General features: G+C 43.3%; 1 pseudogene; it reads left to right on the plus strand.

Annotated features, from left to right (window-relative positions):
- The first annotated feature begins 30,360 nt into the window (after positions 1-30,360).
- Positions 30,361-39,315, plus strand: LOC138071733 (PI-PLC X domain-containing protein 1-like; annotated as a pseudogene).
- Positions 39,316-72,089: the final 32,774 nt, after the last annotated feature.

The following is a 72,089-nucleotide window of genomic DNA, read 5'->3' on the forward strand; positions in this document are numbered from 1 at the left end:
CCATGGGGTCACAAAGAGTCAGACATGACTGAGCGACTGAACTGAACTGATTGAACCCTCTGCAGTAAAGGATAGATTATATCCAAACTTCTTAAACTATTCCAAAAAACTGAGAAGATGGAGTGCCTCCAAATTCATTCTACAAAGCCACCATTATCCTGACACCAAAACCAGACAAAGACACCATCAAAAAAGAAAATTAAATTCTAATATTTCTGCTGAAGACAGATGATAAAATTCTTAACAAAATATTAGAGAACCAAATTCAACAACACATTGAAACCATCACACACCATGGTCAAGTTGGAGTTATTCCAGAGGTACAAAGATGGTTCAATATCTGCAAATCAATCGATGTGATACACCACATTAGGAACTAGAAGGAGAAAAATTACATGATTATCTAAATAGATGCTGTAAAACCATTTGGCAAAACTCAATATTCATTCATTACAAAAACTCTCATCATACTTGATATGGAGGGAATATATCTGAACATAATGAAAGTAATTTATAATAAACACAATTAATATCATATTCAGTGGCAAAAAGCTGAAAGCTTTTCCTCTAAAATCAGGAACAAGGCAAGGATGCCCACTCTTGCCACTTCTAAAATGATGGATGTTCTAGCCACAGTAATCATTCAAGGAAAAGAAATAAAAGTCCTCCAAATTGGTAGGAAGAAGTAAAACTGTCACTACTTGCAGTTGACATGATACTATATGCAGAAAACTATAAAGCACCACCAAAATGCTATTACAATTAATAAATGAACTCAAAATGAATTCAACCTCAAAATGAAAGACTGGAAACTATGAAATTCCAAGAAGAAAAATGTAAGGAGAACACTCTGACATAAATCATAGAAAAAAGTTTTTTTTTTTTTCATCTGCCTCCTAAGGCAAAGGAAACAAAAGAAAAAAATGAGATCTAATTAAACTTAAAAGCTTAAGCAAAAATTTGACAAAATGAAAAAAACAATCTACTGAATGGGAGTAGATATTTGCAAATGACAAGACAATAAGGGGTCAACATAAAAAATATATAAACAGATTATACAACTCAATATATGTGTGTCTCTCACTGTCTCTATGTGTGTGTGTGTCTATCTATCTCAGTGGGTGTGTGTTTTGCATTGTGTGAGTTTCTCTCTCAGTGTGCATGTCTATCTCAGCGTGTGTGTGTCTCTGTGTCTGTGTCTGTGTGGGAGTAGTCGTGTGTGTCTCTCTTTAGGTATTTGTGTGTGTGTGTGTCAATGTGTGTGTCACTCCTAGTGTGTGAGTCTGTGTGTCTGCCAGTGTGTGTGTGTGCATCACTCTGTGTGTGTGTGTCTCAGTGTGTGGGACTCTATTTCAGTGTTTGTGTCTTTCTTTCAGTGTTTCCATCCAATTCAGTGTGTGTGTGCATATCCCTCAATATGTATGTTTTTCTCTTATTGTGTATGTTTCTCTCTAGGTGTGTCTGTCTCTATGTTTGCGTCTCTCTAATGCATTTGTGCCTTTCTCTCGATCTGTGTGTCTCTCAGTGTGTGTCTCTTTCTGTTTGTGTGTCTCTGTGTGTGTGTCTCTGTCAGTAACTCTGTGTGTGTTTGTCCCCATTGTGTGAGTTTCTCTCTCAATGTGGGTCTCTGTGTGTGTGTCCTTGTCTCAGTGTGTGTCTCTTTCTCAGTGTATGTGTGTGTCTCTCCCTTTGTCTGAGTGTCTCTCTCACACAATGTGTGTCTCTCTCTCACTGAATGTATCTGTGCATCTCTCTATATGTGTATGTGTCTCTCAGTGTGAGTCTCTCTCAGTATGTGTGTCTCTCTCTCAGAGTGTGTCTGTGCATGTCGCTCAGTGTGTACGTGTATCTTTCAGTGTGTGTGTCTCTCTCTGTGTTTTTGTCTCCCTCTCTATATTGCATGCGTTTCTCTCATAATGTGTGTTTCTGTCTCTCATTGTGTGTCTCTCTCTCTGTTGTCTGTGCCTCCCATTGTGTGTGTCTCTCAATGTGTGTGTGTCTCTATTTGTATCTGTGTGTCTCTCACTCACTGTGTGTCTTTGCATCTCGCTCAGTGTGTATGTGTGTCTTTCAGTGTGTGTGTCTCTTTCTGTGTATTTGTCTCCCTCTAAGTTGCATGTGTTTCTCTCTCAATGTGTGTTTCTATCTCAGTTTGTGTTTCTATCTCTCGTGTGTGTCTCTCTCTCTGTTGTGTGTGCCTCTCGTTGTGTGTGTCTCTCAATGTGTGTGTGTCTCTATCTGTATCTATGTGTCTCAGTGTGTGTGTATATCTCTTCCTGTGTGTTTGTATCTTCCTCAATGTGTGTGTGTGCCTCGCTCATTTTGTGTGTGTTTCTCAGTGTGTGTGTTTCTCCCATTATTTTGTGTCTCGCCCTGACTATGTGTGTGCCTCTATCTCAGTGTGTGTGTGTCACCCTCACCATGTCTGTTTCATTCTTTCACATTATGTCTCTCTCAGTGTGTGTGTTTTCATTCAGTGTGTGAGGGTCTCTCAGAGTGAGTTTGTGTGTTTCTCTCAGTATCTGTGTGTCTCTCAGGGTGTGTCTCTCTCTTAGTGTGTGTGGCTCTCAGTGTGAGTGTGTTTCTCTCTCAGTATGTCTTTCTATTCCATTGAGGTGTCTCTCTCAGTGTCTTTGTGCATCTCGCTCAATGTGTGTGTCTCTGTGTGTTTCTGTGTGTGTTTAATGGATGTGTCGCACTGCGTGTGTGTCTCTCTCTGTATGAGTAAGTCTCCCACTCTTTGTGTGTCCCTCAGTGTGAATGTGTGTCTCAGTGTATCTCTCTCTCAATGTGGGTGTGTCTGTCTCAGTGTTGTGTGTCTCTTTCCTAGTGTCTGTGTGTGTCTCTCACTCAGTGTATGTCCCTTCCTCGCAGCTGGAGTGTGTACCTCTCTCTGCTTGTGTGTGTCTCTCAATGAGTGTGTGTATCTCTCAGTGTGTGAGTGTGTGTCTCACGGGTTTTATATTCCTCTTCCTGTCAGTGTGTGTGTGTTGCTCTCAGTTTGTGTGTCTCTGTGTGTTGTCTCACTGATTGACTCTATGTGTGTGGGTGTGTCTCCCTTTCAGTGTGTGTGTCTCTCAATATGTGAGGTTCTCTCTCAGTGTATGTGTGTCTCTCTCTCAGTGTGTGTGTGTCTCTGTGTCTGTATGTGTGGGAGTAGTAGTGTGTGTCTCTCTTTTAGTATTTGTGTGTGTCTGTCAATGTGTCACTCCTAGTATGTGTGTGTGATGCTGGCTGCCAGTGTGTGTGCGTGCATCACTCTGTGTGTGTGTGTCTCAGTGTGTGGGGTGCTCTTTCAGTGCTTGCAAATCTCTTTCAGGGTTTAGATTCAATTATGTGTACTCACATCTGCTTCTGTGTACACTGTTGCATGCTGACGCAGGAGCTGTGGTGGCCTCCAGCATAAAGAAATCACCTGTTTTTAAACCGAGATAGAATTGTCATTCCATACATGTCACTCTTTTGAAATGGAAAACTCAGGGGCATTTAGCACATTCACAGTGTTGTGTAGCCTTCATTCTGTCCAACTACAGGATATTTTCCTCCCCCCAAACAAGACCTCATCAGCATTAGGCAGTTCCCCTACAATTCCTGCCAGGCCCTGCTAACCACTAATCTTTCAAATTCTGGACATTTCACATTAATGGAATCAAACAATATGTTGCATTTTTCACCTGCCATCTTTTACAATATTTCCAAGGTTAATCCCTATTGTAGCGTATATTGGTACTTTTTATTTAATTAATTTTTAATATGTATCTCTATTCACATTTTATATTATTATTTTTAAATTTATTTAATTTAATTGGAGGCTAATTACTCTACAATATTGTAGTGGTTTTGCCATACATTGACATGAATCAGCCCTGGGTGTACATGTGTTCCCCACCTTGATCCCCCCTCCCACCTCCCTCTCCATCCCATCCCTCTGGGTCATTCCAGTGCACCAGCCCTGAGCACCCTGTCTCATGCATCAAACCTGGACTGGCGATCTGTTTCACATATGAAAATGTATATGTTTAATGCTATTCTCTCAAACCATCTCACCCTCGTCTATACCCACAGAGTCCAAAAGACTGTTCTATATATCTGTTGCTATTTTCTTCTGCTGTCTCACATATATTGTTATCATTATCATCTTTCTAAATTCCATATATATGCATTGGTATACTGTATTGGTGTTTTCCTTTCTGGCTATTTCACTCTGTATAATACGCTCCAGTTTCATCCACCTCATTAGAACTGATTCAAATGTATTCTTTTTAATGGCTGAGTAATATTCCATTGTGTATATGTTCCACAGCTTTCTTATCCATTTCTCTCCTGATGGACATCTAAGTTGCTTCCATGTCCTGGCTATTATAAACAGTGCTGTGATGAACATTGGGGTACACATGTCTCTTTCAATTCTAGTTTCCTTGGTGTGTATGCCCAGCAGTGGGATTGCTGGGTCTTATGGAAGTTCTATTTCCAGTTTTTAAGGAATCTCCACACTGTTCTCCATAGTGGCTGTACTAGTTTGCACTCCCACCAACAGTTTAAGAGGGTTCCCTTTTCTCCACACCCTCTCCAGCATTTATTGCTTGTAGATATTTGGAGAGCAGCCATTCTGACAGGCGTCAGATAGTACCTAATAGTGGTTTTGATTTGCAATTCTCTGATAATGTGCATCTTTTCATGTGTTTGTTAACCATCTGTATGTCTTCTTCAGATAAATGTCTGTTTATTTCTCTAGCCCATTTTTTGATTGGATCGTTTATTTTTCTAGAATTGAGATGCAGGAGTTGCTTGTATTTTTTTGAGATTAATTCTTTGTCAGTTGCTTCATTTGTTATTATTTTCTCCCATTCTGAATGCTGTCTTTTCACCTTGCTTATAGTTTCCTTCGTTGTACAAAATCTTTTAAATTTAATTAGGTCCCATTCATTTATTTTTGCTTTTATTTCCATTACTCTGGGAGGTGGGTCATAGAAGATCCTGCTGTGATTTATGTTGGAGAGTGTTTTGCCTATGATTTTCTCTAGGAGTTTTATATTTTCTGGTCTTAAGTTTAGATCTTTAATCCATTTTGAGTTTATTTTTGTGTGTGGTGTTAGCAAGTTTTCTAGTTTCATTCTTTTACAAGTAGTTTACCAGTTTTCCCAATACCACTTGCTAAAGAGATTGTCTTTTCTCCATTGTATATTCTTACCTCCTTTGTCAAAGATAAGGTGTCCATAGGTGCATGGATATATCTCTGGGCTTTCTATTTTGTTCCAGTGATCTATATTTCTGTCTTTGTGCCAGTACCATCCTGTCTTGATGATTACAGCTTTGTAGTATAGCCTGAAGTCAGGCAGGTTGATTCCTCCAGTTCCATTCTTCTTTCTCAAGATTGCTTTGGCTACTCAACGTTTTTTGTATTTCCATACAATTTGTGAAATTATTTGTTCTAGTTCTGTGAAAAATACCGTTGGTAGCTTGATAGAGATTGCATTGAATCTATAGATTGCTTTGGGTAGTATACTCATTTTCACTATATTGATCCTTCCAATCCATGAACATGTTATATTTCTCCATCTGTTTGTGTCCTCTTTGATTTCTTTCATCAGTGTTTTATAGTTTTCTATATGGGTCTTCTGTTTCTTTAGGTAGATATATTATTAAGTATCTTATTCTTTTCATTGCAATGGTGAATGGAATTGTTTTGTTAATTTCTCTTTCTGTTTTCTCATTTTTAGTGTATAGGAATGCAGGGGATTTCTGTGTGTTAATTTTATATCCTGCAACTTTACTATATTTATTGATTAGCTCTAGTAATTTTCTGGTTGGGTCCTTAGGGTTCTCTATGTAGACCATCATGTCATCTGTAAACAGTGAGAGTTTTGCTTCTTCTTTTCCAATCTGAATTCCTTTTATTTGTTTTCCTGCTCTGATTACTGTGGCCAAAACTTCCAAAACTCTGTTGAATAGTAGTGGTGAGAGTGGGTACCCTTGTCTTGTTCCTGACTTTAGGGGAAATGCTTTCAGTTTTTCACAATTGTGGATAATGTTTGCTTTGGGTTTGTCATATATATATTTTATTATGTTGAGGTATGTTCCTTATATCCCTGCTTTCTGGAGGGTTTTTATCATGAATGGATGTTGAATTTTGTCAAAGTCTTTCTCTGCATCTATTGAGGTAATCATATGATTTTTGTCTATCAATTTGTTAATGTGGTGTATTACCTTGATTGATTTGCAGGTATTGAAGAATCCTTGCATCCAGGGCGTAAAGCCCACTTCATCATGATGTATGATTTTTTAATATGTTGTTACAGTCTGTTTCCTAGAGTTTTGTTAAAGGTTTTTGCATCTATGTTCATCAGTGATATTGGCCTGTAGTTTTCTTTTCTGTGGCATCTTTGTCTGATTTTGGTATTAGGGTGATGGTGGCCTCATAGAATGAGTTTTGCAGTTTTCCTTCCTCTGCAAATTTCTGGAAGGGCTTGAGTAGGATAGGTGTTATCTCTTCTCTAAATTTTTGGTAGAATTTAGTTGTGAAGCTGTCTGGTCCTGGGCTTTTGTTTGCTGAAATATTTCTGATTACAGTTTCAATTTACATGCCTGTGATGGGTCTGTTAAGATTTTCTATTTCTTCCTGGTTCAGTTTTGGAAAGTTAAGCTTTTCTAAAAATTTGTCCATTTCTTCCTAGTTGTCCATTTTATTGGCATATAGTTGCTGATAGTAGTCTCATATGATCCTTTTATTTCTGTGTTGTCTGTTGTGATCTCTCCATTTTCATTTCTAATTTTGTTGATTTGATTCTTCTCCCTTTGTTTCTTGATGAGTCTGGCTAATGGTTTGTCAATTTTATTTATCTTCTCAAACAACCAGCTTTTACCTTTGTTGATTTTTCTATGGTCTCCTCTGTTTCTTTTGCATGTACTTCTGCCCTAATTTTTAAGATTTCTTTCCTTCTATTAACCCTGGAGTTCTTCACTTCTTCCTTTTCTAGTGGCTTTAGCTGTTGAGGTAGGTTATTTATTTGACTTTTTTCTTGTTTCTTGAGGTATGCCTGTATTGCTATGAACCTTCCCCTTAGCACTGCTTATACAGTGTCCACAGGTTGTGGGTTGTTGTGTTTTCATTTTCATTCATTTCTATGCATATTTTGATTTCTTTTTTGATTTCTTCTGGGATTTGTTGGTTATTTAGCAGTGTGTTGTTCAGCCTCCATATGTTGGAATTTTTAATAGTGTTTCTTTTGCAATTGACATCTAATCTTATTGCCATCAGGTCAGAAAATATGCTTGGAATGATTATAATTTTTTTGAAATTACCAAGGCTAGATATGGCTCAGGATGTGATCTATCCTGGAGAAGGTTCCATGTGCACCGGAGAAAAAGAGGAAATTAATTATTTTGGGGTTAAATGTCCTATAGATATCTATTAGTTCCAACTGGTCCATTGTGTCATTTAAAGTTTGTGCTTGTTAGTTAGTTTTCAGTTTAGTTGATATATCCATAGGTGTGAGTGGGGGATTAAAGTCTCTCACTATTATTGTGTTATTGTTAATTTACTCTTTCATTCTTATTAGCATTTGCCTCACATATTGTGTTGCTACTATGTTGGGTGCTTATATATTTATAATTGTTATATCTTCTTCTTGGATTGATCCTTTGATCATTATGTAGTGACCTTCTTTGTCTCTTTTCACAGCCTTTATTTTAAAGTTTATTTTATCTGACATGAGTATTGCTACTCCTGCTTTCTTTTGGTCTCTATTTGCATGGAATATCTTATTCTAGCCCTTCACTTTCAGTCATTATGTATCCCTTGTTTTGAGATAGGTCTTTTGTAGACAACATATATAGGGGTCTTATTTTTGTATCCATTCAGCCAGTCTTTGTCTTTTGGTTGGGGCATTCAAACCATTTACATTAAAGGTAATTATTGATAAGTATGATCCCATTGCTATTTACTTTGTTATTTGGTGTTCAAGTTTATACCCCCTTTTTGTGTTTCCTGTCTAGAGAAGATCCTTTAGCATTCATTGGAGAGCTGGTTTTGTGGTGTTGAATTCTCTCAGCTTTTGGTTGTCTGTAAAGCTTTTGATTTGTCCTTCATATTTGAATGAGATCCTTGCTGGGTACAGTAATCTGCATTGTAGGTTTTTCTCTTTTATCACTTTAAGTATGACCTGCCTTTCCCTTCTGTCCTGAAGTGTTTCTATTGAAAGATAAGCTGTTATCTTTATGGGAATCCCCTTGTGTGTTATTTGTTGTTTTTCCCTTGCTGCTTTTAATATTTGTTCTTTGTGTTTGATCTTTGTTAATTTGATTAATATGTGTCTTGGGGTTTTTCGCCTTGGGTTTATCCTGTTTGGGACTCTCTGGGTTTCTTGGACTTGGGTGACTATTTCCTTCCCCATTTTAGGGAAGTTTTCAACTATTATCTCCTGAAGTATTTTCTCATGGTCTTTCTTTTTGTCTTCTTTTTCCGGGACTCCTATGATTCGAATGTTGGGGCCTTTAACATGGTCCCAGCAGTCTTGAGGTTGTCCTCATTTCTTTCAATTCTTTTTTTTTTGTTTTTTCCTCTCTATTTCATTTATTTCTACCATTCTATCTTCTACCTCACTTATCCTATCTTCTGCCTCCGTTATTCTACTGTTGGTTCCCTCCAGAGTGTTTTTCATCTCATTAATTGCTTTATTCATTATATATTGCCCCTTTTTTATTTTTTCTAGGTCCTTGTTCAACATGTCCTGCACCTGCTCAATCCTTGTCTCCAGGTCATGTATCTGTAACTATGTTTTGTTTTCAAGATTTCGGATCATTCTTACTATCATTATTCTGAATTCTTTCTCAGGTTCATTCGCTATCTCATCCTATTTTGTTTGGTTTGTTGCGTCTTTATCTTGTTCCTTTACCTACTACCTTTTCATCTTGTTTAGATTGCTGTGTTTGGAGTACACTTTCCATATTCTGGCAGTTTGTGGTTTCTTTTTATTGTAGAGGTTCTTTGCTGTGGGTGGTGTGAATGGGTGGCTTGTCAAGGTTTCCTGGTTAGAGAAGCTTGTGTTGGTGTTCTTGTGGGTGGAGTTGGATTTATACTCTCTGGAGTGCAATGAAGTGTTCAGTTATGAGTTTTGAGATGTCTGTGGGTTTGGTGTGACTTTGGGCAGCCTGTATATTGAACCCAGGGCTATGTTCCTTCATTGCCGGAGAACTTGCATGGTATGTCTTGTTGTGGAACTTGTTGGCTCTTGGGTGGTGCTTGGTTTCAGTGTGGGTATGGAGGCTTTTGGGTGAGCTCTTATCAATTAATATTCCCTGGGTTCAGGAGTTCTCTGGTGTTCTCAGGTTTTGGACTTAAGCCTCCTGCCTCTGGTCTTTAGTCTTATACTTACAGTACCCTCAAGACTTCTCCGTCTATACAGCACCAATGATAAAACCTCTAGGTTAATGATGAAAAGTTTCTCCACAGTGAGGGACACCTGGAGAGGTTCATAGAGTTACATGGAGAAGAGAAGAGGGAGGAGGGAGATAGAGGTGACCAGGAGGAGACGAGGGGGAATCAAACAGGGAGAGAGCAAGCTAGCCAGTAATTGATTCCCTATGTGCTCTTCACCGTCTGGATCCCTCAGAGTTGTTCATGGAGTTACACAGAGAAGAGAAGGGGGATGAAGGAGACAGAGGTGACCAGGAAGAGAAAAGTGGGAATCAAAAGTAGAGAGACAGATCCAGCCAGTAATCAGTTCTTTAAATGTTCTCCACAGCCTGGAACACACAAAGAGATTAACAGAGATGGGTAGAGAAGACAAGGGGGAGGGAGGAGTTAGAGGCGACCTGGTGAAGAAACAGCTACTGCTGCTGCTAAGTCGCTTCAGTCATGTCCGACTCTGTGCAACCCCATAGACGGCAACCCACCAGGCTCCCCCGTCCCTGGGATTCTCCAGGCAAGAACACTGGAGTGGGTTGCCATTTCCTTCTCCAATGCAGGAAAGTGAAAAGTGAAAAGTGAAAGTGAACCCGCTCAGTCGTGTCCGACTCTTAGCGATCCCATGGACTGCAGCCTACCAGGTTCCTCCATCCATGGGATTTTCCAGGCAAGAGTACTGGAGTGGGGTGCCATTGCCTTCTCTATGGTGAAGAAAAAGGAGAGTCAAAAGAGGGAGAGAGCATTCAAGCCAGTAATCACACTCCCAAGTAAAAGCGGGTACTGAAGATTGGGTTCTTAAGGGTACAAAGTTGATAACAAATACCAAAAAGCAAAAAATTTAAATCTAGAGTAGAGGTTACACTCTCAAAATTACAGTATTAAAAAAAAAGTAACAAAAAAATTAAAATATATATATGAAGTTTGTTTTAAAAATAGGGTCTTTTTTGTTGCAAGGTAATAGTAGGTTATAAAAATGAAAATTAAAGGCATAATGGAGGATTTAAAATAAAAAATAAATAAATGATAATAGTAAAAATATATCTAGGAATTTCTCTGGAGCTGTTGTGGTCAGTTCAGTTTCAGATAGTTCCTTGATCCGTCTTATACTTTTCAAGATCTAAAGGCCCCTTCCAATGTAGTCAGTGCTAACTACAGGGTTTTAATCTGTTCCAACTGTCACTTCCAAAGCGGTTCTCTCTGTTTATTTTAGCTTCTTCAGTTTGGTGGTCTCTTCAGTGCCTAATTTCTGCCCTGACACAAGGGGGCGAAGGTGCTCACTTATTAGGCTCACTTGTTCATTCGTGCTGTGGGGAGGGAGGAACATTGCAAACAAATATCACTGGTATGTGTGTGTCTCGGCCTCACTGGGATTGCCCCTGTTCACGGTACGTGGGCTTTTCCAGTCTACGCTTCTCAGGTTCTAGGTTGTTCTGCCAGGGAACTGTCTGAGGTGGGCCCTGGGTTGCATGCACTTCCCAGGTGCCACTCAGGTTCAGGTTCTTGGGTACTCCACAAAGGCACAGACTTGGTTGGGCTTGTGTTTTCTGCTCTTCCCAGGTCCAAGAAGCTCAGGCGACTATGTGCTTGGCAAATACAATCTTCCACAGGTGGGGTGTGTGTCTTATCCCCTCCCCGTCCCAGCTGCTCAGTTTTCTGGGTGTGCAGCAGACATGCCTCCTGAGGTGTGCCATGTGTCTCTTCTGGGGAGCTGATCTCTGGCTGCAACCCTTCTGGAAGATGTTAACCATCCAGAATCCCAAGAAGTCTTGGTTAACAACGGAGCCTGCTTGCAGTCTGGTAAAGGATGCCTCTCTGGGGCTGAGATAGCCACTTTCTGGCTCTGGCTGCCCCCTGCCTGCATGTCTCTGGTTTGGGATCTGCTGGTACGCAGCCTGCTATCTCTCCTCTGGCATTCACTCAGTCCTTTGTTCTGGTAGGAGGCCTGGCAGTGCCTTACCTTAGGGCTTTTCATGGGGTAGTTCTCTCTCTCTCTCTCTCTTTTTCTCTCTTTCTCTGGCTATCCCACAGTTTGGGTTTCTATCTCACCTTAGTTCCCTCAGACTGCCCTCAGGGTATTAGGGCCTGGTCCTTACCCTAAGCAATGCTGCCCACGTCTCCCTGTTCAGCCCCCACTTGCTGATGTCAGCTGTGAGCACTGGGAGTTGCCATTAGGCACTTAATCTGTGGGTTTTATTTATTTATTTATTTATTTATTTATTTTTCCTCCCAGTTATGATGCTGTCTGAGATTCCAAAACTCCCCACAGACATGCCAGTGGGAGTGTTTCCTGGTGTTTGGAAACTTCTCCTCTTTTAAGACTCCCTTCCTGGGACTTATCTCCAGCCCTACCTCTTTTGTCTCTCTTTTTATCTTTTATACTTTCCCCTACCTCCTTTCAAAGACAATGGGCTGCCTTTCTGGGTGCCTGAGGTCCTCTGCCAGCATTCAGAAGTTGTTTTGTGAAATTTGCTCAGCGTTCAAATGTTCTTCCAATGAATTTGTGGGGGAGAAAGTGGTCTCTCTGCCCTATTCCTACACCATTTTAGGACTACCCCACTGTATTGGTACTTTTTAAATTCTTTCTGTTTGAATAAAAATTTATTGTGTGGGTAAACTATATTTTATTCATCCCTTCATCAGTTACTGAACATTTGGATTGTTTTCAGGTTTTATCTCGTATGCATAATGTTGCTATGAACGCCTTACTTAAGTCTTCTGTAGACATATATTTTCATATATATGTCATATTGTAGACATATATTTTCATATATATGTCATATATATATATATATTTATTTATTTCATGTATATGTCGACATATATATTTGTGTCAAAGTATGTTTTCATATGTACCCTTGCATAAGTACCTAGAAGTGGAATTGCTGGGTCCTATTAAACTTTATGTTTACCTTTTTGAAGAACTACCAGAATATTTTCCAAAATGGCTGCACCATTTTATGCTCCCACCATTTTATGTATGAGAGGTCCAACTTCATCGCATCCTCACCAGTACAATTATTGTCCATCTTTTTGATTCCAGACATCCTGGAAGGTATCTGACTGTGGTTTTAATTTTTATCTCCCTAAAAACAAATGATGTTGAGCATCTTTAATCAATTGAGTTGGACACAACATAGCAACTGAACGGCAACATTTAATGTAATTCCTGACAACACAGGGTTATATCTACCTTTCTTTTCTATATGTCATTGTGAGAGTTGCTCAGTCGTGTCTGACTCTTTGTGACTCCATGGACTATACAGTCCATGGAATTCTCTAGGATGGAATACCAGAGTGGCTAGCCTTTCCCTTCTCCAGGGGATCTTCTCAACCCAGGGATCGAACCCAGGTCTCCTGCATTGCATGTGGATTTTTAACCAGCTGAGCTACAAGGGGAGCCCTGCTATATGTCTTATGTCATTTTTATTCCATTGTTCCTCCATTATGCCTTTTTTGTTTTAAATAGGTCATTTTTAATGTACTCTGTTAAACTTTCTCATTTCTTTTACTATATTTTTGAGTTATTTTCTTAGTGGTTGTGCTGGTGAATAGAATTCAAGTCCTCTGCCTTCCTTCTGGAGCGTCTTCCTTCTCTTGTCCCACCCCAGCCCCAGGTCATGAGTCATGGGTGGGAGTCACTGGGTCTGAGGCTACAGCAAAGGCAGAGAGTGTAGGTGAAGGGACAGGACTGGGTCCTGCTTGCAGAGCAAGGATCCTAGAGGAAGGGGTGAGTTCCACAGGGTGGAGAGAAAGAAGTGGAGAAAGAGGAATGTGGTCTATATGGGGAAGGACAGAGGACCCTTCCAAGGAGTGACAGGGGCTGCCTGGAGGATGCCCCTGGGCGTAGTGTGACCTTAGGAAGAGACCCTGCCCTCCTGCACCCCTGAGCCCTGTGCACAGCTTAGAGCTGCACCCCCTGGAGACCCAGGAGATGGAAGAATAGTCCTGAGCCATCAGAAATACACATGAGAAGTTTGGGTGGGGGGCAGGGAAGTGCCCTGGAGGCTGTGCCCAACAATGCTGAGGGCATCCAGGGACAGGGTATGTGCTTGGCTCTGGGTCAAGGAGGCACAGTTCTAGGAACATCAAGTACAGCTCAGGGGGATGGCAGCAACTTGTTTCAAACCACATGGGTGCTGCAGCTGAGGGCAGCCACCCATAGCCTGGCAGAAGCACAGGGTCTGGAGAGCACGTGTGGGCAGTGGTTTGTCACTGTTAGACCCGAGGCCCTGCTGCCAGTCGGAGCCTTCCCTAGGCCTACCCCTGGGACCAGTCCTGAACCAGGAAGGGCCCCACAGGCCCCAGGATGCTGTGATCAGAGGCATCCCTTCAGTCAAGATCAGCCCAGCATGGGGACCTCCCCCATCAACTGCTGCCTTCTTGCAGAGCCTCACCTTACCCCATCCTCACTGGTCCCAGGCCCCTCTGACTACAAGGGTATGACAGGCCCCTTCTTGTCCCCTTCCTTGGCCTCTACTGTGGAGCCTCACTCCCAAGATGGGTGGGGTGTGGGTGGGGTGCAGTTGGGGGCCTGAGTCTTCCGTGCCTGCTGTGCAGGGCACACCTGCACCACCTCACCCTGGGCCCCCACAGAGCCCAGGCACTGGTCACTACATCCTGTGGCCTGAGGGAAGATACAGCCTGAGATAGCAGGCCAGGGAGGTCGCGGGACACTCAAGGTCAAGATCAGGGGTCACAACCCATATCTAGAGGCCCCCAGCTGACAGCCACTGTGCTGTCCGGAGCAGGGGCTCAGGTAGGTGAACTGAATGCCTGTCTCGGTTCCAGCTGAGCCCTCTGCTGCTCTCTTCCTTCCCATTTTCCATTTTCTGCAGGACCTGGCCTTCCTCGCTTGTCCTCACACTTGCATGGGGCAGTCTTGTGTGAAACAAGCTCAGCCTGCCTGAGAGCCGTCTGGGTCATGTGCATAGAGTACAGAGCACAAGGAGACACAGAAAAGGGTCCTGAGTATGGGAGGGGTGAGAGCCCAGGGGATGCTGGAGAGACACCCCAACAACTGCCACAGAAGAGGCAGCAGCAGGACTGGCTGGAGGCATTTGGCTGGCCACAACAGGGCCTTGCTTGGGAGCAGGCAGGTGCAGAAGGCCAGGGGACACAACCCCTTTATCACCACTAACAATGTGCCCCACAGCCCTCAACTGCATTTCTGGATTGTCACTACTAGCCACGTGCCTCTAACCAGTCCTGTGGCTGTGTTTCCAGGGCCTGAACCATGCAATGTGTGGGCCTGGCCTGGAATCCTTGTGCCTCTGAGGAGGAGCTGGGGCATTTTGGACAAGTCACTAAACCCTCCTGTCCCCACTGTCTTCAATAGGAGCAAGGGTCCTAACAGTGCCCACCTCCCCCCAGGGATCCTCTGAGGACTCAAACAGTGACTGCAGGCTGAAGGGGTCAGCCCATGGCCTGGTGCAGTGTCAGTGCTCAGATATGCAAGCTCTTGGGGGTGGAGCTGATTCTTCTCCAGTGGAGCTGATTCTTCTCCCAGGCTCTAAATCTTTCAGCACCTAAGTAGTAGTGCAGGGCCATTAGTGCCAGGTTTCTGCTGTCCCTTATTTGACCAGATGGCATTGTGGGTCTCAGGCTGCCTTGTGGGAGTGCCAAGGATGGCACTGTGATGAGCAGCACACAGAAGCAGTGTGGTGGGCATACAGAGAGGGGATCACCCTATTACAAGGCCCAGGTAGGCTTGTAGTAGGACACCTGGATCTGGCCTCAGGGACAGGGTCAGTGTCCAGTCGTCAGCAACACAATGAGTCCTGGGACAGAGCCCCAGCTCACAGGGTTCTCAGTGGTAATCTGGGCTGGCTGGCAGCTCTGATGAGAGAAATTGGCCCTAGTCATGCATACTCTGGCATAGGGAAACAATCTGCTTAGGAGCTAACCTTCAATTTTTGTGATGGGGACCAGGTGCTAGGGGATAGGGAGATATGGCTTTCTACTGTGAGAATGGGAGCCATTAGTTTGATCCCAGGTGGGTAGCTGGGGAAGAAGCAGGGCACCCAAGGAGCTATCAGGCCAAGTGCTCATGGGAAGGACTCCCAACCAAGCCCAGGGACAGCAGGCTCAGAATCTGGAGGCAGGGCCTGCTCCAGCTCAAGGAGGAGGATGGGATCTGCAGCAGGATGGTGGCCTTGAGAAGGGCTACATCCCCAAATGGGGACAGCAGAGCCAGCTCTTGGCCTGGCCAGGGGAGAATGTCAGGTGCACAACTCTGGGGGCCCCCAGGAACTAGGAGATGTAGGTCCCTCTGCCAGGTCTGAGGAAGTGTCTCCAGATTGTCTGCTTTGAACCTTGCCTATTGGCCCTAGGTGAAGGAACCAGTGGGTATGGGGTGGGGGTGGGCCATTGGGCAAGGAGGGCGTGCTCCCACTGAACAGGCAAAGGAAGAAGAGCCAAAGGGGGTAAAGTGCACATTTATCTTTTCAAATTCTCCCCCAACCAGGGAAAGGCTGGGAGGGAGTGGCCCCCACAGAGCTTCCAGGGATCCTAGAGCATGGCATCCTACCTGATGACCCTGCCCTTCCCCCACATCTAACCCACTTATTCCTGGGGGCTCCCTGAGGTTCCTGGGGACCCAATCAGCCACAGTCCCTGCCCACAAGTCCCTGTCGCCCAGCTCCATCCAGTCCAGGGGGCCACACAGACCATCTTGGACCCTGCTGGGACTGTACCAGAGTGCTGACTCGGAGTACCAGGCCACTGCACCTCACCCCCGGCAACCCCTCCCCTCAAGTGTCCAGAGCAGAGACAAGACTCGCTTAAACTTTCAGGAAATTTTATTGAAGAGCAGAACTGACTGAAACCATTGAAGACAGGGAATGACAACACAGAGAAGAACTTCTAAGGGCCACTGGAGATCATGGTCCCAGCCCCCCTTGTCCCAGGGTCACTAACAAGGTGCCCTCACTACCCCAAAACTTTCCCTTCCTGAGGGCCTCACAGGAGGTGTCTTGCCCAGATGGTAGGAGCTGGCAATGCCTGATCACCCCAGGGCAGCCCCTCCCACTCAGACCCACATGGCCTGTGGTGGGCACAGGACAGTCATATGGCAGGGCATGCTGGACCAAAGCTAGGGCGTGGAGTCCTGAGGAAGAAGGGTTGGCCCAGCGGAGCACAGGTCCTGGGGGGCCTCCCAAAGCCCCCCTGAGAAGCCCCAATGCAGATCTTCCTTCTTGAAGTCCCAGGGTGGGCGCTGGCCAAGCCCTTGTCTGTGCCCTAATTCCCACCGGTTCTTGGGAGTGGGCTGGGGTGTCTCTGTGCCATGGTGGGGGGAACTGCTGAGAGAAGAACACATGCACATCTCCAGGAGAACAAGCAGAACTGGGCCTGTATCTGCAATGAGGAAGCATATGCTGAGCAGAGGACATGGAACCACAGTGGGCAGGGCCTTGGCTATTGCTGAAGCTCAGGGCACATAGCAGGGCCCAAGGCCTTGGGGTATCTGTGCAGGGCTAACAGCTGGATCAGGAGAGCATTTGAGGTGTCAGTCAGTGTTGCCACCAGGGGACCTGCCTAGGAAGGGCTTGAGGTGGTAGGGCTTGGAGCCTCTAAAAGTAACAGGCACACCCATTGACCCTCCAGCAACAAAGTGGCTTCCATCAGCAACTGTCCCAAATGTGAGGGATGGCATGCTGGAAAGAGGAACCTAATAACAGGCCCCACCCTGCACTCATATCCTGCCCTCAAGAAGCCTGGAGTCTTTTTAAACACTTCTTAAACACACGAGTGCTCTGGACACTTGAGGGGAGGGGCTGTCGGGGTGGCAGTGCAGTGGCCTGGTACCCTGAGTCAGCACTCTGGTATAGTATCAACAGGGTCTGAGGCGGTCTGTGTGGCCCCCTGGACTGGAGAGAGCTGGGTGACAGGGACTTGTGGGCAGGGACTGTGGCTGATTGGGTCCCCAGGTACCTTTGGGAACCCCCAGGAATAAGTAGGTTAGATGTGGGGGGAGGGTAGTTTAAGTTTAATTCTCTTAAACATACAGAACTTGGGTGTTTCCAAGCCAGGAGCCCCACTACACCTCTCTGCATTTGAAAGCCTTACCTCAGTCAACCAGGCAGCTGTTGCATTAGATATGTGTGGGCTTTGGTTTACATGAACATAAAGTCTCCTGAAACCCGGCTGGCCTAAACAAGTCACTGAATATCTGGGCCTCACATGTGTATGACATCATATGCAGTATATATGACATCACATCCACTCTATAACATCACACCACTGTATTTATGACATCACATACACTGTATTCCTGACATCACGCCCACTATATGACATCACATCCACTTTATATGACATCACATCCACTATACATGTGAAATCATATCCACTGTATCTATGACATCACACCCACTGTTGTAATGACATCATATCCACTCTATATGACATCACACATACTCTGTTTATGACAACACAATCACTATATCTGACATCATTTCCACTGTATCTGTGTTATCAAACCCACTGTATCGATGATATCAGATTCACTATATGTATGACATTGCAGGCACTGCATGTGTGGGATTATATGCACTATAGATAACATCACATCCATTTTTTATGACATCACATCCACTGTATTCATGACATCACAGCCAATATATATGACATCATATACACTGCATATGACATTACATCCACTATACATGTGACATCTCATACTCTGTATCTATGACATCATGCCCACAATGTTTATGACATCATATTCCCTATAAATGACATTACAATGTGTTTATGACAACACAAACATTGTATCTGACATCACGTCCACAGTATCTTTGTCATCACAGTCTCGGTATAGCATCACACCTACTATATATATGATGTCATATGAAGTATGTGTGACAACACATCCACTCTTTATGATATACCATGGATTTTATGACATCACCTCCACTGTATTTATGACATCACACCCTGTATATATGACATCAAATCCACTGTATATGACATAACATCCACTACACATGGGACATCACAGTCACTTTATCTGTCATCACACCTAATGTATTGATAACGTCACAACCACTCTATGTATGACATTACACTTGCGTATGCACTATACATGACATCACACCCAGTTTTTATGACTTCAAACTACAGTATTTACGACATCACATCCACTGTATTTATGACATCTCAACCACTATCTATCACATCAAATCTATTGTATACAACATCACATCCGCTATACATGCAACATCACAGCCACTGTATTGAAGACATCAAACCGACTGTATGTATGGAGTCAATCTAACATGTGTGTGACATCATATTCACTATATGACATCACATCCACTCTTTATGACATCAGGTAATGTCACACACACTGTGTCTCTCACTGAGAGAGGGAGACAAACACTGACAGAGAGAGACACACACATAATGAGTGACACACACATACAGAGAGAGAAACACATACACACTGAGAGACATATACACACTGAGAGACATAAACACACAGTGAATGCGATGGACTCACTGAGGGAGTGACACACTCTGAGAGAGAGACCCACACACTAAGAAAGACACAAACACACACACTGAGAGACACACACATACAGAGAGAGACAAAACATACACTGAGAGAGACACACACACTGAGATACACAAACACACACTGTGAGAGACACACACACTGAGAGACACACACACAGACACTGAGAGAGAGACACACACAGTAATAGACACACACAGAGAGACCAATACCCTGAGAAACAGACACACAGTGAGAGAGACAGACACACACACAGTGAGAGAGATACACACACAGTGAGAGAGATGCACACACATGCACACTGATATAGAGACACACAGTGAGAGAGACACAAACACACTGAGAGACACACATACACACATTGAGAGAGACACACACACATGGAGTGAGACACACACTGAGAGACACATATACACATATACACATATACACACTGAATGAGACACACAATGGAGAGAGAGACACACACACACTGAGAGAGACACACATTGAGAGCCACACACATACAGAAAGAGATACACACATTGAGAGACAGAAACACACACACTGAGAGAGATACACACACTGAGACACACACACAAACACTGAGAGAGAGACACAAAAACATCAAGACAGACACAAACACACTGAGAGATACAAAAATACACACTGAGAGAGACTCAGGCACACACATGAAGAGAGACACACACACTGAGAGACACATGCACAGGCTGAGAGAGATGCATACACTGAGAGAGCCTCACACATACTGAGAGAGATACACACAAACAGTGAAAGAGACACAAACACACTGAGGCATAGAGACACACACTGAGATACACACATATTGAGAGAGAAAAATATACACTGAGAGAGAGAAGCACAGACACACTGAGAGAAACACACATACAGAGTCACACACACACACTGAGAGATGCACACACACACTGTGAGAGAGACAGACACACTGAGGAACACAAACACTGAGAGAGACTCACACACTGAGATACACCCACACACCCTGAGAGAGAGACACAGACACATACACTGAAAGAGATACACACACACTGAGATAGAAACATAAGCACACTGAGAGAGAGACACAAACACACTGAGAGACACACACTCACACACTGAGAGGGATGCACACACTTAGAGAGAGACACACACTGAGAGAGACAGATACACAGAGACACACACACCCTAAGAGAGACACACACAGACACTAAGAGAGATACATAGACTTTCAGGGAGAGACATGCATACTGAGAGAGACACACACATTGAAAGAGACACATGCACACTGAGAGAAACACACACACACTGAGACATACACATACAGAGAGAGACACACACATTGTGAGAGAGACACACACACTGAGAGAGACACACACTCACATGCTGAGAGACACACAAACACTGAGAGACACACATATACATACAGAGACACACAAACACACACAATGAGAGACAGACAAACACACATACACTGTGAATGAGTTACAAACTGAGATAGAGACACACACACAGAGACACACACAGTGGGAGAGAAACAAAAACACCGAGAGAGAAGCATACAATGAGAGTCAAACACATCCACTGAGAGAGACATGCACATACACATTGAGAGAGACACAGACATACTCAGAGACACACACACACACTGAGAGACACATACACATATAGAGACACACACAGACATACACAGTGAGACAGAGACACACACACTAAGAGACACACACTGAGGTAGAGACACACACACACTAAGAGAGACACACACACCGAGACAGACACACACACACGGACACACATGCTGAGAGAGTGACACACACACAAACACTGAGAGACATACACACTGAGAGACACACTCAAAGACACTGAGAAAGAGATACACAGATTGAAAAACACACACACACACTGAGAGACACACACACAGATACAGAGAGAGAGACAAACAGAGAGAGAGACACACACACTGCAAGAGAAACATACACAATGAGAGAAAAACACACACACTGAGAGACACACACAGCCACTGAATTGGATGGAAACACTGGGAGAGAGATAAAAACACTGAGACACACACACATACAGACCTACCCATGCACATACACTGAGAGACACACACACTGAGAGACACACACATACTGTGAGAGATACACACAATAAGAGGCAAAAAGACAAACAGTGAGAGAGATATACACACACATTCTCTCAGTTTGTGTATGTGTCTCTCTCTCAGTGTGTGTCTCTTTGAATGTGTGTGTGTCTCTGTGTGTTTTTCCCTTTCAGTGTGTGTCTCTCAGTGTGTGTGTATATTTGTCAAGTGTGTGTGTCTCTCTCAGGGTGTGTTTGTCTCTGTGCATGTGTTTCTCCCTCTGTGTGTGTGTGTCTCTCTCTCATTGTGTGTTTGCTTCTCAGCGTTTTTTGTCTATCTCTCAGGGTGTGTGTGCCTCCCTCAGTGAGTGTGTGTCTCTCTCAGTGCTTTTGTGTCTCTCTCTCAGTGTGTGTGTGTGTCTCAGTGTGTTTGTCTCTCTCATTGTGTGTGTCTCTCAGAGTGTGTGTCTCTCTCACTCTGTGTGTGTTTATCTCACTCACTATGTGTGTATCTCTAAGAGTGCATGTCTCTCTCTTTCAGTGTATATATGTGTGTCTCTGTTTCAGTGTGTTTTTCTGTCTCTCAGTGTGTATGTTTCTCTATCGGTGTGTGTGTCTCTCTCAGTGTGTGTCTCTCTATCTCTCTCAGTTGTATGTGTGTCTCTCACTAAGTTTGTGTGCCTATCTCTAAATGTGTGTGTCTCTGTGTGTCTATATGTGTGTGCGTTTCTCTCATTATGTGTGTGTTTCTCTATCATTGTGTGCGTCTCTGTCTCTCAGTGTGTGTGTGTCAATTTAAGTGTATGTCTCTCTCACTATGTTTGTATCTCTCTCAGTGTGTGTGTCATTGTGTGTCTCTCTATGTGTCTGTGTGTGTCTCAGTTCATGTGTCTCTCTCTCAGAATGTGTGTGTGTCTCTCTCAGTGTCTATATGTGTGTTTCAGTGTGTTTGTGTGTCTATCTCAGTGTTTCCATCCCATTCAGTGTGTGTGTGTCTCTAAGTGTGTCTGTGTCTCTCTCAGTGTGTGTGCATCTCTATCACTGTGTGTGTGTCTAAGTGTGTGTGTCTCTATCAGTATATTTGTTTCTCTCTCTCAATGTGTGTTTCAGTATTTTAGTGTGTGTCTCTCTCAGTTTGTGTGGGTTTCTCTCTCAGTGTGTGTGTGTATGCAACTCTCAGTGTGTGTGTGCATCTCTCAGTGTGTGTGTCTCTCTCTCAGTGTGTGCATTCGTGTCACTCTGTGTGTGTGTGCCTCTCAATGTGTGTGTTTCTCTTACTCAGTGTGCATGTTTCTCTCTCTCTCAATGTGTGTCTATCAGTGTGTGTTTGTCTCAAAATGTGTCTCTCTCCATGTGTGTGTGTGTCTCTTTCTCATTGTGTGTGTCTATATGTTTCTCTCTCAGTGTCTCTGGGTTTGTGTCTCTCAATGTGTGTGTATCTCTCTCAGTGGGTTTTGTGTCTCTCTCTCAGTGTGTGTGTGTCCCTCTCTCAGTGTGCGTGTCTCTGTCTCTCATTGTATGTGTGTCATTCTCACTCAGTGTGTATGTCTCAATCTATGGGTGTGTGTGTGTCTCTCAATGGTTTTTTTATCTCTCACAGTGTGTGTGTCTTTTTATATCTCTGTGTTTGTGTTGCTCTCTCAGTTTGTGTCTCTCTCACTCTATGTATGTGTTGATCTCTCTCAGTGTGTGTGTGTCTCTCTCTTTCAGTGTATATATTTGTGTCTATGTCTCAGTGAATTTTTCTGTCTGTCAGTTTGTATGTTTCTCTCTCTATCAGTGCGTGTGTCTCTGTCTCAGTATGTGTTTCTGTCTCTGACTTTGTGTGTGTCTGTCTCTCACTCTGTGTGTGTGTCTCTATCTCAATGTGTGTGGGCATCTCTCATTGCAGGTGTCTCACTCTCAGTGTGTGTGTCTCTCTTAAAGTGTGTGTGTGTGTCATTATATTTGTTCACTCTCCAACAGTATGTATGTCTCTCTCAGTGTGTGTTGCCAGGAGCCAGCACAGGAGATCCCACCCATGACAAGGTCATACAGAGAGACCAGACGGGAAAGGCGAGTCAGGTCTCAAGGGGTCCTCTGCCTGAGCATCTACCCCAAAACCAAAATCTGTCTGTTTACTGTCTGCTATACTGTACTCTTCTGACATAACAGGGGGCTATCCCCGAAAGAGTTAATTCAGAGCTCCAGTTAACAGTCTCCTGCATATAAAAAGAATGTCTTGGTTTAAAGCCCTCTGATAGCTTTCTAACTTACCTGACTGGTCTGTCCAAACTTTTCCAACTTGTGAATTGTTTACAGCCCCCCAACCATGAGAGACACAAAGCTTAAAGCATCTTAAAGATACAGAGCCTTTCCTAAAGAGCTAAAAATTATATTGGTGATGGGTTTCACTGTTGAGTCAATGACTGCTGCCAGGCTTCCATATTCTTTATCTTTTAGGCACCTGAAGGATATTAATCAATGTAATTGGGATATAGAAAAAGGAATATAGTACTTTTGATGTTAGCAACACTAGACTTTTGAGGTAATTACTTTTCTCTTTGTTATAAATCACTGTACTCCTTTTCCTTGTTATAAATTGTTGTGTCCTTGCTATGTAAGAATGTAACTTTATTTAGTGCTTTCTGAGAGTGGCACCAGACTTTGGGAAGAACAACACAAATAAGTTCTCTGGTTGACAGACCCTTATCAGAAAAGGGCCATAAAATGTTAATTGGCCTTCTGGCCAGAAGATGATGTAAATCACCTAAGACTTGTGTATACAACTTGGTATACAGAGAAAAAGCCTAGTCTCGATAAAAGTCAGGGCTGCTGATGATGCATAATTTTATATTATCCATTGATCTCTATGTACAATCAAAAGTATAAAAGGCCTTTCCGGACAACAGAGGATGGGCCAGTCACTGGAAAGACTGGTTCCCCTGTGTCTTTTCTTACTCTGTTTTCTGGCTGAATTCCCGTCTGAGGCATGGAGGCTCGCCATGTCTACTTACTTGCCCTGGCTTCATCTTAGAAGCCATGAGAGAGGGAGCCCAAGGTGGGGCACCCTTCACTATTCAAACGGGCGCTGGTGGCCTAACGTAGATGGTGAAAACCTCTTGTCTTGAGGTTTTATTATTTCTCCATGTAAACCAAGTTATTCAGCCTCTTTTATCTACTAAATTTTCCTACTACACTATTTCTTCCTAATTTCTCTTTATATTTCTAAATAAATAAGTTTTTCCTTGCCATGCTGTCCCCACTTTGAATTACCCTGGAACACCATGGCTGGACCCCGGCAATGTGTGTTGCTCAGTATGTGTTTCTCTCTCTCAGTGTGGATGTCTGTGTGTGTGTCTCTTTTATGTGTATGTCTCTCAGTGTGCGTGTGTGTCTCTGTATGTGTGACTTTATGTGTCACTGGGTGTGTTTCTCAGTGTTTGTGTCTCTCAGTGTGTGTGTGTGTGTGTCTCATTGTGTCTGTCTCAGTTGTGTGTCTCTATGTGTCTCTTGTGTGTCTCTCAGTGTTTAAATCTCTCTCCGTGTGTGTGTCTCTCTTGATGTCTATTTCTCTCAGTGTGGATGTCTCTCTCAGTGTGAGTGTGTCTCTGTATGTTGTGAGTTCACTCTTTCAAAGTGTGCGTGTCTCTCTCATGTATATTTCACTCTTAGTTTGTGTGTGTATCTCTCAGTGTGTGATTCTGTCTCTCAGTGTTGATGTCTCTCTCTGAGTGAGTGTGTGTGTGTGTGTGCCTTTCTCAGTGTGTGTGTTTCTGTGTGTCTCTGTGTGTGTCTCTCTCAGTGTGAGTGTGTCTGGTTCTCAGTGTGTGTTTATGTCACTGTGTGTATGTCTCTCTCTCTGTATGTGTATATCTCTCAGTGTGTGTGTTACTCAGTATGTGTGCCTCTATGTGTCTCTGTGTATGTCTCTCAGTGTTTGTGACTTTCTCTCAGTGTTTAACTCTCTCTCCGTGTGTGTGTCTCAGTGTGCATTTCTCTCTCGCAGTATGGATGTCTCTCACTTTCTCTCAGTATGTGTGTGTGTGTCTTTCTCTCTGTATGTGTATGTCTCTAAGTGTGATGTGTGTGTGTCTCTCAGTATGTGTGTCTCTGTGTCATTGTGTGTGTCTCTCTGTGTTTGTGTCTCTCTCTCAGTGTGTATGTCTCTCTAAGTGTGGGTGTGTCTCTCAGTGTGTTTCTCTCTCTCAATGTGCATCTCTCTCTCTCTCAGTGTATGTGCGTGTTTGTCTCTCAGTGTGTGTATGTCTCTTTATGTTGTGAGGAATCCCTCAGAAGAAATGGAGTACCCATCATGGTCAACAAAAGAGTCCAAAATGCAGTACTTGGATGCAATCTCAAAAACTAAAGAATGATCTCTGTTCGTCTCCAAGGCAAACCATTCAATATCATGGTAATCCAAGTCTATGCCCAACCAGTAACGCTGAAGAAGCTGCAGTTGACCAGTTCTATGAAGACCTATAAGACCTTTTAGAACTAACACCCAAAAAAGATGTCCTTCTCACTATAGGGGACTGGAATGCAAAAGCAGGAAGTCAAGAAACACCTGGAGTAATAGGCAAATTTGCCCTTGGAATGCAGAATGAAGCAGGGCAAAGACTAATAGAGTTTTGCCAAGAAAATGCACTGGTCATAGCAAACACCTTTTTCCAACAACACAAGAAAAGACTCTACACATGGACATCACCAGATGGTCAACACTGAAATCAGATTGATTATATTATTTGCAGCCAAAGATGGAGAAGCTCTATACAGTCAACAAAAACAAGACCAGGAGCTGACTGTGGCTCAGATCATGAACTCCTTATTACCAAATTCAGACTTAAATTGAAGAAAGTAGGGAAAACTGCTAGACCATTCAGGTATGACCTAAATCAAATCCCTTATGATTATACAGTGGAAGTGAGAAATAGGTTTAAGGGCCTAGATCTGATAGATAGAGTGCCTGATGAACTATGGAATGAGGTTCGTGACATTGTACAGGAGACAGGGATCAACACCATCCCCACGGAAATGAAATGCAAAAAAGCACAATGGCTGTCAGGGGAGGCCTTACAAATAGCTGTGAAAAGAAGAGAAGTGAAAAGCAAAGGAAAAAAGGAACGTTATAAGCATCTGAATACAGAGTTCCAAAAAATAGCAAGAAGAGATGAGAAAGCCTTCTTCAGCGACCAATGCAAAGAAATAGAGGAAAACAACAGAATGGGGAAGACTAGAGATCTCTTCAAGAAAATTAGAGATACCAAGGGAACATTTCATGCAAAGATGGGCTCGATAAAGGACAGAAATGGTATGGACCTAACAGAAGCAGAAGATATTAAGAAAAGGTGGCAAGAATACACAGAAGAACTGTACAAAAAAGATTTTCACAACCTGGATAATCACGATGGTGTGATCACTCATCTAGAGCCAGACATCCTGGCATGTGAAGTCAAGTGGGCCTTAGAAAGGATCACTACGAACAAAGCTAGTGGAGGTGATGGAATTCCAGTGGAGCTATTTCAAATCCTGAAAGATGATGCTGTGAAAGTGCTGCACTCAATATGCCAGCAAATTTGGAAAACTCAGCAGTGGCCACAGGACTGGAAAAGGTCCGTTTTCATTCCAATTCCAAAGAAAGGCAATGCCAAAGAATGCTCAAACTACCACACAGTTGCACTCATCTCACACGCTAGGAAAGTAATGCTCAAAATTCCCCAAGCCAGGCTTCAGCAACATGTGAACCATGAACTTCCTGATGTTCAAGCTGGTTTTAGAAAAGGCAGAGGAACCAGAGATCAAAATGCCAACATCTGCTGGATCATGGAAAAAGCAAGAGAGTTCCAGAAAAACATCTATTTCTGCTTTCTTGAATATGCCAAAGCCTTTGACTGTGTGGATCACAACAGACTGTGGAAAATTCTGAAAGAGATGGGACTACCAGACCACCTGACCTGCCTCTTGAGAAATCTGTATGCAGGTCGGGAAGCAGCAGTTAGAACTGGACATGGAACACCAGATAGGTTCCAAATAGGAAAAAGAGTATGTCAAGGCTGTATATTGTCACCCTGCTTATTTAACTTATACGCAGAGTACATCATGAGAAATGCTGGACTGGAAGAAACACAAGCTGGAATCAAGATTGCCGGGAGAAATATCAATAACCTCAGATATGCAGATGACACCACCTTATGGCAGAAAGTGAAGAGGAACTAAAAAGCCTCTTGATGAAAGTGAAAGTGGAGAGTGAAAAATTTGGCTTAAAGCTCAACATTCAGAAAACGATGGTCATGGCATCCAGTCCCATCACTTCATGGGAAATAGATGGGGAAACACTGGAAACAGTGTCAGACTTTATTTTTTGGGGCTCCAAAATCACTGCAGATGGTGATTGCAGCCATGAAATTAAAAAACGCTTACCCCTTGGAAGAAAAGTTATGACCAACCTAGATAGCATATTCAAAAGCAGAGACATTACTTTGCTGACTAAGGTCCATCTAGTCAAGGCTATGATTTTTCCAGTAGTCATATATGAATGTGAGAGTTGGACTGTGCAGAAGGCTGAACACCGAAGAATTGATGCCTTTGAACTGTGGTGTTGGAGAAGACTCTTGAGAGTCTCTTGGACTGCAAGGAGATCCAACCAGTCCATTCTGAAGGAGATCAGCCCTGGGATTTCTTTGGAAGTAATGATGCTAAAGCTGAAACTCCAATACTTTGGCCACCTCATGCGAAGAGTTGACTCATTGGAAAAGACTCTGATGCTGGGAGGGATTGGGGGCAGGAGGAGAAGGGGACGACAGAGGATGAGATGGCTGGATGGCATCACTGACTCGATCGACTTGAGTCTGAGTGAACTCCTGGATTTGGTGATGGACAGGGAGGCCTGCCATGCTGCAATTCATAGGGTTGCAAAGAGTCAGACACGACTGAGTGACTGAACTGAACTGATTACCTTATGTGAGACTATTGTAATGAATGGGGGTCTATTACTGCTGACAGGGACTATTACAATAGGAAAGGACTACTGAAATTGAGGAAGACTATTACTATAGAGTGAGGACTACTATGATAGAGAAGGGACTATTAATATAGAGTAGGGACAGCAGAAGGGGACTATTAGTGTGCAGGGGAAACTATGACAATAGAGGCAAGACCGCTATAGTAGAAGGGGGACTTTGACTGTGGAAGGGGAATAGACAATAGACGGAGATTATTAGATGAGAGACTATTACCACAGAGACAGACTTATTACAATAGGGAGTGGACTATGGTAGTAGAAGGGGACATTTACTGTAGACAGAGATTATAGCAATGGAGAAGTTTTACTCAAGAAGGGGTAATTAGAGGCAGACTATTATAATTTAAGGGGACTAGTACAATCAAGGAGGACTATTATAGCACAGAGGGGACTATGACAGTACTACTGCAGAAGAGAAACTTTGACAATAGAGGGGGGACTATCACTATATCGTAGGACTATGGCATTAGAGAAGGGGTTATTTCAGTAGAGGAGAGACTTTTACTACAGAGGGGATTATACAATAGAAAGTGAACTATGACAATAGAGAAAGGAATATTAGTGTATGGGGTGGAGGACTAATAAAGGAGAACTATCACTCTATTAGTTCTCTAATAGAGAACTGTTACCCTATAGGGGAAACTGTTGCTATGACAATTGAGAAGAACTAATGCTGTAGAAGAGGAACTATTACTGTATGGGAGGCTATGACAATAGAAGGGGAGTAATACAATTAAGGAGGACTATTATTACTGAGGGGGGACTATGGCAATAGATGATCACAGTTACTGTAGAAGTGTTGGTCATTCAGTCGTGTTCAACTCTTTGTGATTCCATGGACTGACCAGATGGAGCCCGCCAAGCTCCTCTCTCCATGGGATTCTCCAGGCAAGAATACTGGAGTGGGTTGCCATGCCTTTCTCCAACTGTTATATTAGAGGGGGCTATTACTATAGAAGGGGAACTATTACTGTAGAGGGGAGAGTACAACAATAGAAGGGGAGTATTACTGTAGAAGGGGAACCATGACAACAGAAGGGATCTATTACTATAGAGAGGGGACCTTAAGAATAGAGACAACCCCAGTCCATGGAGAGCAGTAAACAAAAAAAAAAGGCCCAAGCATGTGTTTGCCATGAAAGGAGTCCTGATGGCATGTGGATCACAGGCCCTGGCTCAGGAGGAGCTCTGAGGGGAGGCTTCTGCCCATGCAGGGACAATGGCTGTAGTTGGGCCTTGGCAGGTGGAACCAGTGGGTCACAGGCCCATGTTCTGACTGGTCCTGGGAATGACTGGTTCAGCCCCGACTGATGATCCTGGTGAGGAACTGGTCTGTGTGGCTGGGTCAGGGAAGTGAGGATCTGGATCTGAGTCTCTGTAGGGATGGGTCTTTGCAGAAACTGTTTCCAAGACATGTGGGTGAGGGAGGGTGTTTCTGGACCCTCAGATCACCTTCAATACCATTGAACAGGGCTCTGTCCCCTCTCCCACATGGAAAGACAAGGCACAGAAGCTTGGGAGTGAGATCAGGGTCTGGGTGGGTGGACAAAAGTCTGCAGCCACCACTCAGAAGTCATGGTTCATGTCTCCAGGTGATTGTGTTTTAAATCATTTCCTTGCATGATGGGATGGCCACGCTTGGCCACACGTCAGTAAAGACTCTATAGTGATTTTACTCCTCTGTCCCTGCTCCACCAGGACACCCACCCATAACAGGAGAGAAGGGACACTCAAACTCTGACCGGAGGCATTCCCAGCTTCTTAGCTGCTCAGGTGGGTGCTTCATCCTGCGAGGCTATCCAGTCACTTTTACTGCAGCAAAACCCACCAGATGGAGAGAGCGCCTCTGGGGAATGAAGGGGGTGTGACCTTGTGCCTGGGCTCCATCTGCCCCTAGGATGGAGCCTGGAGACCCCACAGGCTCAACTGGGCCCCTTTCAGCCCCAAGAGGAAGGGGCTGGTGCATAGCACAAGGAAGGGGGACCCTCTGGAGGGGGACGCCAGCTCTAGCCTCAGGGAGAACAGACTTGAGCTGCTGGGGTCTGTCTGTTGGTCCCTGTCTCCCCCTTCCCTTGCTCCCCCTCAAACCTTCACTTCACTTCCTGTGTCTCTCTCTCCCCTCGCTCTGTTTCTGTCTGTCTCTCTTCATGTCTCTGTCCATTTCCCTTTTTGTCTCAGTCTCTCTGTCTCTAGAGCTCTTCTCCCCTCTCCACCACCCCATCCTCATTTCTCTTGGACAGAAGTCCGCAGTTTCCCATTTCTCAGAGCCACGCCTCCACACCACCAGCACCGAGTCTTCTGTATGTCCTGTTTTAATTATGCAATGCCTATTTCCTCCCCCAGATCTCCCAGGCTCAGCCTCCGATGGGCTGGCAGGTGAGCTTGCCTGGCTCCTTCCTGTGCCACCAAGACGAATGCAGACTGGATATCAGTGCTGAGTTCTCGGCTCTGGGACATGCCCCTGGACCACCTCTCCATCCCAGGTGAGGCCCTGCAGGCTCGGCTTGGTGGGGATGTGGCTGTGAGACAGGCCCGAGTGTGGGAAGCCTCAGTGCCAAACATGCACACATGCAGGCACACACAGGGACACTGAATACACACACACACACACACACACACATGCATTCACACTGAACACACACACACACATACACCAAACACACATGCACACATACTGCACACACATACATACACACACCAGTACCTTCCCTTGTCTGTCTACTTTATCCCATTCAACCTGGAAGGTACACGAACCCCTGAGAGCCTGCCTTCAGGACACACGCCAGCTACCCTAGGGGGAGGGGTTGTGTTTTCTCAGCCACTCTGTCCTACTCCTGGGGACCCCTCATCTTTCCACCCACGTTTTCCATCACAGCTTGTGCAGCACCTTCTGCACTTGAGCCTGGAGTGCCCAAAGTATAAGGGGGCCACCTGCCCCCAAACAACTCAGTAAGTCATACCAGAACTATCTAATTAAAATGAGGAACCTCTGACTCCAGCCAGTTTGGTTGCAAAAAGTGCTGCAAAGCTCAGCCATGGGCGGGCATCTTGACTTGGGGATGCCCAGTGGTGACCAGGCAGGCAGGCACTTCCAAGGTGACACTGTGCTCAGGCCATCAGAATGGTGGCCACCAGACCCCATGGCCTGGGAGGGAAGTGTCCCTGCCAGACAGCACTCTGCTCACCTCATCAAGGTGCAAATGTGCCCCATTCTCCACCAGCATTCCTCTGGCCCTGCAGACACTGGGCCCTGCCCTGGCTCTGTGACCCTGGGCACTGCCTGCTGGGAGTGTACATGGACAGTTGGACAAACAGGAAGTGCTGTTTTCTATGGAAGGCAGCTTTAGACTCTTTCTCACCCTCTCAACAGCTGTGGGGTTCTATGACGGCCACCCCCCACCCTGGGAGGAGGGGCCCCTACATGGCCCTTCCCTTGAGGGTGTGGAACAGACAGGGAACCATGGACCCAGTCTCGCAGCCCTTCCTGGTGCTTCCCCATGGGGAAGGCTCTGGGGGCCCAACAAGGAGGAGGCTTCCAAGTCTTCAGGCCTCCTCCATCCACAGAGGGGCCCTTGATCTCTCTCCTTCCTGTACCCCTTACATAATAACTCATGATACCACTCCCCCAAGCCTAGGCACCACTCATCTGTTTCTGTCTGTAAATTTGCCTGTTCTGGACATTTCTTATAAATAAACACATAAAATGTATTTTTCTGTGTCTGCTTCTCTCACTGACCATCGTGTTCAAGGTCTATCCACGATGTAGGCTGTGTCAGAACTTCACTCCTTTTCATGGTGAGTCATACACCACTGTGTGGATGGACCACATGCTGCTGACCCACCCATCCATCCATCCACCCACACACCCACCCATCCACTCATCCATCCATCTAACCACCCACTCATCCACCCACCCATCCATTGATAAATCCATCCACCCATCATCCACCCATCCATCCACTATTCCGTAAAATCATCAAATCAAATTATATTATGAACTTGTAAATCCACCTTCCCATCCCTTGACCCTGAGAATAAATAAGAAAAAAAAGAGAGAGAGAGAGAGAAATAAAGCTAGTCCAAACCTATGTTCAGAGATGGAAGGGTAGGATTTCTGGATTGTCCCCAGGTGACTGTTAAAGTGTGAACCTCTCCACACTGTCTCTAAAACAGGTGACACAGATTTAAAAGGAAAAAGAATAAGTGAAACCACACATAAATGACCATAAATAAATGACCACAAAACTGGCATCATAAAGCACCTGAAAATACTATGAGTAACTTCAAAGTACTTGTAACTAGAGAGGGTCTGTCTGTGCTCAGTCATGTCTGACTCTTTGCAACTCCATGGACTGTACCTGCCAGGCTCCTCTGTCCATGGGACCCTCCAGGCAAGAATAATGAAGTCGGTTGTCACTCCCTTCCCAGGGGATCTTCCCAACCCAGGGATCACCCCTGCATCTTTTGTGCCTCCTGCTTTGGCAAGCGGGCTGCTTGCCACAAGCACCACCTGGGAAACAAACAAACCATAAAATCAAAAGTGTTTCCTGTCCAAAAACGAGATTCCTTAAATAAATTGACTTTCACTTTCTCACATCTGCAGAGACCCCATTTTGAGACAAGAATCAGTTCCCAGGACTCAGTGGATATGACTTTTAGGACTCCCCCATGCCCCGAGGCACTATAGCTGTGCATCCTTAGGGCAGCTTGTGGGCACAGAGGACAGGCTCAGGGGGTGATGTGTCCCCCGCCTGGTTTGCCTGCAGGGAGCCACGGCACGATGACATACTGCCTGAACAAGAAGTCACAAGAAGTCTCTCACAAGGAGTCGAGGCTGCTGCAGCTTCTGGGCAAAGTACTGCCATGTGTCACACTGCCCATGGTGCTCAAGTGGTCCACCACCCAGGGAGGGTCTGCAGGCATGCCCAGGCCCTGGACCCAGTTCCAGCCGCTAGTGTCACCCACATGGGGCGGTGGCCTTATCCCTGTTGGGGAAATGGGATTGAGAACAAACCTGCTGTAAACCAGAATTGTTGTTCAGTCACTCAATCATGTCTGATTCATTGCAACCCCATGGACTGTAGTCCACCAGGCTTCTCTGTCCATGGGATTCTGCAGGCAAGAATACTGGAGTGGGTTGAAACGCCCTCCTCCAGGAGATCTTTCCCACCCAGAGAGCCTCCCAGAAAGGTAGGAAAGGACACAGCTTTACTGTGGAACCAGCCTGAAGCCAGATCAGGGACCCATGGACTAACAGCATCATCGTCTAAAGTCACAGAGGCTAGGGGAGCTGGGAGGGGAAGGGGGAAGCTAGGTTCTGCCCTTTGTGCAGCTGAGCTGATACCAGAGCTCCTTCCTGGTCCCAGATAAGCAATAGCTGTGTTGAGGTGTCCTCTGAGGTGGGTTTGCGTTTGCACCGAGGCACCCCCTCCAGGGAGACTTTCTTGGTGGTTCAGACGGTAAAAAATCAGCCTGCAATGCAGGGGGCCCGGGTTTGATCCCTGGGCTGGGAAGATCCCATGGAGGAAAAAATGGCACCCCACTGTAGTATTCTCACCTGGGAAATCCCATGGACATAGGAGCCTGGAAGGCTAAGCCCATGGGGTCACAGAGAGTGGAGATGACTGAAGAGACTGAAAACACAGGCATGCATTCACATCCCTCCCCTGTAGTGCTTCTCCAGGGTGGGTCGAGGGTTTTATGGGGTGGAGAGAAGCCAGGGTGGGAGGCAGTCATTGTGGAGGATGGAGAGGAGTCAATGGCGGGGTCCCTGTCTGTGGGGAGGGGGCACCCAATTGACAGCAGTCCTGTCACTGGCACACACATTAGCCAGGGGATGGATGCCAGATGGGGCAGAAAACTCTCCTGGGCCTAAGTGTCCACAGGAGCAGGGGCCCACCTAGAGGGGACAGATGGCCCCTGCCTTCCTGTACCCACACTTGAAGGGCACTCATATTCCTGGTTTTTCTGCTCCCAGGTTGGTCCTCCCAAGAGGATAAGAGGCTGTCAAGCACAGCTCTTGCCTTGTGTAATTGCTTCCTCCTGGGAAGTTCCAGGTTGCTGGAATCCTCCTCAGGGGATCTGATTGGCAGAGAGCCAGGGCTGGAATGTGGACAAACTGCATTCCTGCTTGCATCATGTGCCTGCAGCCTGGCCTTATGAGCTCACACCCAGAGGAGGGAGCAAGCAGGAGGGGGTCCACCAAAGCCCTGGATTCCTGCAGGACTGGGGTCCCTCTGCCCTGGGGGTCCCTCTGCCCTGAAGTTCCCCTGGTGCTTGTTCCCTCTGTTCTTCATCCCTGCAGGGCAAGGTCCCTCCATCCTGGGGGGCCTTTGTGCCTTGGTCTCAAGTGTATGGCTGCCAAAGAGATCTGGGAGTGTGTAGGGTGAGGGGGATGGGTGGTGGTCTTTCAAGGGGTGTTGAAGATCAGTGGCTGCAGCAGAACTTCATTTAAGCCTTGTAGAGGTCGATGGCAAGTACCTGTGTGTATCTGAGAATATTCATATGAATTTTTGCCTTTTCTTTTAATTTGGATGGAGGTGTGTGTGACTTTCTTTTCCACTTTTTATCCCTATACATATATTTTTCTTTTTCCATTATGACTCTGTGTAGAGAACACAGTACCATTTTCTGCTACTAGTTTATGTTAATATTAGTTTTTGCTTTTTCTTTTATTTTGGATAGAGAGAATCTATTATTTTCTTTCCCATTTTTTATCCTTATGCTATTTTTTTCTTTTTCCATTACGACTCCTTGTAGAGGACACAATACATTTTCTGCTATGAGTTTATATTAGGACTTCACTGGTGGCTCAGTTGATAAAGAATCTGCTTGCAGTGAGGGTGATGTGGGTTCCATTCCTGGGTTGGGAAGATCTGGAGAAGGGAATGGCAACCGACACCAGTAATCTTGCCTGGATAATTCCATGGACAGAGGGGTCTGGTGGGCTATAGTCCATCAGATCGAAAATAGTTGGAAACAACTGAGCAACTTTCACTTTTCAATTTATGTTAGTTGTTTTTGTTTTTTCCTATCTTGTTTGTGTGTTGGACAGATGTTTCTTCCCTTCATTCTCTCCCCTTGATTCCTTCTTGCCTTTACTAGTGCTGTTTGTGGGAGTGGGCACAGACCTCTGTGGGTCTTGTGTGTCATGTCCGAGGGTCCAGCTTGGGTGTCGTGGAGCCTGGGCTGTTGAACCCACAGGGAGCTTCCACCCAGAGACTGCCTGAGAGGAGGGTGAGGCTGGACTCTGCAGGAACACCACCCCCCCCCAAGACCACAATCTGGACCTGGGCTCTGTGCTCCATGTGACCAGTGACCCTGGAGACCCTGTTCCCAGAAGCAGGGCCTCAACCCCGGCAGCACCAACACTGTTGATTTCACATTGGACAATGTGGCCCTCAGTTGGGTGTCCTCAGTGCATGCCCAGCCCCTGAGAGCGGGCGCCCTCTGTGCCCAGTACAGGTGACCAACCTCTGTGTGCAGGTGCTGAGCATCATGAAGCAGCTGGATGTTGGTGGGAGGATCTGTGGATGGCACACATGGAGGAGGGCACTGAGAGGAACCTGCACTCTGGTCATATGGTGTACACGATGGCCCTCATGGAGGTGGGGGTGGGGGCAGGGGGTATGGATGGGGGGAGTCTGCCAGCTAGGGACACCCACGTCTGGTCCAGGAAGGAGGGGGAGGGCCTCTGAGGGTATGGGCACATATCATCTGATGGACATATGGCCACTCCAGGCAGGAGAGGCTGACGTCTAAGAGGAGAACACAGGTCCACTTCCTTTAGAAGATGCTGACCTCTAAGGGGATGGACACACATCCACTCAGACAGACACACGTCCACTCAGATGGACACACGGTCACTCCAGGCAGGAGAGGCTGACCTTTAAGGGGACAACACAGGTCCACTTCCGTTAGAAGACACTGATCTCTAAGGAGACAGACACACATCCACTCCAGGCAGGAGAGGGCTGACCTATGGCATCAGTCACTCAGAATTCCCTACCAACGTGCATTTCTGAACTCACACCTGCACCCCTGGCCTCTGGCGTGTCTCCCAGAATTTGGCTATACCAGGTCCCTGACACGTCTTTTCCTGTGTCCAGTTTTGGGGTGTCCAGTCCATTCTCTCAGCCAATGGCCAAGTCACTTAATGTTCCACTCTGGCCTCGGCCCCCTGTGCCCCCACCACAGAACCTAATGACCCTTGGGGTCTGGAGGTTCCGTCCTGGGCCTCAGTGTGCATGTACCCTGCTGGCCTCACATGCTCCCTGGAGTACAGACTTCACACAATATTAAAAGTACTGCTCTCTGCTGCTGTGCACACACACACACACACATGCATATCCATGCACACACAGACCCTGAACACATGCACACCTGTGTGTGCACCTTTACCTACAGGAGCGTGTACATACACACACAAATGCACACACACACACACACAAAAGAGCAATGCCACGGCTCCCCACTGCCACTCAGAAGAGGCTGGGTCCCTTGGGAGCAGGCGCCATGCTTTATGTCTTTGTGTGTCAGGACCCCCCAACCCGTCTGTAGAGTGGCTGTGCTGGGGGAAGTCCCCACCCATGAACCTCTGTCTCTCACTACAAGGCCCTTCTCCTCCACCCCCACCCAGAAAGCCCTTACAGAGATCTTGGAGTGGCTGGAGAACCACCCCCAGGAGGTGGGTATCCTGGTGTGCAGGAACTTCAAGGGCATGATGGAGGACCTGCACGAGTACCTGATGGGCTGTATTGAGAATATTTTGGGGGACATGCTGTGTCCCTGTGGGGTGAGCAGGGGCCACAGGCTCCCCATGCTCTTGGCAGCAGGGGCAGTGGGAGCACTAGGCTTCACTGTAATCAGACTATCCACTCGCTGTGTGAGGGTGATTCAGACACCAGGTGATGCTGCTCACGGAACCCCAGTAATCCACCCACCACTGTCTCCACTCAAATACCCCAATAAACAACCCATCACTGGTCACGGGCACCCCCAATAATCCATCCTGCCAAGTCTCTATTCAGATACCCCCCAAATCCATCAATCACACCTCAAGATGCCCCAGTACTCCTCCCGACATTTCTTATCAGAAACCCCAATAATCCACTCACCTCTGTTTCCACTCAGGCACCCCAGTAATTGACCCATCACTGCTCAAGACACCCAAGTAATCTACCCACTAGTGCCTCTACTCAGACACGCCTATAACCCACCTTTGACTGTCTCTTCTCACAGAGAACCCAAGAACCAGCCCATCACTGCTTCAGTTCAGTTCAGTCGCTCAGTCATGTCCGATTCTGCGACCCCATAAATCGCAGCACACCAGGCCTCTCTGTCCATCACCAAATCCAGGAGTTAACTCAGATTCACGTCCATCAAGTCAGTGATGCCATCCAGCCATCTCATCCTCTGCCGTCCCCTTCTTCTCCTGCCCCCAATCTCTCCCAGCATCAAAGTCTTTTCCAATGAGTCAACTCTTCATATGAGTTGGCCAAAGTACTGGAGTTTCAGCTTTAGCATCATTCCTTCCAAAGAAATCCCAGGGCTGATCTCCTTCAGAATGGACTGGTTGGATCTCCTTGCAGTCCAAGGGACTCTCAAGAGTCTTCTCCAGCACCACAGTTCAAAAGCATCAATTGTTCAGTGCTCAGCCTTCTTCACAGTCCAACTCTCACATCCATACATCACTGCTTATAGACACCCTAATAATCCATACATCACTGTAGCTCCTCGTACACCCCCAATAACTGACACATTGTGTCACAAGGCACCCCAATAACCCCTGTGCACACATCTCATGGGGACCTGGGTGATTCTGCACCAGCTGTGGTCCCAGGGCCAGCAGGTCATCCTGTCATACAAGGACAAGACATCCATGAGTTAGCATGCAGAACTGTGGCCCAGTATCCCCTACTGGTGGGGGAACCAGGTGGAGCCCCAAGACTTTGTCCACTGCCTGGAGTGCATGAAGAGCTGCAGCCACCCAGGTGAGTGCTGCCTTCACACCAGGACACCTGGTCACATGCATGTGCTAACACATGGGGCTGGCTTTGGGTTCAAGTGGAGAAATGGAACAGGATGTATTAGGGGACGTTATTCTGTTCACCACATGGGAAACAGGGTGTGGACATCCTTGGGGACGTTACTGTGTCTACCACAGGGGGTCAGGATGTAGACAGGATGTGAACATCTGTGCGGACATTATTGTATCCACCACATGGGGCCAGGACATGGACATCTTCGGGGTCACTGTCTAGCCCACCTGCCCTCTGTAACAGGAGAAATTCATGAGTCAATACCCCTGTGAGCCCCTGTTGTTTGAACTTTGGTCTCTGTTGGACATCTGAATCTCTGATTGCTGCAGAGGCCAGAAACATCTGAATCTCTGATCGCTGCAGAGGCCAGAGTCTGGGTGGGTGTTGGCATAGCTTGGCGACTGCATGGTCAGGTGACCCAATGGGTTAGGGGTCATGGGGTGGATGACTGAGTGGGTGGGTGACCCCATGGGTTACTGGTCACAAGGGTGGGAGACCATATGGGTAGGTGACCAGTTTGAGTTGCTGACTGCAGGGTGGGTTACCATGTGAGTTGCTGACCAGTTAAGTGGGTGACCACATGGGTGGGTGATGGTGTGAGTGGGTAATCATGTGGACAGGTGACCATATGACCTCGCAGATTAGTGACCCCCATGAGTGGGTGACCACGTGGGTTGGTGGCCACGTGGAGGGATCACCGCATGGGGTAGTGACTCTGTGGGTGGGTGACCATGTGAGTCGGTGACCACATGGTTCAGTTGGCCACATGACTCCGTGAGTTAGTGACTGCATACGTGGGTGGCTGACCCCACAGCCAGCACCATGAACAGCAGCCCCTCTCTTGTCCCAGGTAGGCTGTTCATGGCCGGCATCAACCTCACAGAGAACCTGGAGTTTGTTTGCATCCACCTGGTCAGTGGAGAAGCTGGCCCAGTGGGGGCTCCCCTATCTATGTGCATGGGTGGGGGGCCAGCACCCATGTTCAGCTGCTGGCTGTACCAACACCATTGCAGGCCACTTCATCTGGGCTGATGGGTTTGTTGGCGACCATCATCAAGTTGAACTGGAAGCTGCTTCAGGCTGACAGATGGTGTGTGTGTGTGAAGCTGGGCATCAAGGAGGCTGTGTCTCAGTCACATGCTGTGATGTTACCCACCTGAACCAGAAGCCATTTAGGGGCTGATAGACAGAGAACTGAGGAGCTTGGCATTGCGAAGGCTGCTCCTCATTTGCATCCTGTGACATCGCTGGGCTGAACCAGAAGCTGCTTTGGGGCTGAGGGATGGTGCAAGGGTGGAGCTGGGTATCGCAGAGACTGTGTCTCAGTCATGTCCTCTGATGTCACTGGCCTGAACCAGAAGCTGCCTTGGGGCTGCCAGAAGGCATGATGAGAAGCTGGGCATTGTGAAGGCTATTCTCAGCCCTGTCCTACAGGGCTGGTCATCTGTCTGCCCATCCACTGAATGTGGGTAACTGCAGAGGTGGGGCCAAGTGGCAGGGTCCATGGTCTCCTCGGTCCTCCGTGTGTCTCTCGGTGAATGCAGGGTGTGAGGTAATGATTAAAGGTGAGTGCATGATTTGTACAATCACATCCTCAGGGAGACACACGTGGTTCTCGGGTCTGTGGCTTCTCATTGGAGAGGCTGGGGTGCCCCCTCCCCCTGGGCGCTGAGAGTAGCAGACCGTGACCGCTAGCTGGGGAGAGGAGGAGGCACTATGACAGTGTCCATAGGAGGGGAATGAGAGCATAGTCATCCCACTGAGAAATCCCTTTTATTAGATAAGTTGCTTCCCTGGTGGCTCACTTAAGAAGGCCTTCTTATCTCTCCTTGCTCTTCTTTGGAACTCTGCATTCAGGTGGCTATATCTTTCTGTGTCTCCTTTGCCTTTCTCTCCTCTTCTCATCTATTTGTAAGGCCTCCTCAGACAACCACTTTGCCTTTTTACATTTCTTTTTATTGTGGATAGTTTTGATCACACCTCCTGTACAATATTAGGAACCTCCATCCATAGGTCTTCTGGTATTCTGTGTGCCAGATTTAACCCTTGCATCTATTTGTCACTTCCAATGTATAATCACAGGAGATTTGAATAAAGCAAAGAAACAGGGGAAAACAATAGAATGGGAAATACTTAGAGATCTCTTCAAGAAAATGAGACATGCCAAGGGAACATTTCATGCAAAGACAGGCACAATAAAGGACAGAGACGTTATGGGCCTAACTATAGCAGACGAGATTAAGAAGAGGTAGCAAGAATACACAGCAGAACTGTGTAAAAAAGTCTTAATTACCTGGATAACCACGATGGTGTAATCACTCACCTAGAGCCAGCCATCCTTGAGTGCAGAGTCAAGTGGGCCTTAGGAAGCAGCAGTACAAACAAAGCTAACGGAGGTGATTAAATTCCACCTGAGCTCTTTCAAATCCTAATTGTTAAAGTGCTGCACTCAATACGCCCGCCAGTTTGGAAAACTTGGCAGTGGCCACACGACTGGAAAAGGTCAGTTTTCATTTCAATCCCAAAGAAGGACAATGCCAGAAAATGTTCAGACTACCTCACAACTGCACTCATTTCACATGCTAGCAGGGTAATGCTCAAAATCCTTCAAGCTATGCTTCAACAGTATGTGACCTGAGACCTTCACAGTCCACACATTCAAACAGTTGATTCTAAATGCACAGTGATGCCACAAAGATGGTCAAGACAAAGACACATGATGTGATTTTATCTATGTCTAAATCAGTGAAACAAAATATTCACTGCAAAGTACAAAATTTTTAGCATGAGAAATCTTATATTTGAATATGAAATATCCTGCTGAAATTAAAAAATTTGTTTTAAAGTGAAATTAATTCTTAATTGTCAATTATTTTGAGACTATGGAAAAAAGAAAATAAAAGTACGTTCATTGGGGCTGCTTCTGTTCAGTTCAGTCGCTTAGTCGTGTCCAACTCTTTTCATTGGGGGCTGCTTAAACTTTCACAGATTTTTTTTTTCTTTAAAATTCCCTTACAGTTTTACCATCTTAATTAGATATAAAATGATCTGTAGATTTTATACTATATTTGCTTTCTGGGCATTTTAATTTCCTTTAATTTATGAATGTAACTAAAATGTTTTTCTATTGAGTGAGTATTAAAAATTACTACTCTCTCGTGTGGAACACACTGTTTACACTACTGTTAGGAGACATTTTATTGACTAAAACCTTTTATAATTCAGCTCTACAATCTAGGTTTTTTTGTTTGTTTGTTTTTCTTTTTTTCACTGAGAATTTTCTCATCTATTTTTAGTATCTTCAGAGTTTCTGTTAGGAATATGTGTCTGCTGTTTTTTATTTGCACAGTCGTGTCCAACTCTTTGCCACCTCATGGATTGTAAGCCCACCAGTCTCTTCTGTTCTCGGGGATTCTCCAGGCAAGAATATTGGAGTGGGTTTCCATGCTCTCTTTCAGGGGATTTTCCTGACCCAGATATGGAATTCACATCTGCTACAGCTCCTGCATTGCAGGAGGATTCTTCACCACTAAGTGAAAATAGATCTTGTATACATGAAACTCACTTTAATTATGAAGATTCACAATTGGTGAAGAGCAAAGATGGAGAAGCCCAAACAAGCATTTATCTTTTGCCAATTAATAATAAGAAAAAAAAACCCCTTCATTTCAATTTGCCTTCATTTATTTTTTCAATTAACTTTTCATTGAAGGATAATTGCTTTCCAGAATTTTGTTGTTTTCTGTCAAACTTCAACTTGTCTTTCTTAACTCATAGTTTCTCTTCAATATCATCTTATTCCGTGTAAATAACTTCTTTTAACATTTCTTACAGACAAGGTATCTGCTGAGAATGAATTCCCCGAATTTTTGTTCATATGAGAATCTCTCCTCCTTCGTTTTTGAAGGATAATATTTCTGGAAGTAGAAGTTAATTTCAGTAGGTTTTTTTTTTAACATTTTATTTATTGACAAATTGTACCTGTAGCTTTGTAGAATGAGTTTGGAAATGTTCCTTCCTCTGCAGTTTTTTGAAAGAGTTTTAGAAGGATAAGTGCTAGAGTCCAGCTCCAGCAGCCAGGGTATCAGCCTGAAGCGATGAGTGGTATCGGTGGAGAATGATGCAGCCTCTGACTCAAGGTGTGGGACTGCATGTTTATTTCAAGCATCAGGTCTTCTTTTATACTTTGACAAAAGCATTAGGTCAGAGGTTTGACATTTACAGTTCCCCCTCACCCAGATGTACTGTCTCATTTTTGCCCTTCAAACAGAGTTCCTGCTTCACTGATTCTCTCAGAATCGTGTTTACTTGTGATTACATTGTAGCTCATGCTTATGTCTGGGCTGCATACCACATTCCTCAGTTTACTTCTTATCTTTCTAAATCCTACTTGCCCCCTAGTATCCTAGGCTCACTATCTCCTAAAAAGGTTTCAAGCTATTAATATCTCTAAAATTCCTAATCCCTACAAGCTATAATAAAATATGCTAACACTACAACATTCCTTAAACTTTTAGCTTCTAACTATTCTTAATTATTTCTAAACCCTAAACTCAGTAAAATTCCTTTGCCATAAACATTTCCTTTACAAACAAGTCTCAGATAACAATCCTTTCCATGGCCTCAAGCTGCAGCCTACATGCTCATCCTGGGACGTTCTTTGTAAAGATCCTTGAACAACTGTCATTGGTTACTTTATAGATTATTTTCTGGGCACAACTGCAGAAGGCTTTGTGATTTCTCATGCTTCTCTCAAAACAATAAGCATCTTAACATTCTTTTCAGCTAACTCAACTGACCTGACTCTTTCATCCCGGGACCATGCCTGCAGGACGAGGAGAGGGGGTTGGGGCCATGCCTCCATTTTGTCAGCAATGCCTAACGTGACTCCTAATATCTCCCCCTTTCTTATTTTTTAGAGCATAAGTATGAAACTCAGTAGATAAAGCAGAAACACTTCTGTTGAGTATTCTGAAAAGGCACGGGGCTATTACACAAACACAACCAACAGGCATAAGCACATAGCCACATTAATCTTTATTGTAAAAAAGGATCCATGGGAAAGATACCCCTCCAGATTTTTAAAATGGGAATTAGAAAGCTATTGAGAGGAATAGTCAGACCCCCATCTACTTCATACTCTGAATATCCTGATGTAACTTAGAAATATCAATACTAAAATCTGAATTATTCCAGATGCCTAAAATATGATTCCTAATGTGTTCCCAAGAATGTATGGAATCATTCACTTGTAGAGGGGTAACGCACATCCATTTAATTTCAGCATGGCACTTTAAAGACAACTTAATTTTTAAATTTGTAATTTCTTGCCCTATAAGCAGGACTGCTTCTTCTAAAGCATTGACTTTATTTTCTATTTTCCTATCTATAACTTCCTGTGTAGTAAGAGCTACAGAGACATTTTTGGACAGCTGATCAACAAACGAGGCAATATGCACTTCTTTTGACAGGGCAACAGCAGAAACTGTAACTGAAACAATTATGGCAATCAAGGCAGTTATTCCCACAATTAGAGCTGCAATGAATCTCTTAGGTTGAGAAATTAAGCCATTAAATTCATAGAAAACTTTCAATGCATAATCATCAAACCATTGTCCCTCTAATTTTACAGGAACCATCAAATATGGTGGTTGCTTTACAATCTTCACAGTCTTATAATTACTATAATCATTCCCATCAACACAATTTGATATAAAACAATTCACACATTCAACATTATAAACAGTTTCTCCTTCAAAAACTCCCAAATCACTCCGATTTTTGGCCAACAAAAAGGCATGACCGTACAATATATTTTTGTTCATTTAAAGGTCTATGTTAAGTCACATGTGCCATAGCAGCCAATACTCTCTATAATTCAGGCTGCATGGGACCTGTTCCATCGAAACTCACTAAAGGAGGAACCCATCCATTAACATGCCACCTAGTAACTGCTAAAGGATAAGGGATAAATAAATCATTCCATATGGATCTATAAGATGGTTCAAAAGTCAAGCTCAATCGTTGATCTGAAAGATAGGGGCACCCTCATTCGATCAGAGAATGTCTGGTGGCAACAATGGGAATAGATAACTTTAGGGCATACATGCATTCTTTCCAATGAGGAAAGCCAGAAATTTTACTTATGCTTTCCCAGGCCTGTAGCTTTTGTTCATCAGAATCTGGAGGGGGTAGTGCACAGCTCGGAAAGTCCTTTAAATGAGGGGCTGCCTGTTTTATGACATCATATTGTTTTTCTTGCACCCCCAGCATCAGCAGCTGTAAGGACCAAAAGTCTCTCTTGCCATTGCTTCTTGGAGAATCAGTAAGCATGCCTTTCAAGGAAGTGCTAACGCATCCATTCAAAACCAGAGCTGATCCTTTTAAGGAGGAAAGTATGGCAAAGCAAATAGGTGGATAAACGGACAAGCCTGAAAAATTGAAGGGAGCAGTGACCACTGTTTAGGATAGATGGAAGCCCCGTCCAAAAGATGAGTATCATTAACAAAAACACGAATGGGCTCATTCATCCAATCAACAAGCTGAAAAGAAGGTGGATTAGGCAAATAGGCCCAATGAACTTTTTCTGTGCTGGAGGGCCTCAGCTGACAAGCCAACACAGCAAGCATAGCCACAAACAGTGCCATAGGAGTGGCCTCATGTTTCCCCCTTTCTATTAATTCTTCAGCCTGCTGAGCGAGATGTTTCAGCTGGCCCCAAGTTGGCACTGTGCTGGAGGTAGTTGCATGAGTATGATGATGGTGACAAGATGGAGCAGAATGCGGTCGGACTCGATCAGCATGTCTCTCCTGAATTGCCAGGTGCCTGAAGCGATGTACTAGCGGTGAAGCCTCAGGTGAAGGGTCACTCACCCTTCGACTTCTCCTTGGCTCCCTCAGGTCTGGACTCGATGAGCTTCTGATCACCCCATCTTCCCTCAGTGTCAGATTCTAGGACTCCAGGGATCTCAGTGACCTTGGGTGTCTTCGTGATCTTGGAGATCTCTTGAGACTGGACATGTAGAATCAGTCTGTCAGGAATCCAAACAGAAGAAGTGGAATGCTGTGGAAACACACAAGCATACCCTCTCCTGCAGTTTAACAGCACATCTAGCCCTTTCCACTCTCTGGTAAGGAGGTCCTTCCGAGTCATAGCCCCTTCAGGAATCCAGTGACTCATCACTGCAGTCTTCCCCTGTGTGTCCACGTTTAAATGATTAATTATAAACAAAGCATGGTGTAGAACATTATGTGGAGAGGAATACTTAAATTTTCCCTGCCTTAATTTAGCTCTCTGATTTTTTAAAGTCTGGTGTGCCCTTTCCACTATGGATTGGCCTTGGAGATTATAAGGTATTCCTGTTGAATGCACTATAGAAAATTGTTGACAAAATATCTTAAAAGCAGCAGAAGTATAAGCTGGGGCGTTATCTGTTTTTATCTGTTCTGGGAGTCCTATTTGGGAAAAGCACTGAAACAAGTGTTGAATTACATCTTTTGCTATTTCACCTGATCTAGCAGAGGCTGTAATAACATGAGCAAAGGTATGCATGGTAACATGCACAAAGGACAGTTTTCCAAAGGCCGGGGTAAAAGTTGCATCCATTTGCCAGAGAGCATTAGGCCTAAGGCTTCAGGGATTTACTCCTAATGGTGGAGATGGATTAGATGTTGGGCAATTTGGACATAACTTAACTATTTGTCTAGCTGCCTCCCTAGGGATATGAAATTTATACCTTAAACTAGCTGTATTTTGATGGTGAATTTTGTGAGAATTTTTGTCCTTGTCAATCTTTTCATGTAAGTTTAAAGCAATTACTTTAGTTAATGCATCTGCCAAAGCATTTCTTTCATGTAAAGGGCCGGGCAAGCCGGAATGGGCTCTAATACGTCCCACAAATTATATCTTATCTCTATGCTTAATCTCCTTCTGTAAATCAAATAACAAGGAGAAGATGGTAGTCTTATTTTTTGGAATATTAGCAGTCTCAGTATGGTGGCTCAGAGGTTAAAGCGTCTGCCTGCAAGCCGGGAGACATGGGTTCAATTCCTGGGTTGGGAAGATCCCCTGGAGAAGGAAATGGCAACCCACTCCAGTATTCTTGCCTGGAGAACCCCATGGATGGGGGAGCCTGGTGGGCTACAGTCCACGGGGTCGCAAAGAGTCAGACACGACTGAGCGACTTCACTTTCACTTTCTTTCAATATGAGGAAACAACCCTACAATATATCAGGAGTCAGTCAAAAGATTGAAGTTACGGTCTCTCAAATGTTGAAAAGCCCAAATAACTGCTCTTAACTCAGCTCTATGGGCAGATGTCTCTTCAGTTACCTGAACATGGGATTTCCCATGAATAATTGTGACTGCTTTACCATTAGAGGAACCAGTGGTGAAAACTAAAATTGCCCCTTCCAAAGGTTGAATAGAAAATGTCCTCGGAAAAATCACAGAATGTGTTTTCAAAAAATGCAAAAGGGGGCTTGAGGGCAAATGAAACAAGTTTGACCCCTGAAACCTATCAGGGCAACTTACCAATCATCACTATTTTGAAAAAGAAATTGCAGTTGATCATTATTAAATGGAATCACTATATTTGCTACTTCCTTTCCAAAAAGTTCCACACTTCTTTTCCTACCTTTTATAATTAATTGTGCCACCAAGCTGGGATAAGGCAAAACTATTTTTCTTGGGGTCACTGGTAGATGGAGCCATTCCAATGAGCCTTCTTGCCACAAGCATCCTGTAGGTGTATGTTCTGTAGGGAGAATAATTAAATCCCACTATCTGGTAATATTACTCTTAATTAACTGATCATTCAAAGCCTCATCCACTTTGACAAGAGCCGACTCTGCCTCACTAGTCAATTCTCTCTTAGAACTGGGATTAGGATCACCCCTTAAGCAGCAAACAAAGGCTTTAAATCTGCATTAGTCAGTCTTAAATGTAGGCGTTTCCAATTAATATCCCCTAATAATTTCTGGAAACCATTTAAAGTTAGTAAACGATCTCTCCACAGCAGCAAAGGGGCATGACTCACAGTATGGGTATTTAACACCCTCCCTAAATAAGAAAAAGGAGGATTTACTTGCATCTTATCTGGAGCTATCTTCAAACCCCAGTTTTCCAAGGCTTCAATCAATTCAGATAAGATTTGTTGCAACAAGGCTCTATCCTTATGGGCAGCCAAAATATCATCCATATAATGTATCAAATATAGATCTTTATACTTTACTTTAACATTTTGTACAGCTTGATCCACAAATTTCTGACACAAGGTGGGGGTATTTTTCATTCTCTGAGGCAAACCCTTCCATTCCAACCTTCTAAAGTGCTGTTTAGAATTAGCTGAAGGGAGACTGAAAGCAAAGCTTTTACAATTCTGAACAGCCAGGGGGATGGTAAAGAAACAATCTTGTAGATCTATAACTATCACATTATATTGAAAGGGCACAGCTACTGGGGAAGGGAGACCTGGCTGAAGGGCCCCCATTTCTTCCATAGTTGCGTTTATAGCTCTCAAATCTTGTAACAATCTCCATTTTCCTGATTTTTTCTTAATGACAAAAATAGAAGTATTCCAGGGGCTATTAGAAGGCTCTATATAGCCAGTTGCCAGTTGTTCCATAACTAAATCCTCAGCTGCCTGCACCTTTTCAGCTGTTAAGGGCCATTGCTCCACCCATACTGGATCATCAGTTTTCCAGGTAATAGGGTCAGCAGCAAGAGCAACAGCCTCTAGGATACATTTGAATATCCTAAACCTTCTCTATTCTTGTTAGGAACTGTTTCTAATGGAGAAACAATTCCCTGATGATCTTTACCAAGCCTCTTGTCAGTATTGCATCTCATTTGCAGCATTTGGTTAGTAACCTTTCCATCTGGGCTGTTTGAAAGAATTTCTATCTGAGATAATATATCTCTCCCCCATAAAGAAAAAGGTAGTGTAGGAATCACATATGGACAAAAGGTGTCTTGTGCCCCCTTCTCATCTGACCCTGTCAAAATTTGTGAGCTCTTAGAAACCGAGGGCACTGACCCTATTCCTACCAAGCCGGCATTGGTCAAACGTGTTGGCCAGGACGAGGGCCAATCTTTTCCAGCAATGCAAGAGACATCTGCTCCAGTATCCAACAGCCCTGACATTCTATTTCCTTCAATTAAAGGATCTTTCAAAGGCCTTGAAGCTGTAATTTCCTGCACCCAAAAGGCTAGATCATTAGATCCAAATCCTCTGAGGCCCCTAGCTTGAGAAGTCAAGGTTTTTCTTGTCTGATAATGAGGTAAAACCAAAAGCTGTGCTATTCTTTGACCTTTATTAATTTCAACAGCTTTGGCAGGTGGAAAGATCAAAACTTTAATTTCCCCAACATAATCAGGATCTACTGCACCAGGCACCACCGAAATTTCCTGAAGAGAGAGCGAGCTACGCCCCAGCACAAGTCCTACAATGCCCTCAGGTAGGGGACCAGCCACTCCTGTTGGAGTCGGAGTAACCAGTATGTCCGGGGTCAATATTGTTGTGGTGGTGGAACTGAAGTCCAGTCCTGCACTACCTGCGGTTGCTCTGAGGAGTTCTGAGATGGAACAAAGAGGGAAAAGTGATTCAACACGACTGCCCCTATTATTTTCTGGGGCTGGGGCTGCCCCTGCTGCCCGTTTCCCTGAAACTGGGAAAAATTACTTCCTTGTACTTGGGGGGTGAGCATAGTCCCATCCTTATGGAATTTAGATCTACAGTCTTTTTGCCCAATGATATCCCTTCTGGCTTTGGGGGCAAAGTGTCTTTGAAGGGTTGGTTTTAGTTTGTATTGGCATGGCTTGTTGTCCCTGCTTGGCAGGACATTGCTGGCAAAAGTGCCCCATTTGACCACAAGAGAAACACTTTTTATTTGTAGAATCGTTTCCATTAGGATTAATCTTCTTTCTCATTCCCTGAATAACTTGGGCAGCAGGTTCTCCCCTCAAGGCTGTGGCTAAGGCACCCCCCTGCATAAAGGAAGTTCCTACTTCCTGGCAGGTCTGTATGTAAGTCTAAAGACTTCCTTTACTTCTAACAGGTCTAAGCAATGCCTGACAGGTAGAATTGGCATTCTCATAAGCCAGTTGTTTTAAGAACTATCTCTGCTGGCTCAGTACTCTTAATAGTTCTTTCTACAGCAGTTTTCAGTCTTGCCACAAAGTCTTCATATCTCTCACCAGGTCCCTGTTTGATATTACTCAAAGTGGATAATTTTCCATCTGAAGGGGGCAAAGATTTCCATGCCAAGATACCTATGGCCATAATCTGATTAAGTGCTTCAGACAATCTTGCTTGGGCTATGTTAGATTCATATTCTCCCTCTCCTTTTAATGCCACAGATCCCACTGTCCTGAGCTGTGTATCATTAGAGGTTTTGTTTTCCGCTGACTGTAGTCTAGTCAACTTATCATACTCTGCCAACCGCAGGAGGAACTCTCCTCCAGGAAAGCAAGCCTTTGCAACCATTCTCCAGTCATATGGTGTCATCCATCTTCCAGTCAAGGCATCTAGCAGGGTGAGTGTATAGGGGGAGGTAGACTCATAATCATGACAAGCTTGTTTAAACTCTTTCAGTAGCTTATATGGGACAGGTTCCCATTTTCCCTCTTCCTCGTCTCCCTTTTCTGTTTTGGTAAAAACTACTGGAAAGGCCATAGAGAATTCCAAGTCCCCCTGTTGTTCTGCTTCTCTTCTAGCCTGGGTGAGGCCCCCCTGAGGGGGTTTTCTCCAGGGAGCACGCTCTGTATATTGTGCATGTGTCTGTTTCAAAAGCTCCTATGTTTTAGAAAACTCTTCATCTTCCTCAGCCTCAGACAATGCTCTTGGGAGGCTTTGGGGGCAAAGTGGGGGAACTCCTGGGCCCTGGGAGGCACAGAGGTGGCGGCAATCACCTTAAATCAGAAAATTATGGATAAATTTTTAAAGGTTTGCATAGAGGAAGAGGGGTCTCATTAGGGTGCTAGGCCACAGCATCCTGCAAGTCTTCCCCCTCCTCAGGAGGTAGAGCACAGTCTCCGTCCTTTTCTTCATCAATGGCAGAAAACATGATCTGCGCAGAAGGCAGAGACCCACCATCCACCACTCTAGCCTCTCCCATAGGCTATCTAACAGCCTCATGCCAAAGGTCCAGGACGTCCCTAATATTCCACAGTGCAAAAGCATCCACAGAAACCTTTTCTGGCCCATGCAAAGTATAAAACAAATGTAACTGATCTCCAAACTTAGTCCAGTTTTCTAGATTTATAGATTTCCTCAGAAAACCATGGGCATTGCTCTTGGACAAAAATTAGATATTTAGACAGTCTTCCATTGCTTACCTTAACGCCTCTATGGGCTAACATGTGAAGTAATATTTCAAGAAACATTTGTCTATTCTTGGATGCAGAAAGACCCATTTTCCTAGAGAATATTCTTATTCCTTCTGGACCCTCCTCACCTTGCCTAAACTTCAGAGGAGTGCCGGCCACCCACAGGTACAATGCTAACCACTCCGCATTGCAGTCACAAAGTTACTTACCCTTCAGATGTCCCTGTTCAGGCGCCACTTGCCGGAGTCCAGCTCCAGCAGTCAGGGAATCAGCCTGAAGAGATGAGCGGTGTTGGCGGAGAATGATGCAGCCTGTGACTCAAGGTGTGGGACTGCATGTTTATTTCAAGCATCAGGTCTTCTTTTATACTTTGACAAAAACATTAGGTCAGAGGTTTGACATTTTCAGTTCTCCCTCACCCAGATGTATTGTCTCATTGTTGCCCTTCAGAGTTCCTGCTTCAGTGATTCTCTCAGAATCGTGTTTACTTGTGATTACATTGTAACTCATGCTTATGTCTGGGCTGCATACCACATTCCTCAGTTTATTTCTTATCTTTCTAAATCCTACTTGCCCCTAGTATCCTAAGCTCACTATCTCCTAAAAAAGGCTTCGCGCTATTAATATCTCTAAAATTCCTAATCCCTGCAAGCTATAGTAAAATATGCTAACACTACAACATTCCTTAAACTTTTAGCTTCTAACTATTCTTAATTATTTCTAAACCCTAAACTCAGAAAACTTCCTTTGCCATAAACATTTCCCTCACAAACAGGTCTCAGATAACAATCCTTCCCATGGCCTCAAGCTGCAGCCTACATGCTCATCCTGGAACGTTCTTTGTAAAGATCCTTGAACAAATGTCAATGGTTAATTTATAGATTATTTTCTGGGCACAACTGCAGAAGGCTTTGTGCTTTCTCATGTTTCTCTCAAGAACAATAAGCACCTTAATATCCTTTCCAGCCAACTCAGCCAAAGAAAGGAAAAAACAAGTCAGAATCACAAGACCTAACTCCTTCATCCTGGGACTGTGCCTGTGGGACAAGGAGAGGGGGTTTAGGCCGTGCCTCCATTTTGTCAGCAATGACTAACATGGCTCCTGACAGATAGGCATCTTGTTGATTTGATTCTTCTCTCTATTTTTCTTGATGAGTCTGGATAAAGGTTTGTCAATTTTGTTTATCTTCTCAAATAACCAGCTTTTACTTTATTATTTTTTGCTATTGTTTCTTTCATTTATTTTTCATTTATTTCTGTTCAAATCTTTATGATTCCTTTCCATGTACTAATTTTGGCTATTGTCCTGTTGTTCTTCTTTATCAGTTTTTTTAGGAGTCAATTGAGGTTGTCTATTCAATGCTTTCCTTGTTTCTTGAGTTAGGATTGTACTGTTACAAACTTCCCTCTTAGAACTGCTTTTCCTGCTTCCCATAGGTTTTGAGTTGTCGTGTTTCCATTGTCATTTTTTTTCTAGAAAATTTTTGATGTCCATTTTGATTCCTTCAATAACCTGTTGTTTATTTAGAAACGTGTTGTTTAATCTCCATGTGTTTCTGTTTCTTACAGTTTTTTTTTTTCTTCTAATTGATATCTAGTCTCATAGTGTTGTGGTCAGAGAAGATGCTTGATACAATTTCAATTTTGTTAATTTTACTGAGGTTTGATTTGGGACCCAAGATGTGGTCTATCTTGGAGAATGTTCCATGTGCACTTGAGAAGGTGTATTCTTCTTCATTTGGATGGCATGTCCTGAAGATATCAATGAAATTCATCTCATCTCACGTGTCATTTAAGACAGGTGTTTCTGTATTAATTTTATGTTTTGATGATCTGTCCATTGGTATGAGTGGGGTGTTAAAGTCGACTATGATTGTTTTACTGTCAGTTTCTCTTTTAATGTCTGTTAGTGTTTGTCTTATGTATTGAGGTGCTCCTATGTTGGGGGCATAGATGTTTACAATTTTGGGGGGAATAGATATTTACAATGTTTACAATTGCTATGTCTTCATCTTGTATTGATCTCTTCATCACTATCTAGTGTTCTTCCTTATCTATTGTAATCTTCTTTAGTTTAAAGTCTGATATGAGGTTTGCTATTCCATCTTTCTTTTGATTCCCATTTGCATGGCATATATTTTTTTATCCTGTCACTTTCAGTCTACATGTGTCTTTAGGTCTGAAGTGGATTTCTTCTAGACAGCATGTACATGGGTCTTTTTCTTTTAAATTAATATATTTATTTTAATTGGATGCTATTTACTTTGCAGTATTGTGGTGGTTTTGCCATATATTGAGTTGAATTAGTCATGGGTGTACATGTCTTTCCCATCCTGAAACCCCTATCACTTTTCTCCCCATTCCATCCTTCAGGGTTTTCCCAGTGCACCAGCTTTGAGTGCCCTATGACATGTATCAAACTTGGATGGGTGATCTGTTTCACACATTGTAATATACATGTTTCAATGCTAGTCTCTCAAATCATCTCACCCTGGCCTTCTCCCACAGAGTGCAAAAGTCTCTTCTTTATATCTGTGTCTCTTTTGGCACCTCGCATATGTGGCCATCATTACCATCTTTCTAATTTCCATATATATGTGTTAATATACTCTATTGGTGTTTTTCCTTCTGACATACTTCACTCTGTATATAGGCTCCAGTTTCATCCACCTCATTAGAAGTGATTCAAATATGTTCTTTTTAGTAGCTGAGTCATATGTACCACGGTTTTCTTTTCTGTTTTATGCTGAAGGACATCTAGGTTGCTTCCATATCCTATCTATTGTAAACAGTGCTGCAATGAGCATTGGGGTACACATGTATTTTTCAGTTCTGGTTTCCTCAGTATGCCCAGCAGTGGGAATTTTGGGTTGTATGGCAATTCTATTTCCAGTTTTTTTAAGGAATCTCCACACTGTTCACCATAGTGGCTGTTCTAGTTTACATTCCCACCAACAGTGTAAGAAGGTTCCCTTACTCTGCAGCCTCTCCAGCATTTATTGTTTGTAGCCTTTTGATAGCAGCCATTCTGACCAGCGGGAGATGATCCCTCATTGTGGTTATGACTTGCATTCCTCTGATAATGAGTGATGTTGAGCATCTTTTCATGTGTTTGTTAGCCATTTGTATGTCTTTTTTGGAGAAAAGTCTCTGCAGTTCTTTGTCCCATTTTTTGATTGGGTCATTTATTATTCCGATGTGGAGCTGCTTGTATATTTTTGAGATTGATTATTTGTCAGTTGCTTCATTTGCTATTATTTTTTCCCATTCTGAAGGCTGTCTTTTCACCTTGCTCATAGTTTCCTTCATTGTGCAAAAGCTTTTAAGTTTAATTAGGCCCAGTTTGTTTTCGCTTGTATTTCCATGACTCTGGGAGGTGTGTCAAAGAGGATCCTACTGTGACTTAAGGGAGTGTTTTGAATATGTTCTCCTCTAGGAATTTTATAGTTTGTAGTCCTGCATTTGGGAGAAGGCAATGGCACCCCACTCCAGTACTCTTGCCTGGAAAATCCCATGGACGGAGGAGCCTGGTGGGGTCGCGAAGAGTCGGACACGACTGAGCGACATCATTTTCACTTTTCACTTTCATGCGTTGGAGAAGGAAATGGCAACCCACTCCAATGTTCTTGCCTGGAGAGTCCCAGGGACAGGGGAGCCTGGTGGACTGCTGTCCATGTGGTGGCACAGAGTCGGACACGACTAAAGCGAGTTAGCAGCAGCAGCAGCAGTCCTGCATTTGAATCTTTAATCCATTTTGAGTTTATTTTTGTGTATGGTGTTAGAAACTGTTCTAGTTTCCTTCTTTTACATTTGGTAGACCAGTTTTCCCAGCACCACTTGTTAAAGAGATTGTCTTTTCTCCAGTGTATATTTTTGCATCCTTTGTCAAAGGTACGGTGTCCATAGGTGTGTGGATTTATCTGGGGGCTTTCTATTTTGTTCCATCAATCTATATTTCTGTCTTTGTGCCAGTATCATACTGTCTTGAGGACTGTAGCTTTGTAGAATTGTCTGAAGTCAGGCAGATTGATTCCTCCTCTTCCACTCTTCTTTCTCAAGATTGCTTTGGCTATTCGAGGTTTTCTGTATTTCAATACACATTGTGAAAGTATTTGTTCTCATTCTGTGAAAAATACCATTGATAGCTTGATAGGAATTTCATTGAATCTATAGATCGCTTAGGGTAGTATACTCATTTTCACTATATTGATTCTTCAGATCCATGAACATGGGATATTTCTCAATCTATTTGTTTCATCTTTGAATTCTTTCATCACTGTTTTTACGTTTTCTATATAAAGGCTTTTGTTTTTTTCGGTAGTTTTATTCCAAAGTATTTCATTCTTTTCATTACAATACTGAAAGGGATTATTTCTTAATTTCACTTTCTGTTTTCTCATTGTTAGTGTATAGAAATGCAAGGTATTTCTGTGTATAAATTTTACGTCCTGCAATTTTTCTATATTCATTGATTAGCTCTAGTAATTTTCTGGTGGTTTCTTTAGGGCTTTCTGTGTTGAGGATCCTGTCATCTGCAAACAGTGAGAGTTTTCCTTCTTCTTTTCTAGTTTGGATTCCCTTTAATTTTTTTCTTCTCTGATTGCTATGGATAAAGCTTCCAAAACTATGTTGAATAGTAGTGGTGAGAGTGGGCACTCTTATCTTCTTCCTGACTTTAGGGGAAATGCTTAAAATTTTTCACCTTTGAGGATAAAGTTTGCTATGGTTTTATCATGTATGACTTTTATTATGTTGAGTTGTGTTCCTTCTATGTCTGCTTTCTGGAGTGTGTTTATCATAAATACACGTTGAATTTTGTCAAAGGCTTTCTCTGCATCTATGCTACTGCTGCTAAGTCGCTTCAGTCATGTCCAACTCTGTGCGACCGCATAAACAGCAGCCCACCAGGCTCCCCCATCCCTGGGATTCTCTAGGCAAGAATACTGGAGTGGGTTGCCATTTCCTTCTCCAATGCATGAAAGTGAAAAGTCAAAGTGAAGTCACTCAGTTGTGTCCGACTCTTAGCGACCCCATGGACTGCAGCCTACCAGGCTCCTCCATCCATGGGATTTTCCAGGCAAGAGTACTGGAGTGGGGTGCCATTAAATGGTTTTTATCATTCAGTTTGTTAATGCAATGTATCACATTGATTGATTTGCAAATATTGAAGAATCCTTGCCTCCCTGGGATAAACCCACTTGGTCATATGTCTGACCTTTTGAATATGTTGTTGGATTCTGTTTGCTAGAATTTGTTGAAGAGTTTTCATCTATGTTCATCAGGGTTATTGGCCTGTAGTTTTCTTTTTTTGTGTGGTACCTTTGTCTGGTTTGGGGATTAGGGTGATGGGGGCCTCATAAAATGAGTTTGGGAGTTTACCTTGTGCAATTTTTTGGAAGAGTTTGAGTAGGATAGGTGTTAGCTCTTTAGTTGTTTGGTAGAATTCACCTGTGAAGCCAACTGGTCCTGGGCTTTTGTTTGTTCGAAAATTTTTTTATTACAGTTTCAATTTCTGTGCTTCTGATGGGTCTGGTAAGATTTTCTATTTCTTCCTGGTTCAGTTTTGGAAGGTTATACTTTTCTAAGAATTCGTCCATTTCTTCCAAGTTGTCCATTTTATTTTCATATAGCTGCTGATAGTAGTCTCTTGTGATCCTATGTATTTCTGTGTTGTTTGTTGTTATTTCTGTATTTTCATTTCTAATTTTGTTGATATGATTCTTCTCCCTTTTTTTCCTGATGTTTCTGGCTAATGGTTTGTCTATTTTATTCATCTTCTCAAAGAACCAGCTTTTAGTTTTGTTGATTTTTTTCTATAGCCTGGTTTGTTTCTTTTCCACTTCTTTAAGCCCTAATTTTTATGATTTATTTCCTTCTACTAACCCTGGGGTTCGTCATATCTTCTTTTTTTAGTTGCTTTAGGTGTAAATTTAGGTCTTTTTTGATGTTTCTCTTGTTTCTTGAGGTAAGCTCTTATTGTTATCAACCATCCCCTTAGCACTGCTTTACTGAATGACATAGGATTTGGGTTTTCATGTTTTAATTTTCATTTGTTTCTATGCATATTTTAATTTCTTTTTTATTTCTTTTGTAATTTGTTGGTTATTCAGAAGCACATTGTTTAGCCTCCATATGTTTTCATTTTTAATAGTTTTTTTTTTCTGAAGTTGACATCTAATCTTAACTGATTGTGATGAGAAAAGTTGGTTGAAATGATTTCGATTATTTTAAATTTACCAAGGATAGATTCAAGGCCCAGGATGTGCTCTATCCTGGAGAATGTTCCACGTGCACTTGAGAAAAAGTTGAATTTCATTGTTTTGGGGTGAAATGTCCTGCATATATCAATTAGGTCTAACTGGTCCATTGTACAATTTAAACTTTGTGTTTCCTTGCTAATTTTCTGTTTGATCGATCTATCCATACGTGTGAGTGGCATATTAAAGTCTTCTACTCTTATTGTGTTACTGTTAATTCCCCCTTTCCTATTTGTTAGCATTTGCCTTATGCATTGAGCTTTTCCTATGTTGGGTACATAGATATTTATAATTGTTATATCTTCTTCTTGGTTTGATCCTTCTATCATTATGTAGTGTCCTTCTTTGTCTCTTGTCACAGCCTTTCTTTCAAAGTCTATTTTATCTGATATTAGTATTGATACTCCTGATTTCTTTAGGTCTCCATCTGCATGATATACCTTTTTCCAAAACTGTATGTTCACTCTGTATGTTTCCCTTGGTATGAGGTGGGTCTTTTGTAGACAGCATGTGTAGGGGTCTGCTTTTGTAACGATTTTACAATACTTCCTTTGTCATGTATATAACCATTTGTCCATGTCTCTGTCCAATCATGAATCAACCTTTTTCCTTGGTGCATTTTCTGGTAAATTGCAGACATCAGTATGTCTCTCCATAAGTATTTCAGTAAGCCTGCCATTAAGTAGTGAGCTGTGCTTGTTTATAGCAATTTTCTTTGGATATAAACTTTACATACACTGAAATATACAAATCTTCTTTTTCCCAGTCATGTTACATTTTAATTGAAGTATAGTTGATTTACAATGTTGTGTTCAATTCAGTTCAGTCGCTCAGTCATGACTGACTCTTTGCGACCCCCTGAACTGCAGCATGCCAGGACAACCTGTCCATCACTAACTGCCTGAGTTTACCCAAACTCAAATCCATTGAGTTGGTTATGGTATCTAACCATCTCATCCTCTGTCGTCCCCTTCTCCTCCTGCTCTCAAACTTTCCCAGCATGAGTGTCTTTACAAAAGAATCAGCTCTTCGCATCAGGTGGCCAAAGTGTTGGATTTTCAGCTTCAGCATCAGTCCTTCCAATGAACACCCAGGACTGATCTCCCTTAGGATGGACTGGTTGGATCTCCTTGCAGTCCAAGGGACTCTCAAGAATCTTCTCCAACACCACAGTTCAAAAACATCTATTCTTCAGTGCTCAGCTTTCTCTTTACTCCAACTTTTACATCCATACATAACTACTGGAAAAACCATAGCCTTGACTAGATGGACCTTTGTTGACAAAGTGCTATCTCTGCTTTTTAATATGCTGTCTATGTTGGTCATAACCTTTTTTCCAAGGAGTAAGAGTCTTTTAATTTCATGGCTGCAGTCTCCACCTGCAGTGATTTTGGAGTCCCCCAAAATAAAGTCAGCCGCTGTTTCTCCATCTATTTGCCATGAAGTGATGGGACTGGATACCATGATCTTAGTTTTTGGAATGTTGAGTTTTAAGCCAACTTTTCACTCTCCTCTTTCACTTTCATCAAGAGGCTATTTAGCTCTTCTTCACTTTCTGCCATAAGGGTGATGTTATCTGCATATCTGAGGTTATTGATATTTCTCCCAGCAGTCTTGATTCCAGATTGTGCTCATTCCAGCCCATCGTTTCTCATTATGTACTCTGCATATAACTTAAGTAAGCAGGGTGACAATATACAGCCTTGATGTACTCCTTTCCCTCTTTGGAACCAGTCTGTTGTTCCATGTCCAGTTCTAACTGTTGCTTTTTGAACCTGCATACAAGATTCTCAAGAGGCATGTCAGGTGGTCTGGTATTCCCATCTCTTTCAGAATTTTCCACAATTTATTGTGACACATAGTTACAGGCTTTGGCATAGTCAATAAAGCAGAAATAGATGTTTTTCTGGAACTCTCTTGCTTTTTTCATGATCCAGCAGGTGTTGGCAATTTGATCTATGGATCCTCTGCCTTTTCTAAAACGAGTTTGAACATCTGGAAGTTCACGGTTCACATATTGCTGAAGCCTGACTTGAAGAATTACTTTGCTAGAGTGTGAGATGAGTGCAACTGTGCGGTAGTTTGAGCATCCTTTGGCATTTCCTTTCTTTGGGATTGGAATGAAAACTGACCTTTTCCAGTCCTCTGGCCACTGCTGAGTTTTTTAAATTTGTTGACATATTGAGTGCAGTACTTTCACAGCATCGCCTTTTAGGATTTGTAATAGCTCAACTGGAATTACATCACCTCCACTAGCTTTGCTCTTAGAGATGCTTCCTAAGGCCCACTTGATTTCAGATTCCAGGATGTCTGGCCCTAGGTGTGTGATCACAACATTATGATTATCTGGGTTGTGAAGATCTTTTTTGTGCAGTTCTTCTGTGTATTCTTGCCATCTCTTCTTAATATCTTCTGATTCTTTAAGGTCCATTCCATTTCTGTCCTTTATTGAGCCCATCATTGCATGAAATATTCCTTTTGTATCTCTAATTTTTTTGAAGAGATCTCTAGTTTTCCCCATTCTATTGTTTTCCTCGATTTCTTTACATTGATTGCTGAGGAAGGCTTTCTTATCTCTCCTTGCTATTCTTTGGAACTCTGCATTCAAATGGGTATATCTTTCCTTTTCTCCTTTACTTTTAGTTTCTCTTCTTTTCACAGATATTTGTAAGGTCTCCCCAGACAGCCATTTTGCTGTTTTTGCAATTCTTTTTCTTGCGGATGGTCTTGCTCCCTGTCTCCTGGACAATGTCACGAACCTCCATCCATCATTCATCAAGCACTCTATCAGATCTAGTCCCTTAAATCTATTTTTCATTTCCACCTTATAAACATAAGGGATTTGATTTAGGTCATACCTGAATGGCCTGGTGGTTTTCCCTACTTTCTTCAATTTCAGTCTGAATTTGGCAATAAGGAGTTCATGATCTGAGTCACAGTCAGCTCCCAGTCTTGTTTTTGCTGACTGTATAGAGCTTCTCCATCTTTGGCTGCAAAGAATGTAATCAATCTGATTTTGGTGTTGACCGTCTGGTGATGTCCATGTGTAGAGTCTACTCTTGTGTTGTTGGAAGAGGGTGTTTGCATGACGAGTGCGTTCTCTTGGCAAAAGTCTATTAGCCATTTCCCTGCTTCATTCTGTACTCCAAGGCCAAATTTGCCTGTTACTCCAGGTGTTTCTTGACTTCCTACTGTTTCATTCCAGTCCTCTATCATGAAAAGGACATCTATTTGGGGTGTTAGTTCTAAAAGGTCTTGTAGTACCATTCAACTTCAGCTTCTTCTGTGTTACTGGTCGGGGCATAGACTTGGATTACCGTGATATTGAATGGTTTGCCTTGAAAACGAACAGAGATCATCCTGCCATTTTAGAGATTGCATCCAAGTACTGCATTTCAAACTCTTTAGTTGACTATGATGGCTACTCCATTTTTCCTAAGGGATTCTTGCCCACATTAGTAGATAAAATGGTCATCTGAGTTAAATTCACCCATTCCAGTCTATCTTTGTTCACTGATACCTGGAATGTTGACGTTCACTCTTGCCACCTCATGTTTGACCACTTCCAATTTGCCTTGATTCATGGACCTAACATTCCAGGTTCCTAAGCAGTATTTCTCCTTACAGCATCGAACCTTGCTTCTATCTCCAGTCACCTCCACACCTGTGTGTTGTTTTTGCTTTGGCTCCATCCCTTCATTCTTTCTGGAGTTATTTCTCTACTGATGCCCAGTAGTATATTTTGCACCCACCAACCTGAGGAGTTCATCTTTCAGTGTCCTATATTTTTGCCTTTTAATACTGTTCATTGGAAATAGATGGGGAAACAGTGGAAACAGTTTCAGACTTTATTTTTTGGGGCTCCAAAATCACTGCAGATGATGCTTGCAGCCATGAAATTAAAAGATGCTTACTCCTTGGAAGAAAAGTTATGACCAACCTAGATAGCATATTAAACAGCAGTTGTTGTTACTTTGCCAACAAACGTCCATCTAGTCAAGGCTATGGTTTTTCCAGTGGTCATGTATGGATGTGAGAGTTGGACTGTGAAGAAAGCTGAGTGCTGAAGAATTGATGCTTTTGAGCTGTGGTCTTGGAGAAGATTCTTGAAAGTCCCTTGGACTGCAAGAAGATTCAACCAGTCCACTCTAAAGGAGATCAGTCCTGGGTGTTCTTTGGAAGGACTGATGCTGAGGCTGACTCTCCAGTATTTTGGCCACCTCATGCAAAGAGTTGACTCATTGGAAAAGACTCTGATGCTGGGAGGGATTGGTGGCAGGAGGAGAAGGGGACAACAGAGGATGAGATGGCTGGATGGCATCACCGACTCGGTGCACATGAGTTTGGGTGAACTCTGGGAGTTGGTGATGGACAGGGAGGCCTGGTGTGCTGTGATTCATGGGGTCACAGAGTTGGGCACGACTAAGTGAATGAATTGACTGACTGACTGACTGTTTATGAGGTTCTCAATGCAAGAATACTGAAGTAATTTGCCATTTCCTTTCTACTTTATAGCAAAGTGATTCAATTATATATGTGTGTGTGTGTGTGTGTGTGTGTATTTACATGGTGTGTGTGTGTGTGTATATGTATATATATATATATATATGCATTCTTTTATTTTATCTTTACTTTTGTTTTCTTTTGGCTACACTTTTAACCATTTGGGATTAGTTCCCTCACCAGGGATTGAACATGCATGCCCTGCAGTGGAATGTGGAGTCATAACCACTGAACTGCCAGGGATGTCCCATATATATTCTTTTCCATCATGATTTATCATAGGATAATGAATATAGTTCTCTGTCCTCTACAGTAGGAACTTGTCAATCCATTCCATATACTCTAATTTATATCTCTTAACCCTAATCTCCTACTCCATTGCTCCCCCAGTTCTCTCAGCCTTGGAAACCACAAGTCTGTTCTCTATGTCCATGAGTGTGTTTTTGTTTCATACATGTGTTCATTTATCTTAGATTTCACATTTAAGTGATATTACTTGTTGTTTGTCTTTCTCTGTGTGCCTCACTTCACTTAGTATGGTCAGCTCTTGGTACACGCATGTTGACTCAAATGGCCTTATTGTTGTAGCTGTAAAGATTCTTGTATCCTTTTAACCATACATAGAGGTATTCATCTGTGGTTATTTACCCGGATATATTATGAAAACTTGTGTAATACACCACTCTTGTAATAGCATGTCCATTTTGAAGCTGTATTAGTATTTTATATGTTTATGTATGTCAGTCAGTTCAGTTCAGTCGGTCAGTCGTGTCTGACTCTTTGCAACCCTATGAACTGTAGGACACCAGGCCTCCCTATCCATCACCAACTCCTGGAGCCTGTTCAAACTCATGTCCATCGAGTGGGTGATGCCATCCAAACATCTCATCCTCTATCATCCCCCTCACCTCCTGCTTTGAATCTTTCCCAGCATTAGGGGCTTTTCAAATGAGTCAGTTCTTCCCATCCATTGGCCAAATTATTGGAGTATCAGCTTCAGCATCAATCCTTCCAATGAGTATTTAGGACTGATTTCCTTTAGGATTGACTTGTTTGATTTCCTTACAGTCCAAGGGACTCTCCCGAGTATATGTGGGTATGAATAAATATTTATTGTGTTTATGCTGGTCTCTCGTGGAGAAAGACAAGATTGCTTATGAATGTAATTTATAAAACCCAGATGTGTTCTCTCAAATGTATATGTCATTTCAGTTTAGTCGCTCAGTGTGCCTGACTCTTTGCAACCCCACGGACGGCAGCACACCAGGCTTCCCTATCCATCACCTCTCTTGGAGCTCATGTCCATTAAGTCAGTAATGATATCCAACCATCTCATTCTCTGTCATCCACTTCACCTCCTGCCTTCAATCTTTCCCAACATCAGGGACTTTTCCAGTGAGTCAGCTCTTCACATCAGGTGGCCAAAGTATATGGGTATGAATAAATATTTACTGTACCTTTGCTGCCCTGTCGTGGAGAAATAGAAGAATGCTTATGAATGTAATGTATAAAATCCAGATGTATTCTTTCATAAGTACATGTGGGTACGAATAAATATATTCTGTGCTTTTTTTCTGCCCTCTTGTGGATAAATAGAAGAGTGCTTATGAATGCAATTTATAAAAACCAGATGTTTTCTTTACATGTTGAAAATGATACTGTACAACTTTTTGTACAACTTTTTTAAAATTAATACATGCTCATAACAGAAAATGTGAAGTTGCTAGAAAAATACAAAGACAGAAAAAAATCACCCATGATTTCATATACCATTGGCTCAGAATTCTGAGTTCCTGGGAAAAGGAGATAAAAAGATGAGGGTGCACTAGTTCTTTCAGTATAAAATCATCTTTTCTGCTATTTGAATGCTAACCTAGAACTTGGTTCTGATACATGATTCTTGCTTTGTTTCCTTATCTTTAAGCTTCTATTTTTACAAATGCCTAGTAATTTGACCCCCTGTTTAGAGACACTTTGCTTCAAGATTTTTTTTTTCATTGTTGCTGTGATTAAAAAATGTTGCAAGTAGTAGCTATGGAAAATAGTGCTGCGATGAACATTGCGGTGCATGTACCTTTTGGAAATAAGGTTTTCTCCAGGAATATGCACAAGAGAGGGATTGCTAGGTCATATGGCAACTTTGTTTTACTTTTAAAGGAGCTGCCATACTGTTCACCATATTGGCTGTACGAATTTCCATGCCCACTGACAGTGCAAGAGGGTTCCCTTTTCTCCACACTCTCCCCATAAATTATTGTTTGTAGAATTTGTGATGATAGCTGTTCAGACTGGTGTGAAGTAAGACCTCATAGTAGTTTTGATTTGCATTTCTCTAATAATTAGTGATGTTGAGCCTCTTTTCATGTGTTTTATGTTCATCTGTAGTCTTCTTTGGAGAAATGTCTATTTAGATCTGCCTGTTCTTTGATTTAGTTTTTTTTTTTTTTTTTTTTTGGTACTTGGGTACATGAGCTGTTTGTATGTTTTGGAGAATAGTGCCTTGATAACTAATGGGAACTACCTGTGTAGCACAGGTAACTGTCCTCAATGCTCTGTGGTGACCTAAATGCAAAGGAAATTCAAAATATAGGGTATATATACACACACAAACACACAGCTGATTTAGTTTGTTGTACAGCAGAAAGTAACACAACAGTGTAAAGCAACTACATGTGTACATACTGTAGGCTCCATTTATAGGAAGTTCTAGATGAAGCAAAATAATCTATACTAATGGAACTGATAAAAGGGGTTGCATGGGGGAAGTGCAGTGTGGGCAAGTGTACCAAAGAGATTTCTTAGGTCACTGAGAAAAAATTGCACTGAGCATTATATATATAATCTTGGTGAAATTGCATAAATATTTTTGCAATGTAAATTCCAAACAAGGTCTTGCTAAGTGGCTCCATGTATTTATAAATTTACTAGATAATGTCAAATTATCCTTCAGAAAGTTGCATCACACTATGCTTTCACAACACTGCATAAGCACTCATTTTCCAATCCCTCATTCTCAATTTAGAGGAAACATTCGGTATCTTTCAACTTTCTCATTGAACTTTGGCAAATTGCATGGTGAAAAATCATATTCCATTATTGTTTTGGCTTACTTTTTTTTTATTACCAATTAGTTTCAACATTTCCTCCTGTTTTTCGGTAATTTTTCTCTTTTTCTTTTCAGTAATTTGTATTTGTTTTTACTCTATGGTAACTTCATGGTTGTCTTCTATTGGATTTTTCACCTTCTTTTCTTATTTTGACTTTTAAACTCTGCATAAATTAGGTAAATGAGCCCTCTGTCAGCTATCCTCCAAATATTTTTCAATTCTTTTTTTTTTTTAATAATTCCTTGTTTATTTACAGGATGCAGTGTAAATATTCCCTTTTTAGCTTCTGGACAAAGATCACTCAAATTAAGAAATTTAAAAAACTGAGAAAACTCCAGGAAGCTAGAGGATGTACATTAAAAGAATTATGGGGTGCCGGACAACTTCCTCTGAGTTCACCTGTGTGCCTTTCCATATGTACTTTTCAATAAACTATTTACTTTACACTGAAATATTACTTTCACCACAGTGCATATTCTAACCCATTTCCTCCCCATCATATTTCAGTGCATATTTTTAAAGTTGGAATTATATTTCATGTGCATTTTGGTTTTTATTGTTCTTTTCTCTGTACTTTCCTGAATATTTTATTATAAAAATTTCCAAACATTCCACAAAATTGAAAAATTTTCTAGCTAATACACAAAGACTTCCCACCCCGATTCTACTGTAACCATTTTATGGTACTTCATTTGTCATGTGATTATCCATTTGTCCATCTCTCTAGCCATCCATGAATCCCTCTTATTCCCTGGTGCATTTTGTGATAAATTGCAGATGTCAGTATGCATCTCCATAAGTATTTTAGCAAGCCTGCCATTCAGTAGTGAGCTATGTTTGTTTACAGTAGTTTTCTTTGAAATAAAAACTTTATGTACAATGAAATACACCCATTTTTCTCCCCCAGTTTTGTTATTTTTTATTTGAAGTATAGTTGATTTACAATGTTGTGTTAATTATTGCTTTACAACAAAGTGATTCACTTATAAACATATATGTGTTATGTACATTGTGTGTATATATACATATATATACATATTCATTTATGTATTTTTTATGGCTACAATGTGCAGCAATAGGAATAAATGTAGAAAAAATATAATAGGTTTAAAAAATTTTTAATTAAAAGTATGAAAAATTGCAACAACAACAAAAAAATGAAGAAGACAGTTAAAAGGAAAAAGAAAAAGAAAACTCCACAGAAAGGCAAAAGATCAACATAGAAGCAGAGGTTTATAACAACAATAAAAATTGTGACTGAATATCCAAATATACATATATACCCATAAGGAACATCAAAATAGTAAAACAAAAATAGGGTACACTAAATTGACCCAACAAACAAAGGAATCTAAAATTATATCTACAAGAAAAAATTAACTAAAACACAAACTGGAAAACAAAACTAGAGCAAGGTTAGAGTTGGAGAATAAAGCAATTAAAGCTAACATATTTTGAGAGGAAAGGAAAGAAAGAAAGAATAGATATACACAGTTAAACAGAGAGAGATAAAGATGATTTATATACGTTAATAATTAACTGCAAGGGGAAAAGAACAGTGGGAAAAGCAAACAAAGGAATAAATGTAGAATAATAAAAATAGGTTTAAAAAATGAAAAATTAAAATTAGAGAAAGATAAAAGAAAATAAAAGGAAAACTCCCCAGAACTGCAAAAGCCCAATGTAGAAGCAGAGGTTTATGAAAGCAATAAAAAACTTGAGGAGAAAAAGGGCTCAAAAGCTTCAATAGATTTCATACTGCCAATAAAATCTACAACTACAACGGGGGGGGGGGGAATCCAAAAGAATCTACAGAGCAAGTCAAAACAGAAAAATAATATATATTTATCTTGAGTCACTGCTGTCAGAGTCCAAATCATAGCTGGAAGTCACAGTCCACCTCGCCTTCCTAGGATACCCTCCAATATTGTGCTGATCTCTGGACCTGCTGTGATTGCAGCTCAGGTACTAATCTGGTCCTACTCCTATGTGTTCTTTCCACAGCTATCAGAACTAGTACGTTTTCTTTTGTGGGAGCTCTCAATGACATTTTACATATTCTATAGACACAGAGTCTGCCTAGCTGATCATGTGGATTTAATCTGAAGCTTGTACAGCTGGTAAAAAGGTTTTTGGGTCTTCTTCCTTAGCCACATTGCCCCTGGGTTTCAATTGTGGTTTTATTTCCATCTCTGCATGTAGTTTGTCCACTGGGGTTTGCTCCTGTGGCTGCCCTGGAGGACTTGGGTTTGCCCCTGTGAGGTCCAGGTGTGGAGGTGGGGCAGCTGCTTGGGACACAGGGGTTCTGGCAACACCAGGAACTCAGTGGGGTTGGCGACTACAGCAGCAGGAAATATAGTGCTCTAGAAGGGCACACAGTATTGGCCAGTACACTTCATTATTCTTGCCTGGAAAATCCCCTACTGACAGAGAATCCTGGCAGGCCACAGTCTACAGGGTAGAAAAGAGTCTCACACTACTTAAGCAACCCGCCTGCATAGACACAAAACATTATTTGCCTGTGGCAGCCCTTCCCCGGTGAGAGTTGAGCATGAAGTTGGCACAGCTGCTTGGCTTGCAGGGACCCTGGCAGCGCCAAGTGTGCAGGGACTCAGACTGCCTCCACTGCAGGAGTTATGGCCCTATCAGAGTCTTTTTTCTAGCCTCTTGTAGTTGGCTATCAGGAGCTCTCTTTGGCTAGTTTTTCTTCATGACTCTGCCCAATCAGACATTTAGTCTGGGGTCCTTATCTGTTGTCCAGTGCATCAGGCACATAGAGGGGCCCCCTTCGCTGGGGTGCTACTCGGTAATTTGGCTCATCAGGCACTTACAGGGGCTCCCTGGGTGGAGTGCTACTCTGTAGTTTGGTGAGTCAGGTGCTTGATGGGCCAGCCTCTCTATTGTTTAGCTGCTGATGCTGGCATGTGGAAAGAGAGAAGATATTGTCACCCTGCTTATTTAACTTATATGCAGAGTACATCATGAGAAACGCTGGACTGGAAGAAACACAAGCTGGAATCAAGATTGCCGGGAGAAATATCAATAACCTCAGATATGCAGGTGACACCACCCTTATGGCAGAAAGTGAAGAAGAACTAAAAACCTCTTGATGAAAGTGAAAGAGGAGACTGAAAAAGTTGGCTTAAAGCTCAACATTCAGAAAACAAAGATCATGGCATCCGGTCCCATCACTTCATGGGAAATAGATGGGGAAACAGTGGAAACAGTGTCAGACTATTTTTCTGGGCTCTGAAATATCTGCAGATGGTGACTGCAGCCATGAAATTAAAAGATGCTTACTCCTTGGAAGACAAGTTATGATCAACCTAAATAGTATATTCAAAAGCAGAGACATTACTTTGCCCACTAAGGTCTGTCTAATCAAGGCTATGGTTTTTCCTGTGGTCATGTATGGATGTGAGAGTTGGACTGTGAAGAAGGCTGAGATCCAAAGAATTGATGGTTTTGAACTGTGGTGTTGGAGAAGACTCTTGAGAGTCCCTTGGACTGCAAGGAGATCCAACCAGTCCATTCTGAAGGAGATCAGCCCTGGGATTTCTTTGGAAAGAATGATGCTAAAGCTGAAACTCCAGTACTTTGGCCACCTCATGCAAAGAGTTGACTCATTGGAAAAGATTTTGATGCTGGGAGGGATTGGGGGCAAGAGGAGAAGTGGACGACAGAGGATGAGATGGCTGGATGGCATCACTGACTCAATGGACATGAATCTGAGTGAACTCCGGGAGTTTGTGATGGACAGGGAGGCCTGGCGTGCTGCGATTCATGGGGTCGCAAAGAGTCGGACACGATTGAGTGACTGAACTGAACTGATTGTGATGGCTCCACCTCCTACACGTGACTCAGTAATATCACCCTGCTTCCATGGCTGCCTGGCTTACCTTCGCAGGCATTTCCCACAGTCTCCTCCCACACATCCCCTCAATCCATCTCTCCATAGTCAACAGCAGCCCTCACACTGGGATTGCTCCACAATCACCACCTCCAGCTCCCAGCTGCTGTGCCTTCTAGGGGACCTGCATCCCTGTCTGGGGTTTGTATGGCTGCAGCAAGGCCAATGAAAACAATGTCTTATTTTCATTCCATTTAGGCTATCACAGATCAGCTCTTTCACTCTCGGCCTTAAATGTTTCTCCTCTGATCCAGACAATTGCCCCAATGTGGAGATTGGACACCTACTTCAATTCTCCCACCCACGGAGGGCAGGTCCAGTCCTACTAACACTCCTGTTTTTACCCTTGTTCCTTCACCCTACTGAATTTTGTGGTTCTATATATTCTTTTCTGCTAGTCAGGTACTCCTGTCAGTTCTCAGCTGGTGTTCTGCAAGCACTTCTGTGTCTGAAGATGTATTCCTGACATGTCCCTGGATAGAGGTATTCCACGTCTACCTACTCCTCCACCATCTTGTTCATCTCAACTTTTTGACTTAGAAATGACTGCTATGGGCATTAATGTGCATGTCTTTGGGAAATTTTTTTTTTCATGCTTATTGGTATAAACCTAGAAATGGAATAGCTGGGTCATATGGTAACACAAAGTTTATCTTTTTAAGAAGCATCCAAACTCTTTTCTATCATGGCTGTATCATCTTGTATTCCCATAGCAGAGAATGAAATTTCAAATATTTTCACCTCCTCATCACACTTGTTCTTGTCTGTTCTCTCATTAGAGCCATCCTTTTGTTGTACCCTGTGTGCTTACCTGCCATTTGTTTATCTTTTTTAGTGAATTTCATGTTCAAATTTTTTGTCCATTTTTTTGCATTGGTGCCTTTAATATATTTTGCCAGATTCTTAAGTTTTTCATACTTCAATGTTAGTTATTATTTTTTATTTTAATTTTCCATTGTATGTCCTACTGAAAGGTTGTTGAATTACAACGCCGGGATTCTTGGCCCCCGGAGGAGAAGAATTCAATCCGGGGCTAAAGACGAGGCTTGATCGCTCAGAGCTTTTGTGTAATAAAGTTTTATTAAAGTATAAAGGAGATAGAGAAAGCTTCTGACATAGGCATCAGAAGGGGCAGAAAGAGTACCCCCCTGCTAGTCTTTAGCTGGATGTTATATAGTTATCAGCAGTCTGTTAATGAAAGAAAGGAATGTCTCAAAACTTAGAATGGCACCAGGCCCCTCACCCATAAGATGTATTTTGGGATAATCTTGGCTCCAAATGGTTTATCTTGGGCCACAAAAGGATTAACTTGAATCTTGAAGAAGGGCAGAGCACCATACAAATAGTGTTATTTACATAGATTAGAGGAACAATATCGGAGTATAACATACTGGTTTATGAGCCAGTATGAGCCCAAAGGCGGAACCAGTCTAAGCCCAAAAGGCGGAACCAACTTGAAGACAGTTTGGGGTAAATGTATAGTACATCAGCATAGCTTAAGATAAACATTTCCATAAGAAAAAGGCATTGGTTAACTTTAGGTGAAACCAGGTGTCATGGTAACACAGAATTTTAAGAGAAACCTCCTTTTAAATTTGTATAGAGAAGGAGAAAATATCACTACTTTGTTTCCTCCTGCCGCTTAAGAGAGATACACATGTCTGACACTTGCAGGCTACTTCCTCCATTTGGAGACCCCTGGCCTTCCTGCATGTTACCCTCTCACTACTATATAGAAAATCAATTGATTACATTTCATATATCATCTGTATATCTTGCAACATTGCTTAAGTTACTTCCTAGTTTTAGTTATTCTGTGGTTGCTCTAGATTTCATTGGATATTCTACATAGATGTCACCAACAAATAAGAACAGTTTAATTCTTCTACTCCAAACTGGATAACTTCTCAATCATTTCTCAATTCATGACTTCATGGACAGAAATTCAGTATAATGGGAGTGGACAACTTTTTGTTGATTCTGATCTTAGAAGTAAAGCACTCAGTGTTTTATCATAAAGTGTGATGTTAGTTATACAGTTTATTACCTTCATCAGGTGTAAGAAGTTTTCTATTTCTAGTTTACTAAGAGTTTTATACAAAACGTGTTCATGTGTGCAGCTCTTTGTGTACTCATGGACTGTAAGCACAACAGGCTCCTCTGGCCTTGGGGATTTTCCAGGAAAGAATACTGGAGTGGTTTGCCATGCCCTTATCCAGGGGATCTTCCCAAACCAGGGATGGAACCCAAGTGTCCCACATAACAAGCAGATTCTTTACCAGCTGAGCCACAAGGGGAGCTAAGCGGAGCAAGGGCAAGTGCAGTCTCACAGCTTGAAGACAAGGGTTTCGGACTGGAAACTAGAAAACTGAGAAGAGCTACATGAACACTGAGAAAAGGTGGTGGGATGGGAAAGTTTTCTGGTAGGTGGCCCACAATTAAATGGCCTTCAAGGTGCTTTCAGACCACCTTGTAGGAGGAAAGTGGAATGATTCTCATTTCCACAGACACTTCAATACAGCCTAATTATCATGAAGTGATTTTAGACAAGATATTAAAAACTAGTTAATGGTGAAAGGTGAGAGAGAACAGAATGAAATGCTGAAATGCGAGGCAAGGTTTGGAGGAGACACACTCTCCCTGCAATGTGACCCATCAGAGTTGATTTAGAGAGATGAGGATGGCAGGGGAGTTTGAAGGGCTCTTAAGGGCATTAAAAATGCCTCCTTTCTCCCACAAAATTATTGGAGTGACTCCACCCTCCCATAGAGGTGTCAGGATGGGGCTTTGTGATATCAAGGCTCACCCAGGGCCACTATTGGCAGGGGAAGTGACTTACTGACCTCATAAAGCATAACGGTGTGGCCCCCTGGGGATGAGTATATATAGGGGTGCTCAGGGGCTCTGGAGCAGACCACTGGAAGTCTTCAAAATGACTAAGGTGACTGGGAAGACACAAAGCTCTAGAGCTGTTTTGGAACAGCCTACTCTAGATACCCAAGAGGAAAAGAAGAAGACATCCTACCAATTGAGGTCCAAAACAAGTCAAGGTGAGCTGAACCTACTCATGGTCCTCTTTCCCATTGATACTACCTCATAAGACCCCCTGCTCTGTCCTTGCCTGGCACAAAGCCCTTTCTCTGCCCACAGCCCTTCTCCATAAGCCATCCATCTTCACCCTCTTCCCCAAACCAATGCCCTTCTGTGCTCCCTCTCTTGTTTTCCCCATATGGCCAGGGTAACCATGAGGGTGAATAAGCACATTTAAGGAAATTTGACCAAGGAAGCTTCTCATAAAAGTCCCACCTAAAGAAAGTGAAGAAATTCTGAGGCTCAAATTTCTGTAGCTAGTGTTCTAATGTGAATGAAGAGCTCAATCACCTTCACTGCCCTCTGAGGTCTCAGTCCCTGCTCCTGACTCTCCAGCACCTCCAGCCTCTGCTCTCTGACCCACTCAAGGCACTCTCAGGTATCCTACAGACTCTGTCCTATGGGAAAGTGACCACAGGTCGTCTGCGGCTGAAGGAGGCCAGACAGCAGGAGGAAACACCACACCGCCAACCCCTGCCCTCTCAAAGCACAAGTCCAGCTCTCTGAAGTCTCCCAGACCCCCAGAGCTGGCTGCCTCAGTTGCCCCACCTGTCAGACCAGGGGATAGGGTACCTGCCCCATCTTCTCAGGGCTTATGGGAGCCTAGTGTGCATCAGCTGAGACTGGGAGAGCTTGGGTGTGTGAGACACGGAGTGGACAAGCCCTGCCCTCACCCGTGGCATCCTGCCCGCACGCCCCACCCCTGGCCCTCACCAGTAGTTGCAGCTGTCGAGTCTAGCCAGCTGCACCCGGATGGTGCCAGTCCCCGTTCAGCAGGTCCAGACAGCTGCAGTGACCCAGCTGCATGCAGACGGAGCAGTCGGCACTCAGCACCTGGCCTGGGGGGCAGTAACAGCCG

Source organism: Capricornis sumatraensis, chromosome X (assembly GCF_032405125.1).
Source record: "Capricornis sumatraensis isolate serow.1 chromosome X, serow.2, whole genome shotgun sequence".
Lineage (NCBI taxonomy): Eukaryota > Metazoa > Chordata > Mammalia > Artiodactyla > Bovidae > Capricornis > Capricornis sumatraensis.